Source organism: Zingiber officinale, chromosome 6B (genome assembly GCF_018446385.1).
Source record: "Zingiber officinale cultivar Zhangliang chromosome 6B, Zo_v1.1, whole genome shotgun sequence".
Classification (NCBI taxonomy): Eukaryota; Viridiplantae; Streptophyta; class Magnoliopsida; order Zingiberales; family Zingiberaceae; genus Zingiber; species Zingiber officinale.
The window spans coordinates 82071011-82143099 of record NC_055996.1 but is presented as its reverse complement, the minus strand read 5'-3'; the positions used below and the strand labels follow the sequence as shown (position 1 = coordinate 82143099).

The 72089-nt window shown below is 38.2% G+C and overlaps 4 protein-coding genes across 7 annotated transcripts; 2 read left to right on the top strand and 2 right to left on the bottom strand.

The window, feature by feature from the left end:
• Positions 1-33871: 33871 nt before the first annotated feature.
• On the top strand, positions 33872-34643 carry LOC121992860 (photosystem I reaction center subunit IV, chloroplastic-like). The gene is made up of 3 exons (XM_042547465.1): positions 33872-34183; positions 34264-34329; positions 34406-34643. Exons 1-3 carry the CDS (start codon positions 33926-33928, stop codon positions 34505-34507), a joined length of 426 nt encoding a protein of 141 aa, XP_042403399.1. The 5' UTR covers positions 33872-33925; the 3' UTR covers positions 34508-34643.
• A 259-nt stretch (positions 34644-34902) lies between these two features.
• Positions 34903-41956, top strand: LOC121992858 (probable serine incorporator). Of its 4 annotated transcripts, none has more exons than XM_042547462.1 (13): positions 34903-35168; positions 35714-35933; positions 36316-36392; positions 36596-36755; positions 37020-37044; positions 38873-38905; positions 39045-39216; positions 39413-39486; positions 40162-40228; positions 40440-40511; positions 40612-40745; positions 40851-40924; positions 41521-41956. In XM_042547462.1, exons 2-13 carry the CDS (start codon positions 35714-35716, stop codon positions 41604-41606), a joined length of 1194 nt encoding a protein of 397 aa, XP_042403396.1. In that variant the 5' UTR covers positions 34903-35168; the 3' UTR covers positions 41607-41956. The 4 variants fall into 4 exon arrangements, 3 of the variants coding, with proteins under 3 accessions (XP_042403396.1, XP_042403395.1, XP_042403397.1); XM_042547461.1 differs by having other exon boundaries at positions 34908-35168; positions 38816-38905; XR_006115007.1 differs by lacking the exon at positions 41521-41956 and having other exon boundaries at positions 34905-35168; positions 38816-38905; positions 40640-40745.
• A 929-nt stretch (positions 41957-42885) lies between these two features.
• LOC121992859 (cilia- and flagella-associated protein 20-like) lies at positions 42886-46876 on the bottom strand. The gene is made up of 6 exons (XM_042547464.1): positions 46585-46876; positions 45099-45174; positions 44975-45006; positions 43680-43921; positions 43240-43476; positions 42886-43146 (listed from the first exon to the last, which is right to left on the bottom strand). The coding sequence occupies exons 2-6, from the start codon at positions 45149-45151 to the stop codon at positions 43132-43134; spliced, it is 579 nt and encodes a 192-aa protein (XP_042403398.1). The 5' UTR covers positions 45152-45174; positions 46585-46876; the 3' UTR covers positions 42886-43131.
• A 3283-nt stretch (positions 46877-50159) lies between these two features.
• On the bottom strand, positions 50160-51841 carry LOC121990350 (probable indole-3-pyruvate monooxygenase YUCCA5). Its single transcript, XM_042544495.1, has 3 exons — positions 51088-51841; positions 50623-50994; positions 50160-50540 (listed from the first exon to the last, which is right to left on the bottom strand). The coding sequence occupies exons 1-3, from the start codon at positions 51757-51759 to the stop codon at positions 50331-50333; spliced, it is 1254 nt and encodes a 417-aa protein (XP_042400429.1). The 5' UTR covers positions 51760-51841; the 3' UTR covers positions 50160-50330.
• Positions 51842-72089: the final 20248 nt, after the last annotated feature.

The following is a 72089-nucleotide window of genomic DNA, read 5'->3' as shown; positions in this document are numbered from 1 at the left end:
GGAGATCGCTGGTGAAAATCGCAGGAGAAGAATGCAAAGTTTTGCGGAGAAAAATGTTCCGCCCAGGCTTTAAATAGTGCTCCTAATCGATCGAATTCATCCCCAATCGATTGCCACGTCAGCACCGCTCCATTGCAGTTGTCCATCACCTACATCCCGCGCAACGGTCGAATCCCAATTGATCGGCCAATCGATTGGGACAGTCTGAATCGATAGGTGGATCGATTCACACGCTTTCTGTGTTCTCACGATCGTGCGAGAACTTCCCTGCCCAATCGATCGACAGCTCCTAATCGATCGCCCGATCGATTGGGAAGGCCTCTGTGCTCACGAATTATGACCCCAATCGATTGGGTCATTCCTTCCTTCGCAACACACTTCAATCGATCGGCTGATCGATTGGACCCTGGTTCAATCGATCGCCCGATCGATTGACCAGCCTAGACTTGACTTAAACTCAAGTCCAAAATCTCCAACCTAACTCCTGGTCAACTGTGACCTGTTGGGTCTCCATGCCTAGCATTTAGTGACACCCGACCAACCTCGAACTAGCCTTCTACCTCCTCCCTCAGCCTTGTGTGTTGGTGCGAGAAGCATCTGACGATCGAACTCGTGTTTTGATAATGGCAAAGGATTCAAAGTTAAGGTGTTTTGTGATCTAACAAGTCTGCTTGAGTGTTTCAAGAAAGTCCTAGCTGTGGTTAGGCAAAGGGAAAACCCTAGGGGGTGGTAACCCTAGGTCATAGGGGGTGGTAACCCTATGCGGAAAGTCTTGGCAGGTCGATGGCTTCAGGCAAAAGTCCTAGGGAGTGGTAACCCTAGGTGGAAAGTCCTGGTGTCGCGAACCAGGTGAAAGACTGGACTGGCTGGGAAGCGGATGTCCAGTAGAAAGTCCGGAAGTGTCGAGTGCTGAGCAAAAGTCCAGTCGATCTGGGGGATCGCACTAGCACTAGGTAAATCTCCTGAGTAGAGTATGTGAGGACGCGTTCCCCGTAGAGGGAACAGTAGGCGTCGGGTCGACCTAGGGTTTCCGGTCGAAAATCTGAAATAAGACTCGGACAGTCCGGAGACTGTCATATCATTCCATTTATATTATTATTTTGTGCTAATTTTGTGCTGCAGGGTATTTTTGGATTAACATATCTTGCAGGGACCAAAGTGCACAAATGACCTCGGATGAATAATGCCGAGGTGCCTCCATGGAGCTTGGAGGCGCCTCGGGTGTGAGTCAGAAGAGACCAGCGCAGCACAGTCCCAAGCGCCTTGGAAGAGGCTTAAGGCACCTTGGACCAGTGGATGGAGGCGCCTTCGGTTGGATTAAGGCGCCTTCAAATGGGATAAGCGCAGAATGGTCAGCGCTCATCTGCACGGTGGACTCGGAGCAGTGGAGGCGCCTTGAATGGCTTTCAAGGCGCCTTGGAGGCCCTTTATAAGGGGACTTCGAGCAGCAGTGATGAACATCAATTCTAAAGCGATTCTTCTGCATTCAACTGCTAACGAACTCATTCCGAAGTGCTGCAACTCGACGCCGACGACCTGGAACTTCAATTTAGCATTTTAATTGTCGGTATAAAAGTTTATTTACGTTCTTTATTTGCTTCTTGTACTTAAACTTGTAAATCTATTCGAGCTTATAGTTGTTGCCCACAGTAAGCGATCAAGGATCGCGGGCCTTCGAGTAGGAGTCGCTACAGGCTCCGAACGAAGTAAATTCTCCGTGTCCCTCTGTGTGTGTTTGCTTTTCTTTTCTACTTCCGCTACTTATTACTCTGTTAGTTTTTGATACGATTTACGATTTCAAAAAGTGAAAGCCACGAGCGCTATTCACCCCCCCTCTAGCGCGTCTCGATCTAATAATTAGTATTAGAGAGGGGTCGCGTTGATCTGGTGCAACCACCAATCACGCATTTTTTCATGGTTATTTTTTTCTCAGAGTCAATTAGAATTAGATAATTAGCTACATTCTAATTATTTTACGAATCGGTTTTACTCGAAGTGGGTGCAACACCACTCGAGTTCATTATTTCTTATCCTTATCTTCTCGCACTGCTAATCCAAGACTTAGTCTTGGCACATTTCTTTTGTTTTTGTTTTACATATATTGTCGATATTACAAATGGCCCAACAAGAAGGGTTCAACACCGTTCGCCCCCCACTTTTCTCCGGAGAAGACTTCGGATATTGGAAGGGGCGAATGAAAACCTTCCTGAAGACACAATTCGATACGTGGATGATAATCAAAACCAGACTACAACTCCCATCCGACGAAGACGGCAAGACGACACCCTGCGAAAAATGGGAATCTACCACAATCAAGAAGGTGGAAGCTGATGCCAAAGCGACCTGCATCCTCCAGTGTGGACTGACCAAGGAGGAGCTCAACAGAGCTGGTCCATTCTCAACGGCAAAGGAGCTATGGGAGAAACTAATCGAACTCCACGAGGGCACCTCGAAAACCAAGGTAAGTAATCGTGACTTATTATTTAATAAACTGTACAATCTAAAAATGCAGGAAGGAGAGACGGCGAGTTCGCTCCATGCACGGATTCAAGACATCCTCAACTCTCTTCATGCGATCGGGCAGAAAGTCGAGAATCGGGACGTCATAAGGTACGCTCTAAACTCATTTCCGAGGAGTACATTGTGGGCATCAATGGTAGATGCCTACAAAGTCTCCAAGGACTTGTCTTGTTTAAAATTAGATGAGTTATTTTCTGAGTTTGAACTTCACGAGCAGACTAATGCACAGCCAACCGAGAAGGGGGTTGCTTTGGTTGCAGGTACTAGTCGAACACGGGAACTGAGATTACGGCGAAAAATTGAACCGGAATCAGAAGACGAACTCGACTCAGAAGATGAAGAAGACGAACTGACCAGCGAACTCGTGAACCTCGTGAAGAAGCTCTACAAGAAGAAGAAGGGCTTCAACAAAAAACACCTGAAGAAGGCGGTACAATCCAAGGAGGCCCAACCGAGTTCTAAGGTAAAATTTGAAGTAATCTGCTACGGATGCAACCAAAAGGGGCACGTCAAAGCCAACTGCCCCAACCAAAAAGGAAGCATAAAAGCAAAGAAGGAAGAAGGCCCTGAAGGCGACATGGGATGAATCTTCTTCGGAGGACGACGACGACGAACTCGATCAGACGAGTTTACTCGCGTTGATGGCCCGTGATCAGATCGACGAATCCGAGAGCGAGAGCGAGTCAGAGGCCGAGTCCGAGCGAAGCCATGGATCCACATCCGTTTTTGAAGGGCCAGACTCCGCTGTAAGTATTCCTAGACTTAATAATTTAGTCAATTATTTATTACGCAAGTTAGCTAAGTCAAACCTTAAGATTAAATCACTTCTAAAGGAAGTAGCTATCCTTAAAAAAGTGACTAACTCTAAATCCTTACCTGATCAAGTTCAAACTGAAAATTCAACTCAAGTTCAAAAACTTGAGGAAGAAAATTCTAGTTTGAAAAATCAGGTCAAGGATTTAAAAAATACCTTAGAACGGTTTTCTTTAGGCTCCAAGAATCTTGACCTAATTCTTGGGACACAAAGAGCCGTTTACAATAGAACTGGGCTAGGATATAAAACTAAAAAGAAATATAAATCTTATTTATTCTTAATAAATAAACCAAATAGAAAGGTAATCCAAGCATGGGTCCCCAAGTCCAAATTGGTCAATCAAGTTGGACTTGGCCAATACTAGGTCCCGAAGGATCAAATACACTACCTCGATAGACCATATCGAGGCTATGATCCAGGGGGAGTAAACATGAAAACAATTCAAATTATAAATTAAAATTTAAAATTTGAAATTAAATTAAAATTCAAAATTCAAAATTCAAATTACAAATTCAAAATTCGAAATTAAATTAAAATAAAAAAATTCAAATTACAAATTCAAAATTCGAAATTAAATTAAAATTCAAAAAATTCAAAATTCAATTTACAAATTTAAAATTCGAAATTAAATTAAAATTCAAAAAATTCAAAATTCAATTTACAAATTCAAAATTCAAAATTAAAACTCAAATCCAAAACTTAAATCAAATAGAAGATCCAGAATAACTGGCACCTCCAACTAAACTACCCGACTGGGTAACCGAACCTAATCTACCCGACAGGGTAATCGAACTTTACCTACCCGGCAGGGTAAATAGGGTTAAAACAAAGGGCTAGGTTTAACTTGAAACACGATACTGGTAAAGTTTTTGGATGATAGTACGTTAGGGAAGCTTGGGCATCACATGTCTAGGAAGATATGGCTTTGACCTGGTGTATTTAGCCAAGTGGAACTGACCGAAGCTACCCTTAAATGGATCCTAACCAGTTAGACCAAGGTTTAGTATTAAGTTCAATGGGTAGGACTATTTGGAAAACCTCGAAGGCATGGTTACTTTAATGAGTTCCTTGTGACTCACCATAACCCAGAAGTTTATCCAAAGAATGCCTACTTGTTGAACCCAAAGCTAAACCTGAATCTAACACAAAGTTAAACCAGACCCTAAAATTCAATCATAATTTATCTCACAAAAATTATAGGATTCCCTGATTGAAAACTTAGATCGAGTGAGATGACTAAGTAATTAAAATCAAATTGATAATTAATTCAAATTCAAATTAATCTCAAAATCCTTTTAAAATTTAATTTCAAAATTATTTTAAAACTTAATTTCAAAATCCTTTTAAAACTTAAAATTTCCATTAAAACTTAATTTCAAAATCCTTTTAAAATTTAATTTCAAAATTATTTTAAAACTTAATTTCAAAATCTTTTTAAAACTTAATTTCAAAATCCTTTTAAAATTAAATTTCAAAATTATTTTAAAACTTAATTTCAAAATTATTTTAAAACTTAATTTCAAAATTATTTTAAAACTTAATTTCAAAATCTTTTTAAAACTTAATTTCAAAATTATTTTCAAAATTAATTAACTTGAATTATTTTCAAAATTAATTAATTAAAATTATTTTCAAAATTAATTAACTTGAATTATTTTCAAAATTAATTAATTAAAATTATTTTCAAAATTAATTAATTAAAATTATTTTCAAAATTAATTAACTTGAATTATTTTCAAAATTAATTAATTAAAATTATTTTCAAAATTAATTACTTGAATTATTTTCAAAATTAATTAATTAAAATTATTTTCAAAATTAATTACTTGAATTATTTTCAAAATTAATTAATTAAAATTATTTTCAAAATTAATTAATTAAAATTATTTTCAAAATTAATTAAATTAAATTATTTTCAAAATTAATTAACTTAAAATTATTTTCAAAATTAATTAACTTAAATTATTTTCAAAATTAATTAACATTAAAATTATTTTCAAAATTAATTAACTTTAAAATTATTTTCAAATTTAATTAACTTTAATCTTATTTTCAAAATTAATTAACTTTAAAATTATTTTCAAAATTAATTAACTTTAAAATTATTTTTAAAATTAATAAACTTTAAAATTATTTTCAAAATTAATAAACTTAAAATTATTTTCAAAATTAATTAACTTAAATTATTTTCAAAATTAATTAACTTTAAAATTATTTTCAAAGTTTAATTAAATTTAAAATTATTTTCAAATTTAATTAACTTTAAAATTATTTTCAAAATTAATTAACTTAAAATTATTTTCAAAATTAATTAACTTTAAAATAATTTTCAAAATGAATTAACTTTAAAATCATTTTCAAATTTAATTAACTTTAAAATTATTTTCAAAATTAATTAACTTTAAAATTATTTTCAAATTTAATTAACTTTAAAATTATTTTCAAAATTAATTAACTTAAAATTGTTTTCAAAATTAATTAACTTAAAATTGTTTTCAAAATTAATTAACTTTAAAATAATTTTCAAAATTAATTAACTTAAAATTTTATTTAAAATTTAATTAACTTTAAAATTATTTTCAAAATTTAATTAACTTTAAAATTATTTTCAAATTTAATTAACTTTAAAATTATTTTCAAAATTAATTAACTTAAAATTATTTTCAAAATTAATTAACTTTAAAATCATTTTCAAAATTAATTTAACTTAAAATTCTTTTTCAAAATAATCTTAACTTAACATTCTCTTTTAAAATTATCTTAACTTTAAAATTATTTTCAAAATTAATTAACTTAAAATTATTTTCAAAATTAATTAACGTAAAATTATTTTCTAAATTAATCAACTTAAAATTAATCAACCTAAAATTATTTTTAAAATTTAATAAACTTAAAATTATCATGAAAATTTAATTCACTTAAAATTATTTTTTCAAACCGTTTATTTAATCAATCATCTCACAATCACCCATAGGGTTAATTGATTGCAAACTTAGATTGGGTGAGATGGAAAACTAGGGAGCCTAGTTCAATTAAGCTATCTTTAAATCCATTAAAAGAAACCAATTCTACTACTTCATGTGTAGGAATTGGATCAATAGATGTTGGATAGTGGATGCTTCAGACACATGACTGGAGATAAGTTGAAGTTTACTAAACTCAAATATAAGAATTTAGGATCAGTTGCATTCGGCAACGACGATAAACTGAAAGTAATCGGAAAAGGTAATATTGAACTTAGTTCTGACTTCATTATTCGAAATGTTTTATTGGTTGAAAATTTTAACTTTAATTTACTAAGTATAAGTCAATTGTGTGATAGTGGATACTTAGTCAATTTTGAAAAATCTGGGTGTTTAGTTAAAAACATCGAAAACCCTGAAATTAGACTTAAGGGACTTCGAAAAAATAACATCTACACAATTGACCTATCAATATCCTCAATAAAGTGTCTCATGACACAACAAGAGGAAACCCAACTATGGCACAGAAGACTGGGTCACACTCACACTAGACTCATTTCTAAAATGAGTCAAAATGGTCTAGTTAGAGGTTTGCCAAAATTAAAATTCATTGAAAACTCAATCTGTAATGCTTGTCAACAAGGAAAACAAACCAAATCAACACACAAGTCAACGAATCTAGAAAGAACTAACTCTGTGCTTGAGCTCCTTCACCTTGACCTATTTGATTCACATAGAGCCAAGTCACTAAGCAAGAACCAGTATTGCTTAGTTATAATTGATGACTACTCTAGATTCACATGGGTAAAATTTCTAAAAACAAAAGATGAAACCTTTGAAATATTTAGTAATTTCTGTAAATTAACAGAAATGAAAAAGATACTAAAATTAAACGTATTAGAAGTGATCACGGGGGGGGGGGGGGATTTGAAAATCATATGTTTACCCAATTATGTAAAATAAATGGATATCAACATGAATTTTCATGTCCTAGAACCCCCCCAACAAAATGGTCTAGTGGAACGTAAAAATAGAACACTACAAGAAGCAGCTAGAACCATGCTAAATGAGTATAACTTAAATCATTAATTTTGGGCCGAAGCCATAAATACAGCAAATTATATTCAAAACAGAATTCTAATTAACAAATCTCACAATAAAACACCTTATGAACTTTATTACCATAAAATTCCCAACCTAAATTATTTAAAAGTATTTGGTTGTAAAGTTCACATTTTAAATACTAAAGATTACTTAGGAAAATTTACACCCAAATCTAACCAAGGAATATTTTTAGGATACTCCTCAACCAGTAGGGCCTTTAGAGTATATAATCAAAATACCTTAAAAGTGGAAGAAACAACTAATGTAATCATTGATGAAGAAAACAACCTACCTAATATAAATGAACATATTGACATGAATCCAAGAACTATAGAAGATGATGAAATCCAACCTAACCTTAATAAACCAGAAGAACCAGTTTCTGACCCACACATAAGACCAACTAGAGTAAGTACTTCTCACCCACCTGACCAAATTTTGGGTGACCCAAACCTAGGAGTCAGAACTAGATCCTCCTATAGAAACCTGAGTCAGATTGCCCTTATTTCTAAAATTGAACCTAAGACTATATAAGAAGCCTTACCTGACCCAGATTGGGTTATTGCTATGCAAGAAGAATTAGCCCAATTTGAGAGAAACCAAGTCTGGGACCTTGTACCTAAACCCATAGATAAATCAATAATAGACACCAAATGGGTTTTTAGAAACAAGTTGGATGATCAGGGTGATATAATAAGAAACAAAGCTAGACTAGTAGACAAAGGGTTTAGTCAAGTTGAAGGCTTAGACTATGATGAAACCTATGCACCAGTAGCTAGACTCGAATCCATTAGAATGTTATTAGCCTATGCAGCACATAAAGGGTTTAGGTTATACCAAATGGATGTTAAGTCAGCCTTTTTAAATGAGTTTATCAAAGAAGAGGTTTATGTAAGCCAACCCCCAGGATTTGAAGACTTAGACTACCCAAACTATGTATTTAAACTAAAAAAGGCTTTATATGGACTAAAACAAGCCCCTAGGGCATGGTATGAAAGATTATCTAATTACTTAATATCCAAAGGCTTTAACCAAGAACAAATAGATCCAACCCTATTTGTAAAAATTATAGAAAAAGACATCTTCATAGCCCAAATCTATGTTGATGATATAATTTTTGGCTCAACTAACTCTAAGTTTTTAAAAGAATTCATTAAATTAATGGAAAATGAATTTGAAATGAGTATGGTTGGGGAACTCAACTTTTTCTTAGGCTTACAAATAAAACAAACCGAAGATGGAATCTACATTTATCAAACTAAATATGCTAAGGAGTTAATTAAAAAATTCTGCATGGAAAATTCAAAAATAATAAATACTCCAATGACAACCAACATCAACATTGACTCTGACCCAGAAGGAAAACCAGTGGATCCAAAGTACTATAGGAGTGCCATAGGTAGCTTACTTTACCTAACTGCAAGCTGACCCGATATATTGTTTGCAGTAGGTATGTGCACAAGATATCAATCCTGTGCAAAAGAGTCACACCTAACATATGTTAAAAGAATACTTAGGTACATTAAAGGTACTCTAAATGTAGGACTTTGGTACCCTAGAACTTGCACCTTTGACCTTTTTGGCTATTCTGATTCGGACTATGCCGGGTGCAAATTAGACAGAAAAAGTACAAGTGGTGGCTGCCAAATTCTAGGTCAATGCCTAGTAAGTTGGTCAAGCAGAAAGCAACACTGTGTTGCTTTATCTACTACAGAGGCTGAATACATAGCCCTAGGAGAGTGTGCATCTCAACTGTTGTGGATGATGCATACATTAAAAGACTATCAACTAGAATATAAAAATACAAAAATCTTTATTGATAATATCAGCTCAATTAATCTAACCAAAAATCCTATTCACCATTCTAGGACTAAACACATAGAGGTAAAACACCATTTTGTAAGAGATCACGTAGCTAAGGGTGAAATTGCACTCAACCATGTTGAGTCCAAATCAAACCTAGCTGACATTTTTACAAAACCCTTACCTGAACTTGAATTCAGTGCACTTAGAAGGCAAATAGGAATGTGTTGGGTAGAATAGGGGTTTCTTTTTACTTAATCATCTTGCTTTTACGTTTTTTTTCAAATTCTAGGAAAAATAATTTTTAAATTCTAATTTCTTAGAATTTTCAAAATTCAGACTTAGCCTAAGTTTTCCCCCTAGAAATCATGTTCCCCTAGATTTAAGCCAGAGCATCTCACAAAAACCTAGGTCTACCTTGTTTGTGCTTATAAAACATAGAATGACGTGAGATGCATAGGGTATAGCCTAGACTCAAGAATACTTATATTTGTGCATCAATATGAGTCTGGGCGTTAAACACATAAAATACATCAATCAAGTCAAGTTTTCCAGCTCTAGTCAAAACTAACTGGACCAGATTGACTTAACTTGACTAACCAAGTGGAAGTTATTGCCCTCTAGGCAATCAGCAAGGTTAGACAGTTGGTAAAGGATACTCAGTTTTCAAGTTAAGCATGTTTGATCTTTAGGGCTCTGATACCTTTTAAAGTAAAACTGCATAATTTGAAATCTATTGAACTTAACTCATGCTTGGACTTAAGGACCAACTGACTTTGAATAAATAACCTAAACCAAATGTTTAGCTACTCCACTCCATCCTTGTCCTAAAATTTAATAAGTATTGTTTAATATTAAGCTAAGTTTCTTTTTAACCTAAGCTATAGTTTTCAAAATCCAATACTTGCAAAGAGCTTAGCTAAGTTCAAATTTTTATTTACATAGCTATTTGCAAAATTTTAAAACTTAGCCCACTTTGAAATCTAACTTTGTAAATTCTTGCTTTCCTAAGTAAAGCATAGTTTTGCAAAATTTAACTCATTGCTTTCAAAAATTTCTACTAAGTAAAAAGAAACTTCAAAAATGTTTTCTCAAAAATCATTTGGCTCCAAATATCTCTTTAACAAATTTTCAAAATCTAGACAAGTACTTCTCTACGTATAGTTTTACTAGCTTTTCAACTTAGCTAAAGACTGTCAAAAGGTTCCACCTACTAGTGGTTTTATAATTTTAACTAAGTTTCCAAAGGGCTAACTTCATCCTTTAAAATCAACCCTTATTAACTTTTAGATCTTGATTTTACTTAGCTAAAAGGTAAGAAAAGAAAATTATAAAATGTTAAGTGTTATCAAAGTCTTGTTATCCCTCTTTAAACATCGAATGACTATTTTGATTATTTTTGATATATGGTCAAGGGGGAGAGTAGCAAATTCAAATACTCAAACAATTATCAAATTCAAATTCAAAAATGAGAGTAGCAAATTCAAATTTAAAATAATGAATAACTAAATATTAAAGGGGGAGTAACAGTTAAGGGGGAGCCTAAACTTGATGCTATGCTTGCTTTAAATGTTTTTATTTGCATCTATTCTTTATTTGATATCTGTTTACTTAACTTTGAATTTGAGTTGCCATAATAAAAAAGGGGGAGATTATTGGTGCGAGAAGCATCCGACGATCGAACTCGTGTTTTGATAATGGCAAAGGATTCAAAGTTAAGGTGCTTTGTGATCTAACAAGTCTGCTTGAGTGTTTCAAGAAAGTCCTAGCTGCAGTTAGGCAAAGGGAAAACACTAGGGGGTGGTAACCCTATGCGGAAAGTCTTGGCAGGTCGATGGCTTCAGGCAAAAGTCCTGGTGTCGCGAACCAGGTGAAAGACTGGACTAGCTGGGAAGCGGATGTCCAGCAGAAAGTCCGGAAGCGTCGAGTGCTGAGCAAAAGTCCAGTCGATCTGGGGGATCGCACTAGCACTAGGTAAATCTCCTGAGTAGAGTAGGTGAGGACGCGTTCCCCGTAGAGGGAACAGTAGGCGTCGGGTCGACCTAGGGTTTCCGGTCGAAAATCCGAAGTCAGACCCGGACAGTCCGGAGACTGTCATATCATTCCATTTATATTATTATTTTGTGCTAACTTTGTGCTGCAGGGTATTTTTGGATTAACATATCTTGCAGGGACCAAAGTGCACAAATGACCTCGGATGAACAGTGCCGAGGCGCCTCCATGGAGCTTGGAGGCGCCTCGGGTGCGAGTCAGAAGAGACTAGCGCAGCACAGTCCCAGGCGCCTTGGAAGAGGCTTAAGGCACCTTGGACCAGTGGATGGAGGCACCTTCGGTTGGATTAAGGCGCCTTCAGATGGGATAAGCGCAGAATGGTCAGGGCTCATCTACACGGTGGACTTGGAGCAGTGGAGGCACCTTGAATGACTTTCAAGGTGCCTTGGAGGCCCTTTATAAGGGGACTTCGAGCAGCAGTGATGAACATCAATTCTAAAGCGATTCTTCTGCATTCAACTGCTAACGAACTCATTTCGAAGTGCTGCAACTCGACGCCGACGACCTGGAACTTCAATTTAGCATTTTAGTTGTCGGTATAAAAGTTTATTTACGTTCTTTATTTGCTTCTTGTACTTAAACTTGTAAATCTATTCGAGCTTATAGTTGTTGCCCACAGTAAGCGATCAAGGATCGCGGACCTTCGAGTAGGAGTCGCTATAGGCTCCGAACGAAGTAAATTCTCTGTGTCCCTCTGTGTGTGTTTGCTTTTCTTTTCTACTTCCGCTGCTTATTACTCTGTTAGTTTTCGATATGATTTACGATTTCAAAAAGTGAAAGCCATGAGCGCTATTCACCCCCCCTCTAGCGCGTCTCGATCCAACATTGTGTCCCTCGGATATCTCCCCATCCTTCACGTCTTGCCTTCAAGAGCTTCCTTCGGCCTCATCCTAGTTATCAAGTTCTCCTTGCCAAGTCACACTAGAACTAACCTTGCCAAGACCACATGCTTGGACTTACAACTTTTGCCAAGATCACACTTGGACTTTCCAATTGCCTGTCTCCTCACCAGGACTTTCTCCTTTGCCAAGGTCACACTTGGACTTTCCAACTGCCTGGCTCCTCACCAAGACTTTCCAATTGCCTGGCTCCTCACCAGGACTTTCTCCTGCCTAGCTCCTCACTAGGACTTTCTCCTTTTCCTGGCTCCTCACCAGGACCTAGCTCCTCACTAGGACTTTCTCCTTTGCCTGGCTCCTCACCAAGACTTTCTCCTGCCTAGCTCCTCACTAGGACTTTCTCCTACTTAGCTCCTCACTAAGACTTTCTCCTTTGCCTGGCTCATCACCAGGACTTTCTCCTGCCTAGCTCCTCACTAGGATTTTCCAAATGCCTAACATCCAGTTAAGACTTTCCCAGTCAAGTCTCCTGTCAATTTTGACCTACTTGACTTGTATTCTCATCAACCTGGTCAATCCTTTGACCATCTCCATAACCGGACGATTGCTCCAGCAATCGCCTTATATTGTCAAACATTAAAACTCAAATCCTAACTCAATCTTGACTCAACTCAAGCTTAGTCAAACTGGTCAAACTTGACCTAAGGGAAATTACCCCAACAATCTCCCCTTTTTGATGCTTGACAATACCTCTAACTTAGGCTAAATCCTATAGCCTTAACCTCTCCTTTATACCAAGGCTAAATCCCATAGTCTTGACCTCTTCTTTATACTAAGGTTAAATCTCATAGCCTTAACCTATTCTTTATATACTAAGGCTAAATCCCATAGCCTTAACTCTCCGTTATACTAAGGCTAAATCTCATAGCCTTAACCTCTTCTTTATACTAAGGCTAAATCTCATAGCCTTAACTCTATGACAAAGCATGAATGAAGGTTTCCTTCATTCTTCCTTTCCTAGAGGGAAAATTCCCCCTTCTAGAAGGGATGAAGGCCTAACTTAACTTCAAATTCTCCCCCTTTGTCACACATCAAAACCAGAAAACAAAACCTTCTCCATAAGAGTTAACTCTACGTTGTTTACAACCTCATATGTTGTTAACAACCCCACAATGAAGATCTCATATTCTTCATTGCCACCAAAGCTCCCCCTTGAGCTCTACTTCACTTCACAATGCTCATCCTAGAGCATGCATCAACTTCCCAATGAAACTCCCATTCATTGTATTCAATGCTCCCCCTTGAGCAGTAATCTTCTTCTCAATGCTCATCCAAGAACATGTTTCACTCTACCAATGAAGGTCCGATCCCCTTCATTAATCCAATGCTCCCCCTTGAGCAGTAATCTTCTTCACAATGCTCATCCGAGAGCATTTGTCACTTTACCAATGAAGGTCTGATCCCCTTCATTAACCCAATGCTCCCCCTTAAGCAGTAATCTACTCCATAATGCTCATCTGAGAGCATATATCATCCTAACAATGAAGATAATTAATCTTCCATTGCTTCCCAATACTCAACCCTGAGTATTATCCAACACAAAGGTTTAACCCACCTTCCAAGATCTTTGAAAAGATTTTATGTTCTTAAAGAGTAACTCCCCCTAAAAACATGGTCAAACTTCTATCATTGCACCAACAATGACTTGGAGTTCCTAAACAGTTAGGAAAACCAAAACTTGAAGTTTTGAGATTTAAAATTCAATAATGAAACAAAACCTCAACCTAAACTTCACCTAAGTTTACCTTAACCAATCCATACTTACTTTCATCATGAAAGCTTCCCCTTAAAGTATACAAGTGCATTCCAAAGGGTTAGGAATGGTTAATGACCCTTGAAAACCAAAACTTGAAGTTTTGAGGTTCCAAAATTCGAAATTGAAACTAAACCCCATCCTAAACTTTACTTAGATTTATCTTAACCAATCCATACTTGTTTTCATCAAGAAAACTCCCCCTAAATATATACAAATATATTCCAAGGGATTTGGAGTGGTTATTGGAACTTGAAGTTGCTTAATGTGCTAAAATCAGGCTTTTCATGCCAAAATCAGACTTCCCAATCGATTGAAGTTGGGACTCAATCGATTTAAATCACTTCAATCGATCCATTGATCGATTCCGCAAGCTACTGCTCGCAAAAATTCCCTCTGAATCGATCGGCTGATCGATCCATCTTGGGTCAATCAATCGGCTGATCGATCCACTGACCCTCTGTTCACGGGGATTGACTTCCCAATCGATTGACTGATCGATTAAACCCATCCCAATCGATCGGTTGATCGATTGAGTTTCTGATTCCTGAAATTCAATTTCAGTGAAATTCAGAAACTCCCCAAAAATTATACACAACTCTAAAAATCATGAAACTTCATGTAGATATTATTTAGAATATATTTTATCAAGGAAAAATAGTTTTCTATGAAAATACTACCTATTTTCAAAGATTAACACAAACTTGAAAAGTCCTGAAAGCTTCAATATTTTCTCCTAGTTTGTGTCTAACTTTCCAATGATGATTACTATCAAAAGATAGACTTCACTAAGGTTTTCCAAAAGCATTTTAAAATCATTTTCAAAACCAATATCCAACCATGTTTTTTGGGCTCAATGCACATGACTTGTACATTAGCTTTCTCAATGATTGGAAATCACATGACTATGTGCTTTGATGAACCTAAAACTCAACAAGATGCACTAAATCAACATCTTGAGTTTTGTTCATTATCCTAACATCTTACTTGTATCTAATGTGTACTAAAATACATACAAGTCACCTTATGGTTCTTTGTGAGATGTATATTTGGTTTTTCCCTAAACTAAGGGATCATGCATGACTCTCTAGGCATTAGAAAACTTGTGATCATCCACCTAGGATGTCACTTGGTGTCATCCCACTTGTTGGGATATTTAACATTTAAAATAGATGCCCTTTTGTCCTTAATTATAAGGAAATTGACATAATGCATGATGATTAATGACATACATCAAAATAAGCAATTTTCAAAAGAAAAATATGTTATAGTTACATGATGTATGTATGACATGACATGATATTTTTATGTTTTTCATAATAAAAATGAGTGCGATGCATGATGTCATGACATATGATAGGTAATCAAACATGGCATTTTAGTATAAATAAAATATGCATAGATAGGCTATCTAAGCATCCTTAATCCTATGCTAAACCTTAAAATTTAATCCTAAATTGCCCATTTCTTGAAGAAATGTCAAAACCCAACTTGACATTTCTTTTACCCTTTTCTATTTATGCTAATTTGAGATTAAGAATTCAATCCTCAAATTTCTGTTTGATATAAATTACTCTTCTTAAGGATTACACGTTAAGACTTAAGATTTAGATTTGCTCTTAGTTCCTTAAGAACATACTAAAATCTCAACTAGCCATTTCTTATTCTTTTCCAAGTGTACCAACTTACATTAAATGTGATTCCTTAAAGTTTGGCACAACTTACTCCTCCAAGAAGTAATTAATTTTACTAAGGTTTAAATTGTCCCTTAGCCCATTTAGAGAACACCAAAATCTCAACTTAGTATCTCTTACGATTTTCCTTTAAGTGTGCCAATGTTAACCTAGTTTCAAATCCTCAAAACTTGGCACCTTTTTGCTCTTCAAGGCTTAATCACATTTGATTAAAGCATGAGTTTTCTCTTAATTCCTTAAGAAAGTATCAAAATTCTAACTTGATTTTTCTTATACTTTTCTTAAGTGTGCCAATTTAGATTAAGTTCAACTCTTCAAATTTTAGCACATATATTACTCTTTCAAAGAGTAACCCCATAATCCTTTTCATTTTCAAAGGTTAACAATAACCTTGAAAATGCTCTCAAGTGTCAACTTTAACAATGTTGGGTTAACTACCCTTCCAATTTGAGTTGACACTCTCTAAACTCATCTAGGGTGTAGAGAATATGCTCCTAGGAACCCAAAATCTATTGGTGCTCCTTGGATGCTCTAGGTACTCACTAGGGATGACTTCCCTAGATACCTTCCTAAGAACCTTTTTAGGCTTCTTAGAAGCCTTGGTCACTTCTACTAGGTCACTTTTAGAAATAACTTCCCTTATAACCTTCTTTGTGACTTTGTTAGACTTCTTAGAAGTCTTAGTTACATTGGTCTTACCAAAAGTACTTTTAGGGATTCCTTCCCTAGTATCTTTCACTTGACCTCTACACCTACGGTTGGTCCCATAGCTATATGGAACCCTATGAAAGGTAGTCACATTCTTCTTAGCCTTAGGCTTGTATCCCAAACCTCTATAGTCATTGGATGACTCTTGTCTAGCTTTTCCTAGGTGATGCTCATTTTGACCCCTAAGCATGTTTTCCATTCTTGCTAGAATCCTTTCTAAATTATTAAGTCTTGACCTCAAGACTTGGTTCTCCGTCATTAAATCCATAGATTTGGATTTTTCTTGACCCCTATGAGCATTTTTATTTTTAGGCATATATCTAAAGTCCTTAGAGTTATTGCCTAAGTTACTATCTACCTTCCTAAACTTAGGTGTGGTAGTTCTAGCATGAGGAGGAATGTATTTATCCTTAGTACCATCATGTTTTCTACTTTCATGATAATTTGCATTAAAATGATAAGGATTGTTTCTAACATGCATTTTATCATGACTAAGAGAAATTGCACTATTAAAAGTTACCTTGGGTTTGCTCTTAAAAGCTCCCTCTTGACTTGTGCTTCCTCCTTTAACCTTGACCAACTTCTTCCCCTTTGGACATTGACTTCGATAATGTCCTCTTTGGTTGCACAAGAAACACACAATGTGTTTCTTGCTCTTCTTTGTTGTGGGGATTGTCTCCTTGGGCTTCTCCTTGCCCTTGGGTACTACTTGGCTCTTCTTCTTGGCCAACTTGGGACACTTGCTCTTGTAGTGCTCATGCTCCCTACACTCAAAGCAAATGATATGGTTTTTATTTTTTACAATTGAAGTTTCTATACCTTTTCTTGTAGGGATGATGCTTGATTCTCCATTTGATGTAGCTTGAATTGTGGAGGTTACATCATTTTCTTCTTCTTCTCCTCTTGAGGGTGTGGGTACTTCCACTTATTCAACTCTTGAGGATGTGGATACTTCCATCTCTTCCTCTCTTGAAAATGTAGAAGATCTCTCATCTTCTTCCTTCTCCTCCTCTTCCTTCTTCTCCTCGAATGTTGACTTATATCAACATCGGATTGATCCTTCTCTTATTAGACCAATGAGCCCTTCTCCTTAGGCCCATCCATTCCTTGAAATTGAGTGGGGTTCTCATGATAGGCAATGACCTTTTTCCAAAGATCACTTGCACTCGTGCATTCACCTACACTCAAAATTATGTTAGAGGGTAATAGATTTAGCAAGGTTTTTGTTACCTCCTTATCCGCCTCCACTTGCTCCCTTTGTTCCTCGATCCAATGTCGAGGTCGGAGGTGCTTACCCTTCTTGCCCGTTGGAGCTTCAAATGGGTCCTCCAAAACAACCCATTGGTTCTAATCCATTTGGAACCATGTCTCCAACCAAGTTCTCCAAAAATTGAAATTCTCTTTGTCATACAGGGGTGGAATCCGGATGTCCCATCCGAGCGGTCCTTCAGACTCCATCTTCTTCCTCTAGTTTCTTGCTCTCTTGACGGTTAGTCAGTAGAAGAGGGACCTTGCTCTGATACCAATTGTTGAGACCGATGTGCCCGCTAGAGGAGGGGGTGAATAGCGTTTCGTCGCGCTTGCATCGGTTTGCTTTGTCTTGATATATAGTGGAAAATAAAATACAAACACTCATAATGCTAACACCTAGGGTTTACTTGGTATCCACCTCAAGATGAGGTGACTAATCCAAGGATCCACTCACCGCCTCACTCCTCCACTATGAAATACTCCTTCTCGGTCGTAGCCGGAGACGAAGAAGCCTCGTACAAACACACACAACATTACAACACTCACACAAGAAGAAAATACAAGAATACAACTGAAATACACCCTTATTCTTGCTTACTTGTTGCTTGTTATGGTTGCCTCTTGAATCTTGGAGATGCACTCCAAGAACCCTCAAGAACTGGCAAGAATCTCGGAGGAGATCACTGGTGAAAATCGCAAGGGAAAAATGTAAAGTTCTACGGAGAAAAATGCTCCGCCCAGGCTTTAAACAGTGCTCCCAATCGATTGCCACGTCAGCACCGCTCCATCGCAGTCGTCCATCACCTACATCCTGCGCAACGGTCGAATCTCAATCGATCGGCCAATCGATTGGGACAGTTTGAATCGATCGGTGGATCGATTCACACGCTTTCTATGTTTTCGCGATCGTGCGAGAACTTCCTTGCCCAATCGATCGGCTGATCGATCGACAGCTCCCAATCGATCGCCCGATCGATTGGGAAGGCCTCTGTGCTCGCGAATTATGGTCCCAAACGATCGACCAATCGATTTGGCCATTCTTTCCTTCGCAGCACACTCTAATCGATCGGCTGATCGATTGGACCCTGGTTCAATCGATCGCCCGATCAATTGACCAGCCTGGACTTGACTCAAACTCAAGTCCAAAATCTCCAACCCAACTCCTGGTCAACCGTGACTTGTTGAGTCTCTATGCCTGGCATTTGGCCACACCCCACCAACCTCGAACTAGCCTTCTAGCCTCCTCCATCAGCCTTGCGTCCCTCGGATATCTCCCCATCCTTCACGCCTTGCCTTCAAGAGTTTCCTTCGGCCTCATCCTAGTTATCGAGTTCTTCTTGCCGGGTAACACTAGAACTTACCTTGCCAAGACCACATGCTTGGACTTACAACCTTTTCCAAGATCACACTTGGACTTTCCAAATGCCTGGCTTCTCACCAGGACTTTCACCTTTGCCAAGGTCACACTTGGACTTTCCAACTGCCTGGCTCTTCACTAGGACTTTCCAATTGCCTGGCTCCTCACTAAGACTTTCTCCTGCCTAGCTCCTCACTAGGACTTTCTCTTTTGCCTGGCTCCTCACCAGGGCTTTCTCCTGCCTAGCTCCTCACTAGGACTTTCTCCTTTACCTGGCTCCTCACTAGGACTTTGTCCTGCCTAACTCCTCACTAGAACTTTCCAAATGCCTAACATCCAGTTAGGACTTTCCCAGTCAAGTCTCCTGTCAACCTTGACCTACTTGACTTGTATTCTCATCAACCTGGTCAACCCTTTGACCATCTCCATAACCGAACGATTGCTCCAGCAATCTCCTTATATTGTCAAACATCAAAACTCAAATTCTGACTCAAGTTTGACTCAACTCAAGCTTAGTCAAACTGGTCAAACTTGACCTAAGGGAAATTGCCCCAATAGTTCCTACGACTGAAAGAGAAAATATAATAGAAAAACCAATTTGCTGACTGGCTAAGGATCTAACTCGGTCCCTCGACTCCCGATTACCCATGAAGTGAGGGGGGATATAATATAATAAAAATCCAATGCCTGTACTGCCTGAGGATATGGAGAATAAGGGTATGGTCAGAACCCGTAAGCTTTGAACGCCTCGATTGACCGAGAATAATGCCTAAGCAATCCCATGTTTCCTTCTGCACTCTGGCGGCCATATGTTCGTTGATATCCTTTAGGATCATGGTGATGACAAAGAGTTTTCCGGTGGCATCCATCTTCATGTTCTAGATTAGGCAAAGATGTTCCCATAGACGGTGTCAAATTTTATCCCATCTAGAAGCTGAGAAGGGTGGACCGTCGATGATGTGGCTGGAATATTGACCAAGTCGCCATGACTCGGAGGGAGGAGTGATGATGAGCTATCTTCTATATTGACTAAGTCACTAGACCCCCAAAAAATAGAAGGACCGAAGGTGTCCGATGCTCAAGTCAGCCTCCGATGATAGAAAATAAACAGTACTGTAATGAAGAATATATAAAGATTGAATACAAAGTATACCAGACCCGTAAGAGCAGATCGGAAGCAACATAGAGCCGAAGGTGATGGCATGAAGCTAGAGAATGGCACAGAGCCGAAGGCGATGGCATGAAGCCGGAGGGTGGGCTAAAGCCAGAGGATGGTACGGAGCTGAAATATGACAATGACACGTAGGCCGTAATAGCGGCATGCAGGCTAGAATATGACAACAACATATATACTTGAACAGAATAGCGGCTCGTAAGCCGGAATACCACCATGGCTCACAGGTCGGAACACCATATCAACTCGAAGGCCGAATGGCTACAATGCTAGAACACAGCAATGACATGAAGGTCAAACAACTTGAAGGTCGGAATACAACAGGAGGGTACAAGGTAATGGTGACCTAGAGGCCGGATCAGCATTGGAATCGTATGACAGTGTCGATCGCTGATAGTGGATGTTGACTGGTTGGATCGAAAGGCAAGAGCACCAGAAGGTCGGATCCAGCGGTAAGGATGCTTAGGAGCGACACTGGTGACTAGGGGATGCTCTCCGAGGGCTATGGAGTCGCGTCGATGGTTGTGGCCAACGGGGGAGAAGGCAAGCGGCCGAGGCAACTAGGGAGGTGGCGCGTAGGGTCAGATAGGAATGAGGAGAGGGGAGGCGACACTCTAGACGGAGATCAATGGTGCGGAAGGAGGGGATGACATTAATTGGCAATGGTGCCAAAGGACTGGCCAGCGAAGGGTTGTGCCCTTGCCGCTGGAGAGGGCCGGCAGCGGCCGCTGGAGGGAGGCAGTGATATACCCTAATTGTGTCATGAAATGGGTATCAAAAGAATTAAGTGACCGAATCCATTCTACACTAATGTAGCATAGAGATAACTCGGGTCGTCTCCCAATGGATGTAGCCAATGCTTAATATTTTAGGATTGATTTATTAGATATGGGGTTTTGGGTTTTAAACTATAAATGCTAAAAGACAAGTAGTAAAAGATAGCCTATCTAAACTTCTGATGGAATGAATTGAAGAAGAGCAAAGAAATTAAGGAAACTTGAGCACTTGGTTGAAACCGATCTGACCTACTTGCATTCTAAACAAACAGCAAACAAGAACAACAATCAAACACAAACAAGATCAAAGCATGAATTAAGCAAAGTCACAAATGGCAAACATGAATCAAGATCATGTAACAGAATCAAGATCCTTTCACAGCTAAACTAATGAAACTAACTAATACTTCTCAAATTGAACAGTGCTAACAAAATGAAAACTAAGCCAGAACAAGGCAAGAACAAATTGAATCATGAAGATCAGATGCATAAAGGATCAAGCCAACCATTCGTCACATGGAAGGAGATCTACTCAGTTAAGTGAAAATGAACAGATAAGGAGTACAACAACTAGAAATAGAAACTAACTAAAGCTAATTCGGATCTATGAAATTGAACAGAAACAAGAACAAACATTCTCAACTAGAAAAGTGTTGAACCGAAGTGAGCTAGGGCATTCCCAAACACTCACTGGATTGGACGAAGATGTTGACAGCACACAAGTGATGAATAACCGATCAAATTAGATGAAACGCAGCTAGAATTAGTAATCGATGCAGAAAACAGAGAAGTTAGAAGCAAACACTAAATAGAGCTTCGAGGAAGAAGGTCGCCGGTTGGAAGACGGGAAAGAAATCGGCTGAAACCACCGGATTGCTCCACTTCTTCGTTCTTCTTCTTCCTCTCAGAATCGCGGTAGGAAATGGGAATCAGATGGTCGATGTGGCATCGCTGGCTTGAAGATGGAAGATCACTGGAGGAAGGGAAATGCCCTTGACCTCTCTTGCTCGCCGGCGGTGGATGGAATCGAGATCGCCGAAGCCGATTGCGCTCCTCTGTTTCTTGACGCGAAGCTACTGCCAAATTGACGATCCTCCACTGTAGCTTCTCATGTGATTTAAATCAAATCTCAGATCTGTGATGAACGGCTGTGGTTTCCTCAGATCGATCCAACGGTGGAAATTGCTCCAAATCTGTTCCAAATCTTCAGATCTCGATCAATGGTTGTGATCTACTACCCTTTGGCTTGGATGGACCAGATTCTTCACAGATGTCTTAGATCTACTCCGATCTTGAATGAACGGCTGAGATTGTTCTAGAGCTTGATCTCTTTATTTAAGCTCAGATTTGAACTCAATCTGCGTTGATCAAACTAGAGTCCTTGCCCTTTGATGCCTACAAAGAATATAACCAAATATTAGCATCAAATACCTCAAATATGATATAATTTGTAATTAAGTCCACAAATGAATGCAATTCATGAAATATGATATAAATATGGAATTAACACATGAGAAGATCAAATGATATGCTTATATGAATCAAAATATCAATACAAAATGATGGTTATCAAATTCCTCCACACTTATTCTTGCACGTCCCGAGCAAGCAAACAAAACAAAGAAACAACTAGAATTCATCTCCCTAACATTTTCCTAGCAATACCATACCTAGAAGACGGTAAAAGGAATTTAACTAAGACCATCTAAAGATCACAAACAATCATGAATTCAATCCCTACAATAATCAGTAGCATGGTGATTTCAATCCAAATGAAGAATTAAGCAAGATGCAATCTCACAAGGTATTCACCTATTCTAGCCCTCACACTCAAAACATGTATTAGTGGAGCTCACTCAATGCAACTCACAACATTTCACTACCATAAGCTTGTTTATTTTCTAATCTCTACCACTATAAAACATAGCATACATGAATCAAAAGGATTTTATCAACAAGAATTGAAGTGGAATCAAAAAGAATAATTAAAGTGAATGAAATGACAAAAGAAAAGGTATCAATGAAGAAAATGAGAAAATTAGAGTATTGGAGGAATATACTTGATGAGTTGACCATTTGGATGTTAAAAGAGATGAATACCATTTGTCGTTACCAATTCAAAGTATCAAGCTAACCTCCCCTTCAATTTGATGGCTAACAAAGATTCTTGATACTCTATCTCCACTATTTGATACTCTTTTGATGTGCCATTTTCCAATTTTTTTTTTCTTTCACTATTTTTTTCCACTTCATTCCATACTTGGAAGCTCAAATAATCTTCAATTCAACTAATGGAAAATAATTCCCTCCCCCACACTTAAACTTGGCCGTCTCGGACAATAGAATACAATATGGCACTCATTTAACCACTTGCTTGGTACACTTTTTAAGCCACTGTTCTTCCTTATCTGATTTCCCACAAACACATGCTGCAATTTTTTTAAATTCTGAGACAAAACAGCAACTGTATTCTTCCAAACATTTAAATATATGACATCAAATAACATTGTAAATTAGACATTTAAATTGAATTTGATTCCTGCAGACAGATTTTGTTACTAACATCAAATAACAATGAAACAATGACAATAATGCTTATCAGAAACAACATTAACAGTTGGCACAAGAAATACAATCCACTGCAGCAACAAAACTTTATCAACAACAGCCATTTTCTACATCAATTTCCTATCTAGAACTCCCCGGCCAACCTCCAATTCCTTCTCAATACTTTGTAGCTATCAGCCTTTCGGAAACCCAGCAGAATTAAGAATGTATTACTGACAAACTCTTACAGATTCTGCACTAACAGATTTACAACTGCAACTGTTTCCCTGAACAATCTCCAGCTAAAACAACTAGATTCCCTTCCAAATTCAAGCTATATCATTCTACTTCTCAAAAATTTATCTCATATATCTCCTAAACTCAAGTTTTGCAGAAAATGAAATTCATTCCGGAAGCTCAGTTAATCTAGCACCAACAAAATATACTCTATAAGTTCAATTTCCAATCCCTAGATTTGCATTCTGTTGATACTGATTCATTTAGGATACTGTGAATATTCTTGATGAATGGCACTCAACATGTACTAGTTGGTACATTGGCTTCATTCTGTCAAAATCAGAATTCAGCTTCTCAAAGCAATAACCAGATTCAAGATCCACACCAACTGAGAATGATGTGCTTCCAACAAATGCAGAAACAGTTTTGCTCTAGCATAATAATGGAGAACAGTCATTATTCCTTTATATACACAGCTCCTTAGAATTACCAAACTCCTTGGATTTAGATTCAGTTTCTGAAAATTTCAGAAACATGAACACTCAGTTTCAGCTTCAGAAATAGCAAGACACTTTCCAGGTTTAGTATCAGAATTTTGATATCTAGCAGCTTCAAAGTCTTGCACACAAGAAACTTAACCAATTTGCAATCTGTTAACAACAAACCACTAAGCTTCCTCTCTTATCAATGCTCATAATTGGAATATCTACATCTGCAGAATTAAGCACTGCAACATCTCCTTTCCATAACTAATTCAGATTAAATTCCATCAAGAGCTCATTTGATACATCTTCAATGACTAAAGTGTACCAATTTTCTCTCCTAATTGCTACATTGTATCAACTTCACCCTTTGTCTAACAATTCCTAACATTTGCTCTTCCAAAAATTCAGAACTGAACATTTCAGTAAGCTTTAAATCTATTCTACAATACTTTGATCAACAACAACAAAGTTGGCACCAATTCCTTGAAACTAAGATAAAGATATCACACACTTAAGTCCAGTTTTAAGTTCAAAACTGCAGAATTCAAATCTGTTTTGCTAAATTACAGAAACTGTAAACTCACAAAATTTCAGCTTATTTCTGATTCTGTCAGCAGGAAATTATTCAGATTAAGTATCAGCTTTTGATTTTCAGAACTGCACAATGTTTAAAGAGCATAGTTTCAATTCTGAAATATCTAAATTTGAAAACTACAGCTTAATCAAATTGCTGGAATTTTGTGCAAGCTGCAAGAATAAAATTGCTGCAGGATTAAACTTGATACAACATCGTTGTGAAACCTAGAAGCCTTTTGTTATGTGAATATCATAACTGAAACTAAGCTCTGATATCTAATCTATCACCACTTCAGTATCAGGAAATTGCCAACTTCAGCAGATTTTTTTTTCAACTCTGTAATACACTTCCCTGCACTGTCAATTCCAGATTTCAAAATTCAGCATTAGAATTGAGCACACTGATCAAAGAGATGCATTCCTTATACAATTCCTCCTTCCCTCTTTCTGTTTCTGATTCTACATATTCGAATTCATTATAAACAGAGGCCATTTGGTGGTGTGGTTATTGCATGACTCTAAGGATCATTGGCACCAGCTGTCAGCTTTTCTGAAATTCAGTTTCAGAAACTTGAATCTGTGCAGTTCAGTTTCAGTCCAGATTGTGTACCAGTGCATTACAATGAAATGTTTTAATTCAGCTGTCTTCGTTAGCTTTCCATTCCTTCTCAGGAGCAGCATATATTAGATCCCTGGATTTTAGTTTCAGAAATACTATTCCTGGTTTTGACAGGTTTTGAATCACATGCGCTAGTCCAACTTTTCAGTAAATAAATCTGAACTTTACAGATTTAGCTCCATATATTTCATTTTCTTATCAAGATTCTGAAATTTTTTTATTTCAGAATCTACCCCAAACATTCAACCATATCATTGTTCCAGATTTTAATTCTGATTTTTGATACATTTTGGCACAAAATCTTGCATATCTGAATTTCCAGCTTCTCTGAATTTTCCAGCACTGATCAGATTCCAGATTTTTATTAATTCTAGTTTTGATCTGTGGAACGTTTTGGCAAATTGAACACCATTTGTCGATGCCAAAACAAAAGATCAAGCTAAGCTCTTCTTCAATTTAATCACTACCATAGAATCTTGGCACAGTATCCTCTCTATTTGATACTCTTCTATGCTACTGTTTCTTTCTTTTATCCTTATTATTTTGCTATCCCGTTGAAGATTTCTCATCGCTCCCTTGAAATTCTATCAAATTTCTTTGAAGTGTCCTCCACAATCTTCTTAGTTTGATTTGAATATCCTAATTACAAAAGCTAAATGTCAATCAATTCAGAGATAAACTGAGGTAATAGATTCAGTTTAGCCTTTTTAGAAAACATCTTTAATTGGAATTGCAGTAACCAGTTCTAGTTTCATGCATTCATGATTCTCCTTCTCCTGGTAGTGGAAAATCAAATTCTCTTCTTGGATTCCTTCTGTTCAGGAGCTTGTAATAGAAATTTAACACCCTTTTAGTTTTTGATTTCAGACTCAAAGAGATATTTTTGTTTCAACTTCAGATTTTTTCCAACTTCCAGATCCACTTCTGCACTTAAGAATTCTAACTTGTGGAACACTTGAATAAGGAATAATAACATTTGTCAATGAGAAAACAAGAAGTTTACTTGAGTTTATCAATAACCAGGAAACCAAACAAAGAGTTTGGCACACAACTAATCCAACTTGACACACAACTACTGCCCTGCAACTAGTCACGTGATAGTAGAAGAATCCCAATAAATAGCAAAAGAATCAGAAAACCATGAAAGTGATTCAGTTGCTCAGCACTTTCTGAACTCAGATTCAGCATTTTTCTCAATCCCAGCAACAAGAACTAAGCAACAACTCAACAGCATAATGAATTCTATTTTCAGAATTCAGATTCTGATAAGTTTGCCATCCTAGTCTTTTTATTTTCTTCTTTCAGCTGACACTCCTTTTTACTTCGCTTGAGAAGTACATTCCCATTACATTAATAGAACATCAATCAAGTACCTGTAGCAATTTAGAGTCGAAGCTCTCAATTTTCTGACAATTTCAGAAACTGTAAACTCAGCTTTTAACTTCTTGGAAACTGGATTTTTCAGATGAACTCTCCTCAATTGCAGCTGTTCTTAGTCTTTACTGGTCGGAAAAGAAAAATAAACTCATCTTTGTATGGAAGTTTTGACACTTGACAGGATTAGAAAGATTGTAACACCAACAAACAATGGATAGATACAAGATCACTTGAGGTTGTCACTGATAAGGAACTACAGTTCAACTCGGATCCATATAATTTCTTCGGATTTTTTTCCCTTTTATTTTCTGTAATGCAATCCTCTACATAACTTTTAGGCACTCAAATTGGCATTCCAAAACTTTCTCAACAGCAACCGTAAGAAAAAGAAATAAATTTCAGAAAATTTTTATCAAATTCTGAATTACTGTCTTGTGCACTTAGCTTCAGCAATCCACACTTCTATCAGCTGTTGCTCTTGCATTCAGTCTATAAAAAGGACTCAGCTGCACTATCATCAATTTCAGAACATTACTAAATTAAACTCCCCAATTCCTAGTGTACAGTTGCAGATTAACAACTTGTGCATTTTAGAAATCAGAATTGGAAATAAATCATACCAAAATTCACTTCCATTATAGATACATGCTTTTAACTCATGGAAAGCTTGAGTAGTTTAGAACATTAGATGGTAATGAGAAAATCAAGTGCTCCACTTGGAATCTTACTGTTCAGAAATTTATAATCAAAACATGGCACACAACAAGTAGAGATTGATACATCAAGTGAAGAGATCTCTCTCCCACACTTAAAACTTCGTCCATCTTAGCAATCTAGCTCATCAAGAATTCAACCAAAACTCTCAATGGAATGGAAACAAAGCAAGGTGACAAAAGATTTATTCAACTAGAGTTCAAAAGGAAAAGAATTCAAAGAAGGGAAATAGAAATCAAAGAATAGGAAAGAAATATCCTTCATGTTCATGCATACAAATGTTATTGTGATTTCAAAAAGAGGCAAAGCAAGTTCTAGAGTTCAATTGTCATGAGTGCATATCACACAAAAAGATAATAGAATATAGGCCTTAGGTGGTCCTCTCTAGGTAATTTTCGCAATCAAACTCAATTAATCAAAATAGAATCTACCACCACACTAACCAATATCATGCAAGTAGAGCATTCAATTATGTCAAATGACCTAGAGCTTGATGGTTCAAATTTAAAGAACTTTTACCATTTAAAAAGTATTACTAGAACAATTTCATGGGGAATTTTATTCAAAATGAGATGCTATGTATACTAAACAAAGTGCAAAATATGGAAGCAAAATGCAAATGTAAAGTATGAAACTAATGAAAAATATAAAGCAAAAAGAAAAGTAAGAAACGAACTCCCCTTTATTCCCGGCGGTTGAAGAAGATTTAAGAGTAGAATCCATGCCGGTATTGGAATGGTTCTTCCCGGAGGTTGAAGGCGGTTCAGTTTAAGCATCCACTCCAGAAGCTTATATTCTCCTACAAAATCAACAAAAGATAACACCTCTTGCAAGTATAGGAAAATATTAGTTTCTATATTACATGATTCAAGAAATGCATCACATCCAACAAAATCAATAAATGGTACCTTTATAAAATCTTCTAATGAATCACAAGAAAGACTAACCTTGTCATGTTGAAAGGTACCTGGAGATTCTGGAATGGTAACTGTAACCTCATCATCATCATATAATAGTTCAAATTCTGGCTCATGTGGTATATCTAAGGAAAGTGATTCTTGGGGCTCTGCTTCCACAGCATAAGTCCCTACACTCTCATCATCAACATCTAGTTCATGTGATTCTTGGGGTATTGCTTCCAGTATACAATCCCCTACACTTTCCTCATCATCCACATCAGTACCTGCATCATCAACAACATCTACAACAACAGTATCAGTAGAGTTAGAAATCCTTACAACTACAGAATCATAACAAGAAATATTAGAGGAGTCCTGTGAAGTAATAAAATCAAGATCAGGTCTGTCAAAAACACTACAATTCCTCTGCTCAGGCACCTCTACATCCTTAGGAATAATCTCATCAACTCTTATGGTAACTGGTTGTCCATTTCTAAATTGTTGAGGGTTGGTAGCCATGGTTTCCAAAAGTTTCATAGCTTCATCAGGAATCTTATCAATCAAGGGCCCTCCACTAGCTTTATCCACCATATACAAATCAATAGGTGACAACCCATCATAAAAATGAAGGACAAGCATTTGATCACTAATTTGATGTTGAGGACAACTGGAGCAAAGTTCCTTGAATCTTTTCCAATATTCATGCAATGTCTCCTCCTCGAATTGTTGAATACCACGAATCTTTTTCCGCGTAGCTATATGATCATTCTGAACTTCTTGTAGGCTTTGATATGCTGGATATGACTCATCAACTTGTCCTTGTGCAACCTCATACCTGAAACTTTCATAATCCACAGGTGGATAGTACTGATGTTCAGATTGATAGAACCAAGTCTGAGGCTGATAGTACTGATAATATGGATCCATGGCCAAAGAAATTCCTGTTCTTACACTGAAATACTAGCAGATAAGATCAGAAGATACAGGAGCATATAAGATCAAACACATGGATATATGAACATGAAAGCAATTGCAACAATTTTTTTTCAAATTTTTATGTGAAAAGAAAAAGAAACAATCCTAAGGTATCAAACACCGCTACATTCCCCGGCAACGGCGCCAAATTTGATATACCCTAATTTTGTCGTGAAATGAGTATCAAAAGAATTAAGTGACCGAATCCAGTCTACACTAATGTAGCATAGAGATAACTCGGGTCGTCTCCCAATGAATGTAGCCAATGCTTAATATTTTAGGATTGATTTATTAGATATGGGGTTTTGGGTTTTAAACTATAAATGATAAAAGACAAGTAGTAAAAGATAGCCTATCTAAACTTCTGATGGAATGAATTGAAGAAGAGCAAAGAAATTAAGGAAACTTGAGCACTTGGTTGAAACCGATCTGACCTACTTGCATTCTAAACAAACAGCAAACAAGAACAACAATCAAACACAAACAAGATCAAAGCATGAATTAAGCAAAGTCACAAATGGCAAACATGAATCAAGATCATGTAACAGAATCAAGATCCTTTCACAGCTAAACTAATGAAACTAACTAATACTTCTCAAATTGAACAGTGCTAACAAAATGAAAACTAAGCCAGAACAAGGCAAGAACAAATTGAATCATGAAGATCAGATGCATAAAGGATCAAGCCAACCATTCGTCACATGGAAGGAGATCTACTCAGTTAAGTGAAAATGAACAGATAAGGAGTACAACAACTAGAAATAGAAACTAACTAAAGCTAATTCGGATCTATGAAATTGAACAGAAACAAGAACAAACATTCTCAACTAGAAAAGTGTTGAACCGAAGTGAGCTAGGGCATTCCCAAACACTCACTGGATTGGACGAAGATGTTGACAGCACACAAGTGATGAATAACCGATCAAATCAGATGAAACGCAGCTAGAATTAGTAATCGATGCAGAAAACAGAGAAGTCAGAAGCAAACACTAAACAGAGCTTCGAGGAAGAAGGTCGCCGGTTGGAAGACGAGAAAGAAATCGGCTGAAACCACCGGATTGCTCCACTTCTCCGTTCTTCTTCTTCCTCTCAGAATCGCGGTAGGAAATGGGAATCAGATGGTCGATGTGGCATCGCTGGCTTGAAGATGGAAGATCACCGGAGGAAGGGAAATGCCCTTGACCTCTCTTGCTCGCCGACGATGGATGGAATCGAGATCGCCGAAGCCGATTGCGCTCCTCTGTTTCTTGACGCGAAGCTACTGCCAAATTGACGATCCTCCACTGTAGCTTCTCATGTGATTTAAATCAAATCTCAGATTTGTGATGAACGGCTGTGGTTTCCTAAGATCTATCCAACGGTGGAAATTGCTCCAAATCTGTTCCAAATCTTCAGATCTCGATCAATGGTTGTGATCTACTACCCTTTGGCTTGGATGGACCAAATTCTTCACAGATGTCTTAGATCTACTCCGATCTTGAATGAACGGCTGAGATTGTTCTAGAGATTGATCTCCTTATTTAAGCTCAGATTTGAACTCAATCTGCGTTGATCAAACTAGAGTCCTTGCCCTTTGATGCCTACAAAGAATATAACCAAATATTAGCATCAAATACCTCAAATATGATATAATTTATAATTAAGTCCACAAATGAATGCAATTCATGAAATATGATATAAATGTGGAATTAACAAATGAGAAGATCAAATGATATGTTTATATGAATCAAAATATCAATACAAAATGATAGTTATCAGGCAGCGCTGGATGCCACTGGAGGGTGGTCATCGACTGGAGCAGGGAGGTTTGCGATGACGCTCACGGGTGAGTGAAGTCAACTGTCAGTAGTGGCAGCGAGAGCAGGTGGAGGCTGCAGCCTCATGAGGAAGAAGGGGTGGCTCATAAGCCCCCTGGCAACATGGTTGTGAGAGAGAAGAAGAAAGTGTAGGATCGTTACGTATGTGAGAGAGGGAGAGGGGTTGAATTACGTGGTTTTAAAAATTTATCTTTTTCTTTTGAAATCAAAGTAAGTACACAACGGAAAAGACGTACACAACGGAAAAGACGTAAAGAAATAAAGAAGAAAACACGAACACAAGTGATTTTACTTGGTTTGGAGCCATCGACGACTCGTACTCCAAGACTCAGGTCCTTTAGGTCTATCGATGAGTAATTGACTAAATCCTCTTCCGGAACCGCCGGTAGAGTGAACAAATACAAAGAACGAAATATGAAAGTATAATAGTCCTACACTTTATTTTTGCAAATATGTAAAGTAAATACAAATATAAAACTAGTTACCAACACTTGAAGTTGTAGAGTCTGAATGGGCTCGTGTATCAGTGTCAGTCTGCCAGCAGTGGTCGGATGTCTTCGGAGCAGTTGCGCAGCTAGAAAGCATAGTTGAAGCAGCAAAAGAGTCGTTGAAACTCGTAAATAAATTGTGTTTAAGCTGCAGGTCGAGCCCACCTTTTATAGCCCCATCTGGGTGCCTGGGTTCCTCCTAGGTGCCTGGAGTATTCTGACATGACATGTTCTCGTCAAAACTTCATCTGAGAAGTTTATCCATGTCCGGGTGCCCAAACCACCTCCGGGCGCTTGGACTGCTGACATGGGTTGGCCAGTCCGGGCGCCTGGAGCAACTCCGGGCGCCTGGACCACCCGGGTGCTTGCGGTGCCGCCCAATTGCTGCTTTAATGACTCAGACCCGGGTGCCTAGAGCAACCCTGGGCGCTTGGACATTCGAGCGCTTGAAAAAGCTCTGGGAGCCTAGAGCACTTTTTCTAATCTTTTTGCAGCTTTGGCTCCCTGTAAAACACGTTAGTCTAAACAATAAAAATTACCTTACAAAACAAAGTTAGCACATTAAAAAATGATCAATTTATAACTTAGATCCTGTTTGTCCAAGACCAATATCTAGTCAACGTCTAAATTTAGGGATCCAAAAAGGATCTAAACTAGACCTGCACCTAAAGTCTCTAATTGGAACTCGTCCTCACTAGAACACTCTCCTCCAGTGATTTACCTTACTTATCATGCAGAATATCTTAACTCCCTTACGATCCACTAAGTCTTCCTATCAGTTGTCAGCTCCCCAAACACAATTGAACTTCGGCCAGCTGTCAGGTCCCACGAACCCAGCTAAACTTCTCGTCAGATATCAAGTCACTCCTTAACCTATCTAGACTTCTACGCCAACTTCAGGTCCTCCAAGCCTAGTTAGATTTCAGCCTGGTATCTGACTCGTCAAGTTCTGCACACTTGGTAGAAAGGTTAGATAACACATCACCTAACTTTAATCCATTTGTCATTTATCAAAACTTAGATTTGACCATTGATGTCTATTGCACTACTAGAAAGAGGGAGCAACGCATAAGGTAGAGACCGCGAGAGAGGAGATCGGCAAGAGGCCCTCTTTTCTCTCGTCCAAGCCACAGCCTAAAGGGGGATTTATAGTGAATTGACCAAACTACTCTTCCCTCCTTCTCCCTAATCCTTCTAGGGCCCACCTATATATATGATTATTACCCTACACACCCATTTGATGAGCAACGCATGGGTGACTTAGAGTCATTCTGGGCACCCCGAGTGGCCAAAATCAACTCGGGTGTGTAGGGCATATATATATGTGTATGTGTGTGTGTGATCGGAAGTGATTCGGACACTCCAAAGTGAATGCACTCGGGGTGCTCAGATCACTTCCGAGTAGAGCTATCAGACGGGTTGACCCGTCGCGAGGCGAGCTGACCATTTGACGGGGCAAAGTGGGTCGACCCGTCATCTTAACAGGTTGGAAAATCTCCAACTCAACCCAACCCAACCCAACTTAAGACGGGTTGCAAGTTTGGCAGACGGCCAACTCGCGGGTCCACCAAAAAATAAAATAAAATTAAAAAAAGTCTACAGTGGCTTGGGTTGGCCCACAGGTTGCTCATTCAGTTAAGAAAAAATAATCATTAAGTAAAATAAATTTAACACCTGTTACTTAGGAAAAATGCAAGTTAAGAAAGTTTACCATTAAGATTATAAATCAATCTAATAATCCTAATTACATCAATGCATTGTAAAAGAGTAGCCATTATACTCATAGCTCTGATTAACATGAGAGAAGCGCTAAGTGATCCCAACGACTATTCAAGATACATAAGTGACTGTTTTAGTATTTTCTCAACCCGTGGATCAATCTAAGCTTACCACAAGTCGACCCGTGTGAGTCGTGAGTCCAGACGGATTGACCACCTCGATCTATTTTTAAATAGATTAATAAAAATTCAACCTAATTAATTTAAATTTTTTAACAGGATAAACCAACCCAATGAATCGAATTTAAACTGACAGTTCTACTTTTGAACATCCATATATGTATATATATTCATTAGAGATTTTTTCTAGCGAAATTTCTCCGTCCCATGGCGATCCAACCAATTTAGCATAACAGAATCCAGATGGAGTTTGACTTATCCCTTCGTAAGAGGCAAATCAGGACGTGTCAAGCCCCCATTGGACACCCTAGATCCTTCAACGCATCGCTGCAGATAACGCTGCCAGGACTTGAGAGGTCTTCAGCGGCTCCTCCTCGTGTTATCTCACCACACTGCACTGTCTCCTTGACCGACACTTCTTCCTAATGGCGAGCTCCACCGGCTTCAGCTTGGCGTCCGCCGCCTCAAGATTCGCGCCCGCCTCCGGTCTCCCCTCCGCCAGCAACTCACCCTTCCGCACCCTCACCTTCTCCAAGCCCAGCAGGAAGCTGGTGGTCCGAGCTGAGGATGAGTCGGCGCCGCCGCCGCCTCCTCCTCCTCCGGCCGAAGGCGGAGCTCCCAAAGCTGCCGCCAAGCAGCCGCCGCCGCCGCCTCCACCAATTGGCCCCAAAAGAGGCGCAGAGGTATAATACAACTTGCAATCGTTTAAAAGCACTCGATCGTTTCGGCTCTCTGTTCCTCGCTAATCACTTGGTAATGTCAGGTGAAGATACTCCGGAAAGAATCCTACTGGTACAAGGGAGTTGGATCAGTAGTGACCGTGGACCAGGTACGTAGATGACTAATAGTTGTTGTTTCTTTTTTTCACCGTGGCAGAAATTTAATTAATACCAGTTCATGTTCAGGATCCCAAGACTCGCTATCCTGTCGTGGTTCGATTCACCAAGGTTAACTACGCAGGCGTCTCCACCAACAACTATGCTTTGGATGAGATCCAAGAACTGTGATCACTGTTTGATTAATTCTTGATGTATTTTGTAACCAGGGAACAGAATCATCAGTTGGTATCAAGTTTGTATGATATATATTTATAACTTTATGCTAATTCCCAAGTTTGTGCCAGTAAAAGTATTCAATTTTCAATGTTTTTCTAAAGCTGGAGAACAAACGGCTCAGTCAATTGCAGAAGTAATTCCCACGACTAGAGAACTTAGCGAATTCTACAAGTTTTACGAATACTTTAAGTAGCTTCAAATATGAGAATGGAAGAGAGGTCAGAGTTTAGGTGCGATTCCGAACACTAATTTCACATAAAAGATTTAGAATGTCGATGACTAAATTGAGATATTTAGAATTCTCGAGACGTAAAAGTAAAATTTGTCCTTTCTCTGGGGAAAGGACAAAAAAGAAAAGGTTGAGGTTTCTTTGGGGCAACAGCGGAAGCGAATTTTTAAGAGCAGGAGCCGCACAGCGGTCGCCTGTATCCGCCGCAGAACGCAATGGCTCATTTTTCTCTGGAGGTAGCGGCGACCGCCTCATCGAGCAAGTTAATGCACAAATCCACGGAAGAGGAATTCCTTTATGTGCACTAGTAGGGCTATTTAAGGGCCTTCTTCGCGGAGATGGAGAGGAAAAGTGCACTTTTCAGCTCCGGATTGGCACCTTCAGGTTCTCTATTGCGCTTCACATTCTTTGTATAAGTGCAAAAGTTGGCCAAAAATTTTCTTTTCTTTTCTTCTACTTTTCATGGATTAAAGATCAGTAATGTGTTTCTTGCATCTTCATGGCTGACTAGATGCCCTGATCAGTTTTCCATCCGTTGCCATCAGTTGAATTTGATTGCCCCAAATTAAACTTAGTATGCTCTTGGATAAAAAGTTTTATGCATATGCAACATACTTCATTGTTTCTTTCTTCGCCAAGAAATTAATGTTTGACATCACTACATCCCCATTGCTTAAATTCAGTCTACTAAGTTGTGTCAGAAATGAATGGATCCACATTGCCTGTTCTTGAGTTCCAATTTTCTCAGGTTTAATTCTTGAGTTCATCGTCACTTTAGTTGTCCACTTTTGCAAACTGAAAGCTCACTGAGACTTTGAGGTCACTATGATAGCTTATTAGCAAGTTATGTGGCACTCAGGTTTTCTAAACCAATTCTCAAATCAATGCTTTTTTAACTTACAATAAATCTTCCTCCTTTGTGTTCTCAGATGGAATCTGTTGGAAATATTGTAGAGGAAATTGATAGAAGTTGTGGAGATGAGCAAAGGCTAGAGGGCCCAAGTATAAATCAAAAGAGTGATATATATTCGACTAAAAGGAAGCAATCTTTGGAAGCTCGATATGTTTATGGGTGTATATTCTTGATAACAAACATATTGGCTTGGTTATTTCGTGACTATGGCCATAAACTTCCCCATCGTTTACTTTGTAAGTTGCAAATGGTTCGTCATAAGTTTATCAACCAATTTGGGGCTCTTTTCCATAACATCAGTATTATCTTAGAACAATTCTTACTTTGTCCCTACTAAATAGCTAGTAGGGATTACAACTTCGATTGAATGCAGAACCTTAAATTCAGAAGGCGCATATTAAAAATAATAATCCAACTATGCAAGACTTATAGCAAAGAATACATAATTTAAACTTCTTAGCAATCTAGCTGATACTTGACCAAGTCGATGGAACATTCTATTTAACAAGGGTTCTCTCATCAAATTTGTGATGTAACTAAAGAGAACTTAAAGGTAATAATCACTCTTATGCTTGTAGTCATGCCTTTGCATATGATCTATACTTTTTATATGTGCAGCTAAAAGGGTATGTGGAGCTGAAGGAAAAAACTGTGTTGATGCTGGAGGAGTTCTTCGATTGAGCTTGGGATGTTTTGTATCCTTCCCTGTCAAAATACAATAATTCCATAATTCTTCAAGAAATACACCAAAAAATGAATTATTGATATTGATATTGATTTCTTTGTAGTTAACAAATATGAGATTTCTATACATGTGTGTGTATTAAAAAAAAACTATTCTATCGCAAACTTTGGTGACATATTACGGTGATTAATCTTATCATGTTTAAAAAATCAGATATTTTTCTCATTCATGGGTGTCGCTACTTGGGGTGTTCACAAGTTGCAAGAAGTTCGGAATCAATGGCATTCTAGTTGGTGGGCATCAAAATGTTTGATTTATCTTTTGTCAATAATGGGCCCGTTCATCATCTCAGAAAACATTATCCAATTATATGGTAATGCAAATTAGGTATTAAACATTTTATACTTGGTGTGAATTTTACTCCAATCCATGTAGCAAGAGCTTAGCTAACTTAGTTAAGTCATTAAGTTTTCTTTCTTCTTCCATTCTAATAAGCTATAGTAGATAGATGATCCATTGAAAGCATTTTGACAGTATGAATATATCTGGAATGTATGCTTTCATTTCTTTGCAAATTGTTGGAAGAGTAGATGAATGAGGGAAACAAAATGAAGTGATTATACTTGTTATTTTGCAGGTGAAATTGCTCGTATTGGTGCAGGGTAATATTCTAATTCTTTAAATACAGTCTTCATACAATTAAGATCTCTTAATGGCAAACCTTTTGTTTGTGCAATATTAAACATGTCTTCCTATTGCAATTCTCCTTTGTCTATTTTTTTTTGTTTTATTGATGTTGTAATTGTATTAATTCATTTGAAAGTTGATTATCCTCTCTAGTCCACAATTAAAGGTGATAAATATATTCCATTCCTATGGAATTATAGTAGCACATTTTCCCTTACAAATCGAACATATATTTTTGGTTTCTTATCTTACAAATAAGAAATAAATGCCAAATTGGTCCTGAGACAAAATAAGAAAGGTTGAGCTAGTAGTCGTGTTCTCCTTAGGCTACAGGGAAAATTTGATTGGGCTATTAGGAAGCAACACCTTGGTATAATTAAATGTATTATGTAGATATGAAGGCTCGATAAATGTGTGAAGTTATAAAAAGGAGGAAAAAGAAAAAGACACCTCAAATTATACAAATCATCAAAAGGATATTTTTTACAAAATAAAAAATAAAAAAGGTGCCCCATTAGAAATTTTATTCCCAAAATACTCCTTATCCAATAGTGTTATAACGGCTACTAGTAGCTACTACAACATGTAGAAGCTATTAGGTAGCTGCTACAACGTGGTTTAAGGTTTAAGATTTAACTACAACTATTTTAAAGTGATTTTGATGAAATTTAAAAAAAATTGACCAAGCTGATAAAGAGAATTTTGATATGATAGTGATTTGTGTGTAATAATTTTGATTAAAGTGAATAGTTGATTTTCACGTTATAACAGCTATGAATAGCTATTACACAACTGTAGTTAAACCCAAAATTCTAAAATCTTGAACTGTAAAAATTTTAAATTCTGAATACTATTATATCAAAATACTCTTTACAACTTGCTTAAAATCATTTAAATTGCATCAAAATTACTCTAAATTAATCAAAATTATTTTAAAGTAATTGTAATAGCTACTTAGTAGCTTCTACACATTATAACAATATTGGAAGTAAATAACAACATTATAATACTTACTTGGTAACTTTTACACATTATAACAGCTATCAGTAGCTATTATAACACCGTTGGATAAGGGGCATTTTAAGAATAAAATGTTGGATGGAGCGCGCTTTTTTTTTTGAACTCCAAAAATTGATAGGAGAGAAAATAATTTGAGATAGTATAAACATATTCAAGGATAACCAAAAGATTTTAGTTAAAAGTGTTGACTGAACTAGCGTGGAAGATTTCAAGGTAAATTACTTAATATATTTCAATATTGTTATTCGTATAGCCTTTAAAAGCTCAATGAAGGGATAAAATTCACTTGATCCCAAATAGTGGGGGCAAATACCGTTTGATGATGATCATATGAATAAATGATTACGAACGACCGATATCATCATTCTAATTTTTTGCTTTATTTTTAATCCTTACAAATATGTGAGGATTATCACACTCAAAAGTATTAAGAAGGGTGAGAACACATTTCCTGGATGTTATGGAGACATCTGAGAGAGCTGTGCAACAAAAATCTCATGTTGTTTTCTTGGACTTGCGTCGATATTCATTGAGAGTTATGCAATACAAATCTCATCTGAGAGTAGTTGATTAAAATGACTATTTGATGAACTTGGTGTTTCTGTGGAGTTCTCTTTAAACCGCAGTGCTTATAATGTTACTCTGGTGCTTATTCGTATTCACTTTTTCATGAGAAATATGTTGTCACCTCTTGAAAGCATTTCTCCTCAAAGCGTGAATGTACAGGATATTTCTTCTTTTACAACTCATTAGTATGATTCACTTCCTTTCATGGTGTGACAGTCAGTGGATATCAGATTTGCAGCCAAACAAATGGTATGTGGCTTTTTAAGAAAAGGATATTAATGCATTCATGTTATATGCATTCTATTACAATTAGTGTTTCATTCTTTCTGATGTTTGGATGTTCTGCATTAGATTGATCACATTTTCTTTTTCTTGTATTCTTTTTCAGTGGCTTGTTTGGACTGTTCTTGTCCACTGTCTTCTACACTGCTTCATTCTTTGGAATAATTATGATGTACTATGTGTATGCACTGGACTCAACTTGTATTATCAACATATTCATCATCACATGGACAACTGGATTGGTTACAGTTATAATGATCGTATCGCTTCATTCTAAGGTATGCACTACTAGACTACTGTAAATTCCTGTTTTACCTATGCCACTGGCTACTTAACACTAAAAAGAAAAAATTCTGCATTTTGATTCAAGATGTGCAACTACCGTATGTAATGTACTATCTATCTATTTTGTTTCCTCTTCGTATAATTCCTCTTCAACCAATGTGACTTGATTCTTTTTGGATTATTTAATAGGTTAATGCAGGGCTTTTATCTTCTGCAATCATGGGTTCATACATTGTTTTCCTTTGCTGGTCTGCAATTCATAGGTATAGTACGATAAAAATTCTATCAACTTGTTTCTAATTTTGTAGAATGTGTAAATTAGGTTCTTGTCGAGTTTTATAAAAGGTAACTTTGTGCTTGAGCATAATTAAACCAGATAATTACATCACTACAATTTGGAGGGGCGATTAGTAGATGTTTAATAAAAGCTATCTTCACCGTTTGAGCAATTCAATTGCCATAGTGTTAAAGTTGATTGATCAACTCCCTACAATCTCGTGGTGACCCAATTCCGTCGCTGTGCACCAAATCTATCTTCAATGGCAAACCATGAACTAGCACTCCTATAGTGTATACCTTATGAACATGAGTTATTGTTTTCCAATGGTTGACTCTTGTAGGTTCCAAACTATCTTTATTACTAGGAGATATTTTGTTAGTAAGGGGATCCTCAATGTGTTAATATGGTAGAACAATATTTCAAACATCTCTTATCTCATGGGTATGATGCCTGTTCATCGAGTTTCGATCAGCTTTGGGTCCTTTGTTTGTTTGTTTGTGTCAAGTTCAGAGCAATGTGGATGCTTGTAGATCAAGTTTGGTATGAATCAGGTTCATGGCTATTTACCTGATTTTCTTGAGTCTTCTGCTGCAACCCGACTCAATAGTACTGATTTCATTTGCAAGATAACCGCAATTGTATTGCATGTTTCTTGCAGTGAACCTGCTATGGAGAAATGTAACAAAAGAAAGAGAACGGACAGAGATGACATGATGACTATACTTGTAAGATTTACTATCACTACTTGTATCGTTTTATCTTAACATGCGACTGCAGTTACCAGATTTTGCTGGCTTAAAAAAAGCACCTCACTAGTATTGTCTTGTTTTGTAATTGCCAATATGTCAACCATTCATCATCTAGTTCTCTTAGCATGAAGTAATGAAGAAGAAGCATCTTGATTGAGAATGTTAACTTCTGGTGCTTTTGATCTAGAGTTTCTTTATTGCTATTGGTGCAATCGTAATGGCAACCTTTTCAACTGGGACAGATTCAAACTCTTTTCAGGTAAACAACAATTACATTTTAATTGTATGCACTTCTATATTCTTGGAAGTGAAAATTGTAATGTATGATTACAGCCACAGTTATTGTTTCTTACCTACAGTTAAAAAAAAATGAGGTTCAATCTGCAGATGATGCACCTTATAACTATGCAACATTCCACTTCATATTCTCAATAGGATCTATGTACTTTGCAATGTTGTTCATTAACTGGCAACTAAACCAACCAACCAAAAAGTAAGGTTCATTCACATCCTTTTCAGTTTGTTTACAACTTGGGCACTCAAAGTGTAATCTATATTGTCTCTATTACCACTTAAATTGGTTCCATGACTTCACCAGATGGAGCATAGACGTTGGCTGGGTTAGTACATGGATTAAAATTGCCAATGAATGCCTTGCTGCCAGCATATACTGTAAGTGGCATAGTCCTCATTTGTCATTTTCATGTACAAGAAAGTTTAGAATCAAGTCTCCAAATTTAACCAAAAATATAAGCTTCAAGACATGTAATGCTGAAAATTTAGGAACTATATGACAAGTGTTATGATTCTTCAAGTTGATGCATCTTCACAGCAAAAATCCACTTTTACTCTTGTTATTAGGCAAATCCTATGAGTGTTAGGAACATCATGAATATGCTACTGCTTATTTAGATTTTTCAGAAACTTGCTCAAAGCGAAACATATATGTATCCCCTAATCTAAATTCTTCATCAAGACCAAGCAGCCTTCCAAAACTTCCAAGCACATAGACTCGCATGAGAATATGGTACCGTTACAAATTAAATTGAAACTGGCATTCATGTATCTATAATCTATTGTTCAGCAAAAAGCTCATCTAACTATTCTTTATTCACCACAACCTCCAATTACAATAACACGTTCAGCAACTTCACAGCTTCTTGTTGCTCCCACTAGTTTTTTCTTTCTTGTTATTGGATAATCCACAATAGTCTGAAGTTCTATTTCTATCTTTCTGTAACCGAGTTTTATTTCGGTTGTGATCACAGTGTGGAAACTGATGTACCCTCTCATTATGAAGGGAACAGCCATAAGTCATGAAGAATTTGTGCAGAATGCAAACAATTCAGTATGATGTGCAACTTCCTGTGCAATAAGCCAATTTGATGACTTGTGTAAGCCATGGTGAAGGGATAGGGATTGGTCCAAGGGTTACACAAAGCAATCTAATTCATTAAAAAATATTTGATGAATTGTGTGACACGCCAGGTGATAAGAGTAACTCAATTTGAACTTTCTCGATATTTGAAAATTATAAATGCACCCTGAAAGAAGCCTTGCTGAGAAAAAGAAATGGCGTGATATTACTTGAGTCTCAAGACAAACTCATTAATTGGATGTAATCTATATGATTTTGATTTTGATTTTTTTGGAATACATACTTTAATAATGAATTTTAAATGATGTCCTTGTAGTTTATGATGAGTCATTGAATCGCATTTATAAATAATGATTGATTCTATATTGTCTCTGTTCAAGTGCTTAGGCGGTATTTTGGGGAAATGAAATATTTTATAAATTGAGATTCGGGAAGGTGGTGAAGGAATAATTCTTATATTTGATTTAAAAATCTATTACAAGTACTAATTTCCATAGAATTACTCGTCTTTATTGCTGTTTTTTATACCAGTTCAATAAACATCCAAACATTCTTACTTTATCTGACCAAATTAATAAAAAGGTTTAGTAAGTCAAGCAAGACAAAAACGTCGAAGAAGCAATAAGTTAAACTGGTCAAGCTAATAAACTGACTGAACTGATTGAACTAACGAACCAACAAAGCCAACTAGACCAACAGAATCAATCGAGTTGATGGATTAAGCTAGACGAATTCATTGGGTGAGTAGGCTAGGTAGACCAGATTGAGATGTCCAAGCAAATTAGCATGAGAATCGGAGGTGGGATATGCGAGTAAATTGAAATAAATAGGGCATGGAAGCAAAGCAGTTTACATGGGCTGAATGTTCCCAAAAAAAGCTGACCAACGTAGAGAACCGAGCAAACTTACGAGCAATCGAACCAGAAGGGTTCCGGCAAGGTGAGCGGACTAAGCAGGTTGAAGAAGTCAAGGTAAACTAGCCAAGCAAATTGAATATATCAATCAAGTTGATGAAATACTATATATAAAAATACTTCAATATGGTATACATATCTCTTTGCTGAATCCATCTTAGTTATCTGATTTCCTCCAAATTCTATTACAGGAACCAAACTCACCATAGAAGCTTAAGCTGTTTTTTTTTTTCGTGAGTTAACATCACAAACAAATAGTAAACAAGAGGACACAGGCTATTGTCACGAATTACACGGACAATTGATAGAGATGACAGTTGAAAACATTATAACAGCAGAACTAAACTGAAATTAACCCTTATGTGGAAAAATCAACGATCGAAAATCCATATCGTTGGTAAAACAGTAGTAAATTCAACATAATGTGCTACTTCAAGACAACAGACAGTAATAAATGACTATATCAAAATTTAGGAAAATTTGGCTTAATGACACAGTCAACTAAATAAAACTAGATTCACAGACGTAAAAAGTGGCACCTTGGTAGAGAATACATATGAGTTTTTTTCTTCTTATGATGCTCCTCGTTAGGTGTTGTGCTTCTGCAATTAGCAACAGATGCACAGTCGGAGACATGAACAATAAAAGCAATGAGCAAGCAGTGTGCTTGGAGGTGAAGGTTAGGATGTGCTTACTTGCATTGGGAGATACAACTTCAGCTCGGGTGGAAGCTCTTCCTCTGAGTAGAGTCGGTCAGAGAAATAAATTCTTCTGAGACGGCAGTTTGCATGGACCTGCACTCTCAGAGTCTCCACATAATTAGTGCCATATGCCCTTCTCGTTAAATCAGTAAGGTTTAGTTGAATGTTGTTCCATCCATCTTCCAGTGAAATAGGCATGGTGCAGATAAATGGCTTCACTCGGGTAACAGACTGCAAGCAGAGTAAATATACATGAATATCTTATTTCTTTCTAAGAAAAATTCTGTCACCACAGCTTCATTCCATCGGTGGTTATATAATTTTTTTTTGTCTCTTCCTCCTTTTATATTAACATTATCCAATTATTCCAATTATCATATTTTATAGGAAAATAAATGAGTAAAAGAACAGGGAAAAAAAAGAAAGCTACACACCTGAAAATTTGAAGCTCTGAAACGGCGACGAACATTCTTATCATCCAAAATCTGTATCTCGAAAGAGAAATACTTTTTTAAATTCTTTACGATCATGACCAGAAAAGATAACTTGATGCCAAGAGTCGCGTTAGGATCAGCTGGGCATGTAATATAAGTTGACTGCACATTTGAGCCAATTATTTCAAGAACATTTGATTGGATATCTTCATCCTGTAGTCGTCTCACCTGTCCATTGACAACTGCAAAAAAATTCTCAGATTTCAATTAGCTTAGTCACTACTAAAAACCCAAAATTGTCTAATAAATTATATTCATACAATACGCCGACTCCTTAAGACTCAAATCTTGATTATCCCATCTGTAGGATGTGAGGTTTTAATAAAAAGCATTCATTCCTGTGAACATATTGCACTAACTTTGAGGCACTCAATTTGCTAAAGAAGAGATATCTGTCATGTTTCAAATGGAGAAGGGAAAGCATTGTTGTATGAATTTAAGTTCTAGCTATAACAAAAAAAAATAATAAAAATCACACAAGTGAAGGGTAGCATAGAGTGCTTGTGAAAGAAGCCAAAAGCCAGGCATTAAGAGGGAATTGAAAAGAAATTAGTATGGACTTCCTATACTAAGTTACTAACAATTAAGGTATTCAGTTTTGATACTAACAGGTTAAAGTATTAGATATCTTTGCAAGTCGTTCAAATCTGAACAGTGAGGGAGAGCATTTGGTTGAAAGTATGCAAGTCTAGGTGACAGGATGGCTCATGAATTCACGGTGCCCAATCAGAAAGAAAACAGGACTTCTCGTGCTCTTGGTTTGAGGGGAGGACATGGGCAAGGTGTTGATTATAGCCTCCCCCTCCCTCATGGTACCAAAATCTCTCATTTCTTCCTTTGCTCGTGATGTTGATCACTTCCTCTTCAAATCAAATTCAATGATTTCTTCCTCTAGATTTATCGTAACCTCTTTTGCAAACTAGAAATCCACCTGCTTGTCTCCATCTACCCAGGATTTTAAAAAGATGTCTGGGCTGCACATGTGGCTGACAAGCCAGAGATGGAAGGAGACAAGCAGATGGACTTCTACATATAACATAGCAGCCACATATGACAATATTGATCTTGCATATGTGGCAGCTATGTAAACTTGAGATTCAATGCATTGAAAATAAACTTGAACCTGAAATATCTAGTAAAGATATAACTGGCATACAGTTTCTTTTGCATCACATAGATTTCACAAGCATCATTGTTAATTTATCCCTTCACAACAAAGAGAAAAACGTCTTTACCTTCTTTGTCCCATATCTGCAGAGGTTTGGTCCTGTTTAAAGATTCATAGATAGTAACTTCATGTCAGCCAACTTGCAACTAAATATTATAGAAAGGGATTTAAAAAAATAAAAGTAAAATTACCCAAGGCTGTAGAGAATGGATAAGAAACCAGACTGGAATGTGTTCTTGAACATATTGAGGATGGAGTGAATGTCAACTAGAAAACAATTACCAAAGAACAATATCATTAAAAATTTCAATATTAAGTTTAATAGTCACAAAAACATCATCATAATGGGAGCAGATTGTTGCTACAAAAAATTAAGTTTCGAGATATTGCCTATTTATTATTTCTGTTAAGACTTTTCATAGTCCGTGAAGAATATTGTTTGGTTCAGAGGAAACAGGAAATTAACATTACAGTAACATCACTGACAATTTTCTTTCACATGTTCACAACTTTTTCTAGAAACATATAAGACAACAAAACTTAAATCAAACAACATTACCAAAAAGCATGACCAGTTTAAAACAAAAACAAATTAGATTCTGAATAGTCAAATCTCAAACTTCCTAAAAAGAAACAAGAGAGATGAAGCAAGTTCGATCAGGCATTACTTGTTCAATCATAAGAGCATAAGATGCAGTAAAATCCAAAATCATAATATCTTCTTGATTTCTTTCCCTAAATCTAAAGCCATATACACTTTTATATTTCTCAGAAACTCACTCTCCTTATATGTTCATCTAAATTCATAAAAGTATAATTTTTTCAATCATAAGCATGTAAGCATGAGCTCATAATTTCATAAAGTTTTTTTCTGAAAATCTCTTCTTATTTTATGTTTAAATCCTCACTGAGGACTTACAAAATTTAGTATCTTATTTCCTAAATTTAACTTTATTACTACAATTTTATCTCAAACTCTCTCAACTTCAACAACTCTATCCTTGTATCTTTTTTTACATCTACGATAATTTTTATATTTCTTTTAAATATACCATATTCAAAGCTTGTCTTACTTATTTCCCTATTCCGTTCTCTAACCTATTTTTTCCTACAAGTATATTGTTTTTATTCTTCTCCAAACAATCACAACTATAAATTCTAGTATTTTTTTTAGTAGAGGCGTTCCTATTTCTCAAGATGCTAACTTAATCTTGTAATCACAAACTAACTTCTTTACCCGCAGTGGTTCACAACAATGTCAGAACCTCTAGCCCATGTAAGCAATGATGTGTCGATGGGTCGCAGCATCCTTCTAGCCCACTCTTTACATATTGCAGTACATGGATTATGGAGGCTAATACCATAATGAGTGACAACCTAAGATTTTAACACTATTTTTCATTAATTGTCGAGGTCTAACGCAACCCCCCTCACCTCCAGACATGGGATCGACACTGTTTATTTTATATGTCAATGAAAAATTCTGAACTAATAAAAACCTGCCAAAAACTTTTGTATCTCGCATAGAAGAGTGAAAACGAGCCATCAAACTCATATCTAAATACTAAATAGTCGATACATAAAAGCAACCCTAAAGAGGAGCTGCTCTGTTCAGCGTAAATAAGAATGAAATCATAAAACTACCGCCGAATTTTTAAAGAGCAGGAAACAGCTTACGTTTGCAAACAGCACGGATTACTAGGCAAAGAGGTCCAAATTCTCCGTTGCTTCCCCAATTCCTTCACCTGGGTGCTGCGCAACCGAGACCGGCGGAGGAGAAGAACAGGATGATGCGGCGTGGCTACGGAAGAGGCGCTCGTCAATATTCACTGAAACCTTGTGGCAAGGGAGGGCGCCGGCGCCCTCTTAGTTTTCGAGGTGGAGGCCGGAGCGGAGGGCACGAGCGGCGGCTGTCGATCGAAAGGGGCACGAACGAAAACGCAGGAAAGTAATCGGTTCGACCCAAAATCGGTTTGTTTAACAGTCGGCTTGTTTTGTTTTTTTTTAAACTTAAGACCGGTTCAAATCAGGTTTTTGTTTTTTTAGCCTGGTTCGTTCGATTCAAGTTTGGTTCCTTGGGCCAGATATTTTTTGAATTTGAGTTTGATTTAAATTTGACTCCATAAGGAGGCAATGCACATCTGTGGCGCACGGTCGAGTGTTCGTTCATTCTATATACAGGCAAATTCAATGTCATCGTGAATGTGATACTCAATTGGAAACAATATTATTCTACAGCCTTTGTGACAACTTAACCACCACCTCAATTCTTCGTTATCCTCTATGATCACGTTTGAATATTCCTCCCCCAAAGTTTTACAAGCACGTACGAGCTAAGAGAATCGTCACAAACAGTTCGAAAGGACAACAAAAACACAAACAATTCAAATGGATCCATCGCATTTGCTTCGGCTTGCACGCATGAGCCAGCCTCCTTTTCTCTTGCTAGCTCGTTCGTTCTCAGTCAAGCATATGATTGTATCATCAATGCACAGGCGCATGGATCGGAAATAAAGTGATTGAAGTTGAGAGAACAGTCGATGGCTACTTATCTGCAAACATCCCCTTCAGTTGTTAGGGATGCAACATCATGAATCGCCATCTAATTATGAGAATTAGTACACCACATGTGACCTTTTTAGCCTAGTTTTGGATCTTTGTATGCCCAGGGCTAGTGACCATTCATACCTTTTTACATGATCATTGGCAGCCTACTGGTCTATGTTATGATACGTCCCGATCATATATAACTTGCATCATGGCAATGAAAAGAGGACTTCATGGATTTTCTTTCATCAATTTATTGAATCACATACTCAATGTTTTTGGAAATAGTTTCTTGTAAAAAGTAAAATAAGATTGTGTATAATGGATCCTTCCCTAGAATCCCGTATAACAGGAACTTCGTGCACCGAACTATTTTTTTTATATACAATGTTTTTGGAATATCCCGCATACTCAATTTTTATATTTATGAGATCGTATAGTCATTTTCTATTATGCCCTTGCTTTATGAATAGTCGATTGAGTTCATGGATCGATTTCTACATTTACTATTCTCGATTATCCGTAATTCGTCAATTGGTTGTTTGGACCATTACACAGCATCCAAAGATCTCAAAGTTTTATTATCAATGAGTTTTAATGGCATTAGGAACATTGGAATCCTTTCAAATAAAAATCATTACACTTTTAGGAGTCTTTAAGTATAATTATGCAGTTGGATCTGAATTTTACCATCTAAATTGAGAAATATAAATTTTAAAAATTTTCACAAGGTAATTTGGCACAAAACTCATTAAAAGGCCTAGGCCTATCATATTTATTCATCAATACAACAAAGGGTTCCTGTGACTCCTTTGGTTTAGATCATATCAAGATTTTAAAACTTTAAACATTATAGAATTATCAACGATTTTTCCTGAAACCTCACTAAAGGCCTTAGGAACTACAAAATCGTTTAATACTAAACCTATTACACTTCTTAGAGCCTCCATAGTATAATCATGCCCTCATACTTGGATTCCATATTTAACTTATATTGAGATATGTGAGTTTTTAAAATTTTCATATTTTTAAGATAATTTGATACAAACTTATTAAAGGGCATAGATTAGTCATACTTACTCACCAAAGGGACCATAGGACTCTTGATTTTTAAATTCTAAACATATAGAGCTATTAATGAGTTTTGACTAAAACTCACTCATGACTTTAGGAACCTTAAAATCACTTCACAACAAGACTATTATATTTTTGGGAGTCTTCTGAGTATTACTATATCATCAAATCTAAATTCCACAACTTTAGATAGAGAGATATGAGTTTTTAAAATCTTCATGATTTTAAGATAATTTGATATAAACTTATTAAACGGTTTAGGCATGTCATACTTACTCATTAACATTACTAAAGAGTTCTTAAGACTCTTTTGGTTCAAACCATTTTAAGATTTTGAAATTCTGAACACATGATAGGGTCATTAACAATTTTGGCCAAAACTCGTTGATGGCCTTAAAACTTTAGAATCGTTTTATACTAAGATCATTACATTCTTAGGGGCCTCCTGAGTGTAGTCATGCTCTCAAACCTATATTTCACTGTCTAAATTGAGAGATATGGATTTTTAAATCTTCATGACCTTAAAATAATTTGGTATAAGCTCATTAAAGAGTCTAGGCATGTCATAATTACTCACAAATATCACCAAAGGATATTCCTAGACTTCCCCTGGTTGAGATTATGTCAAGATTTTGAAATTCTAAATATTATAAGGTGTCATCAACGAGTTTTGGTCAAAACTCATTGATGATTTTAGGAGTCTCAAAATCATTTCAAATTAAGACCATCACACTCTTGGCAGTCTCTTTAGTGTAACCATACACTCATACTTGAATTCCACAGCCTAAATTGAGAACTTAAATCAAACCAAATTGTCTTGAGGTTATGAAGATTTAAAAAATCTGTATCTATCAATGTGAGTTGTGGAATCCAGATTTGAGGGCATAGTTATATTCAATAGGCTCTTGGGAGTGTAATGATCTTGGTTTGAAATAATTTTAAAATTTCTAATATCATCAGTAAATTTTGATCAAAATACGATAGTTATGTCATGCTTAAAATTTTAAAATCTTGAAGGTGTCATTTGGTGATGTTGGTAAGTATTACAAACATAAGTTCTTTAACGGGCTTATGCTAAATTATCTTAAGATTATAAAGATTTTAAAAACTCATATTTTTCAATTTAGACCCTAGAATCCAAATTTGAGTGCATAATTACACTCAGGAGGTCTATAGGAATATAATAATTTTGATTTAAAATTATTCTAATATTTCTAAGACTATTAATAATTTTTTTCACTTCAAACCAATCTCATTATATTTTTAATATCATTGAGTGTAATACAAATCGCTTTGCCAAACATTTTGACAAACTGAACTTAACTGATTCGATTAATTTTTTTATAAGGCAGAATAAATCATAAGAATTTATTCAGCTTTAATCGAATCCCCTTTCTAGATAAAAGCACGAAATAGTCCGTATGAAATAATCCGACCGGAATAATATCTGTACAAACTCTCCCCGAGTATTAACTCGGCTACAACCGCACGGGCAACTGATTTCATTTTTTGAAAATTGAAGAAATGGCTCAGTAACTAGGATTTTGCATTAACTTTTCAAGCAATTAACTCCTATTCTACTGAAGACATCTTCGAATCCAGGATTTTAACGTATCTTTTAAGATCCTCTGCCATCTTTTAAGCTCGGTGCCCAGGATTTCAACGACAGTAATTTCTCTTTGAATAGACGACACAAAGGTGTTGTATTTATGCATCAAAACTTGGTCCTTGTGTCTGTACAAGCACACGGTACACCTACTCCCTGTAGTATGGAAGATGCATATATGCCATATCTGATGACTTCAGAACGGGGAGAAGCATGATCTCCTCTTTCCCAGCTTTGTCTCTTCTTGCCATGCCATGCCAATGTCGTCGGCGATCCTCACTGCGTCTGAAGCAACGCCGGAGAGCCCTCTCCTTGTGAACCCAACTGCGTACACCCCACGAGTACCCTTCCATCCGTTGGGGAAAGCACTCGTCGGCATCCCGTCCTTGCTGAAGAAATCACAGCCCTGCACCGGAATTTAGTGGATCAGCTTCTTTCGATTCAGTGTCTGCAACACGAGGCAAAGATTAGTTCGTCGGAATGAGCACCTGAAGCCATTGTGGAACGTTGCTGCGGTATCCCGTGGCCAAGATCACGGCATCGGCGTCGAGGATTTGGCCGTTCACGAGCTCCGCTTTCCCCGGAGAGAATCTCTTGATTCCCGGAACTACCTTGATCTCGCCGGACTTTATTTTGGCCAGTGCGCCGGTGTCCAGCACCGGCGTCCTCCCGTGCGTGTTCTTGAGCTCGAGCGGACCGGCGGAAGGCCGCTTCAAGCCGAATTTGGCGACGTTTCCCAGCACCGCCCGTGCCAGCACCAGCAGAACCTTATCCGCCACCCGCAGCGGCAGCCACTTCAGCAGCAGAACGGCGAGCTCGAACGTCGATTTCCCCATCACTTCCCGCGGCAGCACATGAACCTGCAGTGTTGGCAAGGTTCGATTTTGTTAGCGCAGATCGAATAAAAATTCGATTTTGCGGTGGAGGATGATCGATCGGATCGGAGCACGCACCGAGTCGCGCACTACCATGGATGGCGAGGCATTATGGTCGCAGAGGTCGAGGGAGATCTCCATGCCGGAGTTTCCGCAGCCGACGACGATCACGCGCTTACCCCGGTAGCGCTCGCCGGACTTGTAGTCGCAGACATGAGTCACGTCGCGGCCGAACTCATCGAGTAGCCCCTCCAGCTCGGGCACCACCTTCTCCGCGTTCTCGCCGGTAGCCACCACCAGCCACCGCCCAATATACTCCACCACCTCAGAGCCCGCAACGACGGCGGTGACCCGCCACAGTCCGGCGGCGTCGTCGTACTTGGCGGAGCGCACGGAGTGGTCGAAGCGGGGGCTGATGGCGAAGCGGGCAGCGTAGGACTCCAAGTACTCGACGAATTGGTCCTTGGAAGGGTACTCCGGGTAGCAATCAGGGAAGGGGAGGTCGGGGAGCTGGCAGAACTGCTTGGGAAGGTGGAGCTTGAGGCGGTCGTAGGTGCGGCGCTGCCAGAGGGAGGAAATGCAGTCGGCACGCTCGAGGATGACGAACGGCACCCCTCGCTGGCACAGGCCTGCGGCCACGGCCAGCCCGGACGGCCCCGCCCCGACGATGATCGGGCCGTTCACCAGCGTGCATGGCCGCGACAAGAAGTCGTCGTATTGGTTGCAGTGTTCCATTAAGTTTTGCGCCATATACTCTGTTTTTTTCGACGTCTTCCTTCCTCCGGCGGGAATGGAGACCAGAATTGACTTGGAGAAGAGGAAGGAGGAGGAGTTAATGAGGAAAGGGAATTAGGGGAGATGAAGAAGAGAATTGAGGCAAACGGAGAATGGTGAGGAATGAGAGGGTCAGGGAAATGGTATAAATAGGCCCTGACAAGTCTTTCTCAAATTATGAGTACGGTGAACATGGACCATTTATTTATTTGTTTATTATTATTTTACAATAGGTTTTTACCATCTCAAATTTATTCATTAATTAATCAAAAACTAATATAAATTTGATATCACAATTACATCATAACTTTTAACTCAGACTCAAAATCAAATTCTATCAAAAGTTACATGTCTAGAATTCAAAAATCTTCAATTGTTAAAGTATCCATAACGTCGCGTTAAAGCTGCATTATAATGACACTGTAACTTTAACGCGGCGCTGCAGATGACCGTGTTAATGTTCATCGCTTGAACACGTTCAGAACATTGAACGCGTTCAAGCCTGCATGGAGTGGGTCAAGGTTGGCCCACCTCATATAATATATATATAATGTTAAAAGGGATGTGGGTGAAATAAGGATGTTGTTATAATGAGTATGTGGCAGTGAGTCCCATGTTTTTTGATGAGGTGGTGTGTGTTATAACATTATAGCATTGTGAATGCCCTTATTGAGAAACTTGTAACTGTCAAGTTTCGGACATAAATCTACCGTTTAGGCCCTCAATAGAGTCTTTGAATATTTTTTTCCTATTTTTAATAATATTTGATCCTGTCTAAAAATCATGAAGAAGGCTAGCTAGGGATGTGACTTCTGAGTTGACCACGTGTAGACTTCACTCCGCTCTACAACACAAGAAACGTTAGTGTCGGGTCAGGGAAAGGGTCCTTGGTGTTGGCCATTCGACGCTCAAGTCAGTCACCGGAACAGTAAAAGAAAGCGGAGCAACAATAAGCACAAGCGTGAATGGTGAATAGCGTGTATCTCCGCTAGTGCATGGAACTCCCTTTATATAGGGCTACAGTGGACGATGTGCACGCTCCTCAAGGCATGGGTACGTTCTCCAAAATGTCATATGAAAGGACATGTCAGAAAAGTATCTCTAACACCATACCTTAACAGGGCATGCAAATCTCTGATAAGACAGTAGAAGCTTCCATCGTACGATCAGCCTGTTGACCATGCCCTGTTGTCAACGACATTACCTCCCAAAGGGATATTAGGAGATACAGTAATGGTTCCACTGTTCGGCACAGTGGAGTAGTTGCTCGGCCGGGACTCCTTTGATCGGTCAACCTCTACTGCTTTTCCCTGCAATGCCTTGGTTCAGTAGATTGTTTCCGCCCGACCAGACAAACCCTCCAGTCACCTTAAGGTTTCTTTGATCCGTAACGAGCATATGTTATTCTTGCCATAATGCTCTTGGCCAGACGAGTGTTCTGTTCAAACAAGCCACCTGGCCGGTCGAACACTTCATGCCCGATCGGTAGTTGGCGTCACTTTCCACTTAGCCCTTTTTGGTGGGACCGTTAACCACCTCTAACCACCTTGACTTTGACTTCCACATCGGCTGCTGTCTCAGCCTTTGACCCACGCTTGGTGGGCCCTCTTTATTGTCACATCACAAGCCTTCCCCTCAAATCTAGTCGAAGGAGACTATAAGTCAGACTAACTGGACAAGTATTGTCTTCGATGACCTTCCCCTGATTGAGCGTTCTCTGTTCTAGAGCTACTGCTCGGCTTACATTATCTCCATAGTCATCGTTCTTCCTCATCTTATTAACCAGAGCCTAGAATCACAGCTCGACTACAATGAGCATTGAAGTTTTTTTTGTTGACCTGGGTTTAGAGCCGCTGCTCGGCTATTATCTGACATAGGTTTAGAGTCGCCGCTCGATTATATTTCAGTCAAAGCCCTGTGCAGATCGGGATGGTTGGCGACAACACTTAGCAAATTTTCACATCTCGTCTCTTTCTCGGACAAGCGCCCTTTATTGGTTACTAACGTCCTCCCAATTTCTAAAAGACTGTGCAAATCTTTGGTCATTATGGCTGAGCACGCCGCTTATTCCTTTTAGTTAAGCCCCATTAATGCTTCCCCATCATCGGCTGCCACGTGTCTTGATCTCTGTCGCCACATGCTTGATATGATAGGTAGATATCCATTGATGATGTGACAAGCACCTTTTTGAATTCCACAGTCAGATTTTGACTTCATTATCTGCAACCCTTGATCGAACGACTCATAGCGATATCCCGCGAGATTTGTAAACCCTTATTTACTTGCCATCAACTTTACATTTCCTCGCGTTTTCCTTCTTGCGCATGTTCTTTGACGCTTCTTCTTCTCTTCGTCTTCGTCGGTGACCTTCTTCAGTAAGCCCCATCATTCCTTCTCTCATTGAGTTCGCGATTCGCTTTTTCCTCGATTTTCTATTGTTGTCTCTCTTCAACCTCCTGCGTTCGTCCCCGAGCTTTGGTACACTTCTATCAGGTCCAAGTTTAACGGGGATGAGATTGATCAAATGAAGCTCACCTACCATTTCTCCTCCGACTATCAAATCGCTATCCCTTTTGCCTACGACCGGCCCCATCTACCTCCCGCTAGCTTCTTGCCCTTCTTTAAGGACTAATTCTTTATCGGTCTTCATTTTCCCATCCATCATTTCTTCTCAACTGTATGTAAATACTTTCATATCTCCCTGCACCAATTAGTGCCTAACTTGTAGGACCCTTGGTGGCCGACTAGAGAGGGGTGAATAAATAAAACAAACCTTCTTCAAAATTTATAGCTTTATAACAATTAACACTTGCATAAAATAATTAGGAGGCTTAAATAAAGAAAGGAAGAGGCACGAAAGACTTTACTTGGTTACAACCGGGAAGATTATTAATCTAAGGAAGTTGAAAGCACACTAATATCTCCTTTACGTGGAGAAACCTCTTACAGCAGTTGAAGTACTCAGTTACAGAACAAGATTGAAAAAAATGAATTACAAATGTTCTATTTTAGCTTCTGGAACCAGGGATGTATTTATAACCCTAGTTGAGGCACCTAGAAGGGTTCCAGGCACCTGGGGGGATAAACTTTTATCCCCATCGTAATGAAACGCGCCACGTCGTGTTCTGGATAAAAGCTTGCTCCGGGTGCCCGGACCCAAGTTAACATCATGTTTACTATTTAGTCCGGGTTTTTTTGCTCCAGCTCCGCTTGCTTGGGTCCGGGTCTTTTGCTCTGGCTCCGGCTCCGTTTGGGTGATCTCGGCCATCCAAAATAGGGATCACCCGAATCCAACTTCTGGCATTCGAGCAAACTTCTGCTCTGGCTTCTCCTCCCTCGAAAATGTAACGCACCTCCTTTTCGTCCACCTGCATACTCTTCCGCAGCACCTTGTACCTCAGACACACCAAACTCATCGGCTCTCTCCCGTGTCGTCCTTCTCGCTAGCTGCGTCTTTCACTCGACTTCCTGTGCTCCTAAGTTCCTGCACACTTAGACACAGAGGTTAAATACCAACAGAATCTAATTTGACTTGGTTGATCACATCAAAATTATCTTGGGGTACTTACAAGTACAAAATTTGCACTACCCTTCCCCTATACTTAATCTTTACTACTTTCCCTTTTGATTACATTAAAAATGGGGTACTTTTAAAATGGCTTTGGAAAGGTTAAATTAAAAGTTTAAGGGAAAACCAAAATTTTAAAAAAAAACTCCTTAAAAAATTAACAAGGGTTTAAAAAAAATTCTTTAATTTTAAGCAAAATAAAAAAAATTACATTTTGATAATTAATTCATAGAAAGTTTTTTTAACAAAAAAAATTATTTAGATAAAGTTTCACATAAACATAACTTTGCTAAAATAACTTAAAATGATCAGAAATTGACAAACAATTTAAAGTATTTTTTATAACTACTAAATGCTTAACAGTTAGTTAATTAAATACCTATTTCAATAATTGACTTCCAGGCTGTGGTGAGACACTAGGTTTTTTTGGATATTGGAACAACAATCACTTTCTAAACAAAATAATTTAAAGAAATTGAATATTTAATTTTCTCTCTGAAAGCCCTAAGTCTAAAAACAATCAATCTAAATATATTTTTGGAATCTAAAATAGATTCCTTCCTACAGGATTAATTAATAATTTCTTAGAAATATATTTCTGTGATATTTTTTTTAATTTGACCCTTATGATATTTGAGATATAAGTTAAGTCCTGAATAATTTCTAAAATTAGAAAGAATAAAAGTTGAACATGCATTACTTTTCAAATTTTCTAATTCTTTTTTTTTTCAATTATTTATTTTCTATTTTTACTTTGTCAAAATCTTCTAATCGACAACAACAGCTAAGGTTTATTTTAAATCCTTATTTTCTTTCTCTAATTTACAATAATTTTTCAATAATAGTTTTATGAATTGAAATAACTTGTCAGGAGGAAGAGACCGTACCTGACTTATCTTGTCGATTCCGTAATCTGAAGCTCCCTATGAAGTACTGCTTTCTTCTGATGTCACTCCCCCTTCATCGATGCTCATTTCGGACGAGCTTGTTGTTGGTGCTGTGAGCACCAGATGATCGAACCTGAGTTTTGATTATGGCAAAGGGCTCAAAGTTAAGCTGTGGTGTTATCTAAAAAGGTTCATGGAGATTGCAGGAAAGTCCTAAGTGATACTTAGGCAAAAGTCCTAGCTGCGGCTAGGCAGGTGAAAATCCTAGGGGGTGGTAACCCTAGGTCCTAGGGGGAGGTAACCCTAGGTGGAGGAAAACCCTAAGGGGCGGCAACCTTAGGTCCTAGGGGGAGGTAACCCTAGGTGTAGGAAAACCCTAGGGGGCGGTAACCCTAGGTCCTAGGGGGTGGTAACCCTAGGCGGAAAGTCCAGTCGGTCTGGAGGACCGGACTGACATCAGGTAAATCTCCTGAGTGGAGTAGGTGAGGACGCGTTCCCCGTAGAGGGAACAGTAGGCGTCGAGTAGACCTAGGGTTTCCGGTCGGAAACCCGAAGTCAGACTCGGGCAGTCCGAAGGCTGTCAATTCATTTATTTACATATTATCCATTTTGCTCTAACTCTGTTTTGCAAGAGACTAACCTTTTTGTGCAGGGTTAGAAGTGATCGGGATCGGTCGACCGAACCTTGGGATCGGTCGACCGAACCCACAAGCTAGCAGATCAGATCTCCAGAGGTTGGACCGGGCTCGACCACGGGATCGGTCGACCGGACCTAGTGATCGATCGACCGAACATGAGTTTGGTGTCGACTGGATTAAGCTGACTAGGCTGAGTTAGAACAGCTGATCGGTCGACCGAACTTAGATAGAGTTTGACCAGCGGAGCGAGAGGATCGGGCGGATCGGATGGGAGAAGATCGCCTGATCGGTTGACCGAACATTGGGATCGGTCGACCGATCCGCGTCGGGTCAAACTTGATCTCGAAGCTTGGGGATCTGGATCAGACTTTGCAGAGCTATAAAAGGAGGCCTCGAGGTGCAGCTCAGATCATCGATTTCGAACAGAAAACTACGCTCTTCCGTGTGCTGCTGCTAACGCCTCAACAACGCTCTGCTACTCCAACGAATCACTCCAAAGTTCTCTGTTCTCTTTTTCGTTGGTATAGTTCCTTTATTGCACTTAATTGTACTCCAACTTGTAATCATCTTTCCGACATATAGTTGTTGCCCACCGAAAGCGGTCAAGGACCGCGGGCCTTCGAGTAGAAGTCGAGATAGGCTCCGAACGAAGTAAACCACTTGCGTCTCTGTGTGTTTGCATTTACTTTCCGCTGCGTTTCTACTCTTAGTTTTAAATCGCTAAAATAGCCACGAGCGCTATTCATCCCCCCTCTAGCGCTTTCGATCCTTCAATTGGTATCAGAGCGGGGTCGTTTTGAATCGGTGCAACCACCATTCAAACAATTTTTTTTTTGGTATTTTCAGATTTTTCGGAGTCAATTAGAATTTAGCTTTATAGCTATATTCTAATTCTTTTCTCGAATCGGTTTTTTGCTCGAGGTTGGTGCAACACCACCCAAGTTCGTGTTCTATTTTTTTTTCCCACACTACTAATCCAGGACCAAGTCCTGGAATTTTCTTGTTATTTATTTTTCTTCATAGTTGATCTAAAATGGCCCTTCAAGAAGGCTACAGTACAGCCCGCCCCCCGCCCCCCGCTATTCACCGGAGATGACTTCGGGTATTGGAAGAGTCGGATGGAGGCATATCTCCAGACTCATTTTGAAGTCTGGATGATCGTCAAAACCGGACTCCAACTACCAACTGATAGTGCCGGCAAGCCACTACCATACGAGGACTGGGGTGCATATCTGATTAAGAAGGTGTAAGCTAATGCCAAGGCGACCTGCACCCTCCAGTGTGGCCTATCAAAAGAAGAACTTAACCGCGTCGGCCCCTTCAACAGTGCCAAGGAGCTGTGGGAGAAGCTCATTGAACTTCACGAAGGAACGCCCGACACCAAAGTAAGTAAAAGAGACCTAATCTTCAATAAATTATTTAATATCAAACTGCAGGAAGGTGAGACAGCGGCCCAACTCCACGCCCGGATTCAAGATCTGCTCAACGGTCTTCATGCAATTGGACAGAAGGTAGATAACTGGGACATCATAAGGTACTCTTTAAACGCCTTTCCGAGGAACACCTTGTGGGCATCCATGGTAGATGCCTACAAGGTTTCTAAGGACCTATCTACCATTAAGTTAGATGAACTTTTTGCAGAATTCAAACTTCATGAACAGACTAATGCACGCCCGACCGAGAAAGGGTTGGCTTTGGTTGCAGGAACAGGGAGAATGCGCGAATCAAAGATTAAGCGCAGAACCAAACCAGAGTCAGAAGAAGAACCAGATTCAGAAGATGACGACGAGCTTACAACCGAAATAGTCAACCTGGTAAAGAAACTCTGCAAAAAGAAGGACTTTACAAAAAGGATGTTAAAAAGGCCATCCAATCCAAAGAAGCCCAACCAAGCTCAAAGGTCAAATTCGAAGTGACCTGCTACGGGTGCAACCAAAAGGAGCACATCAAGGCAAACTGCCCGAACCAAAAGGATCTAAAGAAACCAAAAAGGAAGAAGGCCTTGAAAGCAACATGGGACAAGTCTTCTTCCGAGGAATCCGACAACGAAGAACTCGAGTAGACGAATTTTCTCGCGTTGACAGCCCGGGACTACACCAACGAATCCGGAAGCGAGGACGAATCGGAAGCCGAGTCCGAGAGAAGCCGCGGATCCGCATCCGTTTCCGAAGGGCCAAACCCCTCTGTAAGTAAAAATCGTTTATATAGCTTAATTAATTATTTAATGCATAAAGTAGCTAAGTCCAAAATTCGAATCAAGTCGCTTCTGAAGGAGGTAACACTCCTTAAAGAAACGACTAATAACGAATTTTTGACTGATCCAGTTCAGGCTGGAACCTCAACTCAAGTTCAAAAACTTGAGGAAGAGAATTCCAACCTAAAAAGTCAAGTCAAGGATTTGAAGACAACCTTAAAACAATTTTCCTTGGGATCCAAGAATCTTGACTTGATTCTTGGAACACAAAGGACAATCTACAATCGAACTAGACTAGGATACAAATCGACAAAGAAGTATAAATCATATTTATCTCTCATACAAAGAACAAATAGAAAAATGGTCCAAGCATGGGTTGCCAAGTCCAACCTGATCAATCAAGTTGGACTCGGACAATATTGGGTTCCTAAGGATCAAATACATTACCTCGATAGACCATATCGAGGCTATGATCTAGGGGGAGCTAGAAGAAAAATGATTAAAATAAAACTAAATTTAAATTAAATTCAAAATTTAATTAAAAATTTGAAATTAAAATTTGAAATTAAATTCAAAATTCAATTAAAAAGTAAAATTAAATTCAAAATTCAACTAAAAATTCGAAATTAAAATTCAAAATTTAATTAAAAATTTGAAATTAAATTCAAAATTAAATTCAAAATTAAAAAATAAATTAAAAATTAAAATTCAATTCAAAATTTAATTAAAAATTCGAAATTAAAATTTAACATTCTAAATTCAATTAAAAATAGAAGGAGGATCCAGAATAGCTGGCACTTGCAACTAAACTACTCGACTGGGTAACCAAACTTAATCTACCCAAAATGGGTAAACAAGAGTAGACTACCCGGTAGGGTAATTAAGGTTAGATAAAATAGGTTAGGTTTAACTTGACCCATGGTACTGGTGAAGTTTTTGGATGATAGTACGTTAGGGAAGCTTGGACATCGCATGTCTAGGAAGATATGACTTCGACCTGGTGCATTTGGCCAAGTGGAACTGACCGAAGCTACCCTTAAATGGATCCTAACTAGTTAGACCAAGGTTTAGTATTAAGTTCAATGGGTAGGACTATTTGGAAAACCTCGAAGGCATGGTTACTTTAATGAGTTCCTTGTGACTCATCATAGCCCAGAAGTTTATCCAAAGAATGCTTACTTGTTGAACCTAAAGCTAAACCTGAATCTAACACAAAGTTAAACATAATCCTAAAATTGAACCTCAATTCATCTCATAAAAATTATAGGAGTCCCTGATTGAAAATTTAGATCGGGTGAGATGTCTAAGGAATTAAAATTCAAAATTAAATTCAATTCAAAATTAAATTCATAATTATAATTAATTGAAATTCAAAATTAAATTCATAATTAATTCAAATTCAAATTCATAATTAATATTATATTTTCAAATATAACTTAGTTTCAATTAACTCAAAATATTTTTTTTTATAATTAACTTAAAAGATTTTTCAAATTAAATTAACTTAAAATATTTTTTAAAAACTAATTAACTTAAAATATTTTTCAAAATTCAATTAACTTAATTTTTTTTTTCTTAATTAACTCAAAACCATTAAGATTAATGTTTTAATTATTCAAACCATCTAACAATCCCCCATAGGATTAACTGATAATTAACCCAGATTAGGTAAAATTGAAAATTAGGGAGTTTACCTCAATTAAGCTGTCTTTTGATCAAAGAGGAAAAATCCAATTCAACTACTTTATGTGTAGGAATTAGATCAATGGATACTGGACAGTGGATGCTCCAGACATATGACTGGAGATAAATTGAAATTTACTAAGCTCAAACTAAAGAACCTAGGATCAGTTGCGTTCGGCAACGACAGTAAACTTAAGGTAATCGGAAAAGGTAATATCGAACTTAACTCCGATTTTATTATTCAAAAAGTTTTATTAGTTGAAAATCTCAATTTTAATTTATTAAGTATAAGTCAATTATGCGATACTGGTTACTCAGTTAATTTTACCAAGTCTGAATGTATAGTTAAACATATTGAAAATCCAAAAATCATACTTAAGGTCACTAGGAAAGATAATGTCTACACCATTTATCTACCAACATCCTCAATAAAGTGTTTTCTAACACAACAAGAGGAAACTGAGTTGTGGCACAGAAGATTAGGTCACACTCACACTAGACTCATTTAAAAAATAAGTCAAAATGGACTAGTTAGAGGGTTGCCCAAATTAAAAGTTACTGAAAACTCAATCTGTAATACATGTCAACAAGGAAAATAAACCAAGTCAACCCACAAGTTAACCAATTTAGTTAAGACTACTTGTCTACTTGAGCTCCTTCACCTAGACCTATTTGATTCACATGGAGCCAAGTCACTGAGCCAAGTCACTAAGCAAGAACCAATATTGCTTAGTAATAATCGATGATTACTCCAGGTTCACCTGAGTAAAATTTCTAAAGACAAAAGATGAAACCTTTGAAGTCTTTTGTAATTTTTGTAAACTAATAGAAAATGAAAAAGACACTCAAATAAAAAGAATCAGAAGCGACCATGGAGGAGAATTTGAGAATCACAACTTTACTGAATTTTATGAAATAAATGGGTACAAACATGAATACTCCTGCCCTAGGACCTCTCAACAAAATGGTTTAGTAGAACGTAAAAATAGAACCCTACAAGAAGCTGCTAGGACCATGTTGAACGAATATAAACTATCTAATCAATTCTAGGCTGAAGCAGTTAATACAGCCTGTTACATTCAAAATAGGATTTTAATTAACAAATTTCAAAATAAAACTCCCTATGAAATTTATTATAATAAAATTCCCAACTTAAATTATTTAAAAGTGTTTGGGTGTAAAGTCTTCATTTTGAACACTAAAGACTACTTAGGGAAATTTACATCAAAAATAACCCCGGGAATATTTTTAGGGTATTCAACAACCAGTAGAGTATATAGAGTGTATAACAAAAATATCCTAAAAGTAGAAGAAACAATAAATATAATATTTGATGAAAAAAATAAATTACCCAACACAATAAATGAAAATACAGAAAATGCTAACCCAATAAACAGAGAAGATGACGAAATTCAACCTGAACCTATTGAATCTGAAGAACAAATCACCAACTCAAATGGTATACGACCAACAAGAACAAACACAAATCACTCATCTGACCAAATTTTCGGTGACCCAACTTTAGGAGTCAGAACTAGGTCATCCTATAGAAACCAGAGTCAAATAGCCCTGATTTCAAAAATCGAACCCAAAACCATAGAAGAAGCCCTACCAGACCCAGATTGGACTCTAGCAATGCAAGAAGAATTGACCCAATTTGAAAGAAATCAGGTCTGAGAATTAGTGCCTAAACCCATTAATAAATTCGTAATTGACACCAAATGGGTTTTTAAAAACAAATTAAATGATCAAGGTGAAATAGTTAGAAACAAAGCTAGGTTAGTAGCTAAAGGATTCAGTTAAGTAGAAGGTTTAGACTATGATGAGATCTATTCTCCTGTAGCAAGACTTGAATCCATTAGGATGTTGCTGGCCTTTGCAGCACACAAAAGATTCAAGCTATTTCAAATGGACGTAAAATCCATATTTTTAAACGGATTTATTAAAAAAGAAGTATATGTAGGTCAACCCCCAGGATTTGAGGACTTAGAACAACCAAATTATGTCTTTAGATTAAAAAATGCCCTATACGGACTAAAACAAGCACCTAGGGCTTGGTATGAACGTCTGTCCAATTATCTAATATCAAAAGGATTTAAACAAGGTCAAATAGATCCAACCCTTTTCGTAAAAACCTTAGAAAATGACATTTTTCATAGCCCAAATTTACGTCGATGATATTATTTTCGGTTCCACAAACTCTAAATTTCTAAAAGAATTCACCAAACTAATGGAAAATGAATTCGAAATGAGTCTGGTAGGAGAACTTAATTTCTTCTTAGGTTTACAGATCAAGCAAACTAAAGATGGAATTTATATTTATCAAACTAAATATGCTAAGGAATTAGTTAGAAAATTTGGCATGGAGAACTCAAAAATAATTAATACACCAATGACTACAAATGCTAAAATTGACTCAGACTTAGAAGGTAAATCAGTAGAGTTGAAATACTATCAAAGTGCGATAGGAAGTCTACTGTACCTAACTACGAGTCGACCAGACATTATTTTCACAGTAGGTATGTGTGCACGATACCAATCTTGTGCAAAAGAGTCTCACTTAACCCTTGTCAAAAGAATCCTTAGGTATGTTAAGGGAACCCTAAATGTAGGACTATGGTACCCCAAATCTGGCACCCTTGACCTAACCGGCTACTCTGACTCAGACTATGCCGGATGCAAGCTAGATAGAAAAAGCACAAGTGGTAGCTGTCAATTTCTAGGACAATGCCAGTAAGTTGGTCAAGTAGATATATATGCTTTATCTACCACTGAAGCTATATATATAGCCTTAGGTGAATGCACATCTCAGTTGCTATGGATGATGCATACCCTTAAAGACTATCAACTGAAGTATCATAAAACAAAAATCTCAATTGATAATATAAGCTCAATAAATTTAACAAAAAACCCAATTCATCACTCAAGGACTAAACATATAGAAGTAAAGTACCATTTTGTAAGGGATCACATAGCTAAGGATGATATTGAACTCAACTATGTTGAGTCAAAATCAAACCTAGCTGACATCTTCACAAAGCCCTTACCTGAACTTGAGTTCAGCTCACTTAGAAGACAAATAGGAATGTGTTGGGTAGAATAGGTGTTGATTTTCAAATTCGTGGTATTACTTCAAAACTCTTATTTAATCATCCTGTTCCTTTTAAAAATTCTAGGAAAATATTGGTTTTAAAATTCCAGCTTTTACTAGATTTTCAAAATGTGGATTTAGCCTAGGCTCAACCTTAGAAATCATGCTCCCCTAAGTTTAAGCCAGAGCATCTCACAAACACCTAGGCTTACCTTGCTTGTGTTTAAAAAAAAAACATAGAATGGCGTGAGATGCATAGGGTACAGCCTGGACTCAAGAATGCTTATATCTGTGCATTAATATGAGTCTGGGCGTTAAACACCAAGTCAATAGTAATCAAGTTAAGACTTCCAGCACTAGTCAAATCTAACTGGATTTAGTGACTTAACTTGACTAACCAAGTGAAAGTTGTTGCCCTCTAGGTAATCAGCTAGTAGCTAAATGGTTATACATGTGGCCGCAAAACAACGTGCTTGATATTTAAACCAGTTTGAGTTCACTCAGGCATGAACTTTAGGGCTCTGATACCTCTCAAAAGTAAATAATCTGAAACATATTGACTCATGCTTGGACCAACTGAATTTGAATGAATAACCTTACTTAAAGCTATTAAGGCATTAATTAAGGGGGAGTGATTTTGGGTTGGTCTTAAAGTTAGTTTTTTCAAGTTAGTTGTTCATTAAAGTAATTTTTTTCTTGGTTTTTAAAATAAAATTATCTTTGACTTGACTTAAAATTTAAAAATTAATTTTTTTCCTTATCTTCAAAAATTCAGGTTATTTTTTAACTTAGCTTTAAAATTAAAATTATTCATGACCTGACTTTTAAATTATAACTCCTCTAGAAGCTAAGCTAAGTACTTAATTAAGTTTTCTCTAACTAAACTGAGTTAAATTATTTTCTAAACTTAGCCACTTGGCAAGATACTTTCTCAACTCCATCATTTTTAAGCTGAAAACATAGTTAAGCATTTCAAATTTAGCTAAGTGGGTTTCAAAACATTTTTTTTTTAAAAAGAAAACTTAAGCTATGCTACCCTTTAGGGGGAGCTTAAAATTAAAGAGACGATTTCTCTCTTGTGTTAATTCCTTTTTGATTTATGTCAAAGGGGGAGTGAAAAGTCAAAGGGGAAGCATAAACTTTAAATCACATTCATGCTCATGGTTAACTTCCGTTATTTATTCCTTTATTTAATGTTATGTTTTACTTAACTTTGACCCGAGGTTGCCATAATCAAAAAGGGAGAGATTGTTGGTGCTGTGAGCACCAGATGATCGAACCTGAGTTTTGATTATGGCAAAGGGCTCAAAGTTAAGCTGTGGTGTTATCTAACAAGGTTCATTGAGATTGCAGGAAAGTCCTAAGTGATACTTAGGCAAAAGTCCAAGCTGCGGCTAGGCAGGTGAAAACCCTAGGGGGTGGTAACCCTAGGTCATAGGGGGAGGTAACCCTAGGTGGAGGGAAACCCTAAGGGGCGGCAACCTTAGGTCCTCGGGGGAGGTAACCCTAGGTGGAGGAAAACCCTAGGGGGCGGTAACCCTAGGTCCTAGGGGGTGGTAACCCTAGGCGGAAAGTCCAGTCGGTCTAGAGGACCGGACTGACATCAGGTAAATCTCTTGAGTGGAGTAGGTGAGGACGCGTTCCCCGTAGAGGGAACAGTAGGCGTCGGGTCAACCTAGGGTTTCCGGTCGGAAACCCGAAGTTAGACTCGGGCAGTCCGAAGGCTGTCAATTCATTTGTTTACATATTATTCATTTTGCTCTAACTCTGTTTTGCAGGAGACTAACCTTTTTGTGCAGGGTTAGAAGTGACCGGGATCGGTCGACCGAACCTTGGGATCGGTCGACCGAACCCACAAGCCAACAGATCAGATCTCCAGAGGTTGGACCGGGCTCGACCAGGGGATCGGTTGACCAGACCTCGTGATCGGTCGACCGAACATGAGTTTGGTGTCGACTGGATCAAGCTGACTGGGTTGAGTCAGAACAGCTGATCGGTCGACCGAAAACGGTGATCAGTCGACCAAACCTCAGATAGAGTTTGACCAGCGGAGCGAGAGGATCGGGCGGATCGGATGGGAGAAGATCGCCTGATCGGTCGACCGAACATTGGGATCGGTCGACCGATCCGCGTCGGGTCAAACTTGATCCTGAAGCTTGGGGATCTGGATCATACTTTGCAGAGCTATAAAAGGAGGCCTCGAGGTGCAGCTCAGATCATCGATTTCAAATAGAAAACTGCGCTCTTCCGTGTGCTGCTGCTAACGCCTCAACAACACTCTGCTACTCCAACGAATCACTCCAAAGTTCTCTGTTCTCTTTTTCATTAGTATAGTTTCTTTATTGCACTTAATTGTACTCCAACTTGTAATCATCTTTCCGACATATAGTTGTTGCCCACCGAAAGCGATCAAGGACCGCGGGCCTTCGAGTAGGAGTCGAGATAGGCTTCGAACGAAGTAAACCACTTGTGTCTCTGTGTGTTTGCATTTACTTTCCGATGCGTTTCTACTCTTAGTTTTAAATTTCTAAAATAGCCACGAGCGCTATTCACCCCCCCCTCTAGCGCTTTCGATCCTTCACTTGTTTCATCTTCATCTTCTTGGTGACTTGCTACTAGAGCAAGTCTGGCGAACGCTTCTATCTCTAATTCAAACAATGTTTCGTCCCACGTTGCTTCGAGATTTCTATGCTTGTCGGTTTGAGCTGGCTTCTTGTTCTTTTTCTTGTCCTTGCTTATGTCCTTATTCTTCAATTTTGGGCAGTTATCTTTCACGTGCCCTTCTTCATTGCAGTAGTAACACTTTACCTTTCTTTTCCTTCTTCTACCCTACACTTAGTTAAATTTATTAAATTTAAATAATTTTTAAAATTTTCTTACCATTAATGTCGTTTCATCATTGTCAAGTGATGTCTCGAAATCTGGTTCGTCCATTTTAGCTTTTAAGGCAATGTTTTGCCTTGATTCCTTTTTTAGACCTGCACATCTTGACTCATGAATTTCAAAAGTTGAAAAAAGTTCTTCCAAAGTACTTACCTCTAAATCCTTAGAGATGAAATACATATCTACTAAGGTCGACCATTTTGGAATCATAGGAAATGCGTTAAGTGTGTACCTTAATGAATCTCGATTGGTTACCTTTTCTCTGAGATTCGTGAGTCCGGTGATGAGCTCCTTGATTCTTGAGTGGAGGTGTGCGACGGTTTCACCTTCTTCTAACCAGAGGTTGCTGATATGGTTCCAGAGCAGGTCCCATCTCTCTAGTTTTGCCTCCAAGGTCCCTTCGTGTAGTTCCAAGAATTTCTCCAGAGCTCCTTGTCTGACTCGTAGGCTTCGATCAGGTTGATTCCTTATGACGGTAAGACGCTCAACAGATGGAACTCTCTGTTTTACCGTTTGCCACGAAGTCGACTTGCTCCTTCTTGGTCCATTGATGCTCGGTCCGACCATCTCATGTGCTTCATTCGATGGTTAGTTCTCCTGAAGCGAACTTGGCTCTAATACCACTTATAGGACCCTCAGCGGCAGACTAATGGGGGGTGAATAGCCCTTCAAAGAAAAATGAACTTTCCTCGAACTTTATAGCTTTATAACAATTAACACTTGCATAAAATAATTAAGAGGCTTAAATAAAGAAAGGAAGAGGCACGAAAGAGTTTACTTGGTTACAACCGGCAAGGCTGTTAATCCAAGGAAGTTGAAAGCGCACTAATGTCTCCTTTAGGCGGAGAAGCCTCTTACAACAGTTGAAGCACTCGGTTATAGAACAAGATTGAAAAGAAATGAATTACAAGTGTTCTATTTTAGCTTATGGGACCAGGGTTGTATTTATAGCCCTGGTCGGGGTGCCTGGGAGGGGATAAATTTTTATCCCCATTGCAACATAACGCGCCACGTCGTGTTCTAGATAAAAGCTTGCTTCGGGCGCTTGAACTCCGTCTAGGTGCTCGGACCCAAGTTAACATCATGTTAACTATTTGGTCCAGGTTCTTCCGCTCCGGCTCTGCTTGCTTAGGTCCGGGTCTTCCGCTCTGGATCCGGCTCTGCTTGGGTGATCTCGGCCATTTGGAATAGGGCTCACCCGAACCCAACTTCCGGCCTTAGAGCAAACTTCCTCTCCAGCATCTCGTCCCTCGGAAACGCCGTGCGCCTCCTTCTCATTCGCCCACGTACTCTTCCGCAGCACCTCGTACCTCGGACGCACCGAACCTGTCGGCTCTCTCCCGTGCCGTCCTTCTCGCTAACTGCGTCTTTCGCTCGACTTCCTGTGCTCCTAAGTTCCTACACGCTTAGACACAGGGGTTAAATACCAACAGAACCTAATCTGACTTGGTTGATCACATTAAAACTATCTTAGAGTACTTACATAACTCCTTTAGGTTGTTGTGCGAGGTAATTATGTTGTTTCATCTGCACGACATCCCCTTAGTGTCTCGGGTATTCCATTATTTTTATTATCCCAAGTTGTTCAACCCAGGGATCTTTATATTCCAAGCCTGAGTGGGCTCTGTCTTTTTTTCAAAAAATGTTGTCCTCCAATAAGCATTAAAGGGAGCACTATTTTTTCACTTGTTTTCTTGATTAACCCAACTTCTTGACCAGCTGGCAGATAGAAGTGATGAAGCCTCCATCGCTCAGTAGATATCGAAGCCGATCAGACTATCTCCAAGAAGCTTCTAGCTTGACTGGTCAGAAGTATCATATCCATCGGTCGCTATTGGAGAGTGTCTTATACGTGTTCATGTTGAGCCTAATTCGAACGCGACTGCTTCTTACCCTAGGTATGCTCTTTCTTTTCTCAATCTTTAAATCTAACTGATTTTTCCTCCTATTTTGCAATTCAAATCATGTTGAGGGCATGTCTGAGTGGTAAGAGCAAGTTCGCAGACATGGAGATTAATGCCATTGGCTTTGTTGAGCTGTAGAGTCGTGGTCTACAGTCGGTCGACCAATACGATGATCCGACCGACGAAGTGGGAGGGAGCTACGTGGCGACCAATGAGGTCAAAGCAAGTCAGACAGCGGCTAGCAATGCTACGACCACCACAGCTGACCTTCCTCCTGATCGGCCTTCAATGTTGCCGATCGAGGTGCTCTCAGAGTAGGCCACCTCAGGTGAGCCCCTAATAGAATGATGCAAGAGGCACCAAGGGGAAGGTTCACCCCGTTCGGCAACCTCTGGCTTGCAGACCCCCCACATGCTGGCTCGCGTCCTTCCTCCAAGCAGGGTGAGACTTCATCACCCACCTTTCTCGAGCCAGGGATCGTCACGATTCCTACTTCCATGTCATCTGATCAGACACCTTCGCTATCCAGGTTGCCATTGGGGACCATATGCGCAACCGTCACGTATATTCCTCCATACTCTTCTTTGTCGGTCGCCCAGGTATTCACTATCCAGTCCTCTCCCATGCCCAAATCCACCGGGCAAGCGACCTCCGAGCCTTTTGGTATGAGTGGCCAGAGGCACATAATGGTGATCATCCACTTGCCCACTAGTGAGTGGCGCCACCCAAATGATGCCTGAGCGAGTAGTCGAAGTCTTTTGGCGGCATTCAGGAAAGTGAATGGAAGAATTCCCCTTCGGTAAGCTCTTGGGAGAAGGCACTTACCAATATCTCCGAGAAGACCGATGGAATATTCATGGTCACCTGGTTGAATCGCTTGATGTACGTTCATAATGCCTCCTTAGGCCCCTGCTTCACAATGAACAGATTAACACTTGTCTTCTAATAGCGGCGACTGCTTGCGAAGTCGTGCAAGAATGTCGCTCGAAAGTCTTTGAAGCTATGAATTGATCCGATTAGCAATCGTCTAAATCAGCATTGTACTGATTCTGAAAGGGTGGTATGAAAGACCCAACACTTCACTCCATCGGTGTACTGATAGAGTGTGGCCACATTATCGAACTTGGCCAGGTGGTCATTCGGATGATCATTCTATTGTATTCCCCAATCGTCAGTAGGGTGTAATGTTGGGTTAGTGGGTCGTCCAAAATCCCCTGAGAGAACTATCGGTTGATCCGTTCAGACGAATCATCATTTCTTAGTGTTTTTCCTTTTCGTGCATCCCGAACGGGCACGTCATCCGAAGAGGATCCTGGTGTTGGACCCCATGGTAGTTTTGATGTGATCAACCAAGTTGGTTAGGTCCTGCTGTATTTGATCCCTGTGTCTGAGTGTGCAGGAGCTTAGGAACACAGGAAGTCGAGCGGAAGACGCAGCTAGCGAGAAGGATGGCACGGGAAGGGAGCCGACGAGCTCGGTGCGTCCGAAGGACGAGAGAGCTGCGGAAGAGTACTCCGGTGGGCGTGAAGAGCGTGCTGTTGGTTGCTACTCGGAAAACCTTTAGGTTCCACTGTACAAAAATTTTGTACAAAGATCTGAACCTTTTCCTATCTACCATGTGTTCTTTTAAATTAAATTTTGGATCGCCTGCGGAACTTAACACGTTTGATCCAAAACTTAATCTATTTGTTCTTTTAGGTTTTGACTTGGATCTCCTGCGGAACTTAACACGTTCGACCTAAGTCTCCTTAAGTTATTAATTCCATTAAATATTAATTTCCATAAAAGGTTCCTAGTACTGACGTGGCGAGGCACATGGCCTTCTTGGATATGGGAGCAACCACCACCGACTAGACAAAACCTTTAATAGAAAGCTAATATTTAATTTCCTAAAATAACTTTAGGTTAACCAAAGAGAACAATCAAATCACAAGGAAAAGAAAGAAACAAAAGAACACAACATCGAAAAACATATTCGAAATACTAGAACGTAAGCCTCTTGTATTTGGTATTATTTCCATAAATAACTAGCATGATGCGGAAAAGGAAAAACTACTAGTTATACCTTCTAGAAAGACCTCTTGATCTTCTACCGTATTCCTCTTCTAACCTCGGACGTTGTGTGGGCAACGATCTACCAAGATGAGAAAACACCAACCACCTTCTTCTCCTCCAAGCAAGGTTCGGCCACAAAGGAAAAACTTCACCAAAGAGGAAAACCAAAATACTAACCAAGCTCCAAGAGATGTTAGCTTTCTCTCCTTCTTCTTCTTCTTCTCCAAGTAGTATCCCACCACAAGAGCTCCAATGGAAGAGGGAGATTCGGCCACCACAAGAGGAAGAGAGGGAGAGGTTGGCCGGCCACACCAAGAAACAAAAGAGGGAGAGAAATAATAGATGTTGTGTCTCATGAAGGCACCCTCACCCCTTCTTTTATATTCCTTGGCCTAGGCAAATTAGGAAATTTAATTACAATAAAATTTTCTCAATTTCCTTGACATGATTTAATTTAGAAAAATAAAATAAATTTTCCAAATCAAACTTCAATGGCCGGCCACATTATTGGAGAACAAATTGGACAAGTTTTAATCAACAATTAAAACTTCCTAATTTGTTTCCGGAAATTTTAAAAAATAAAATTTCTCTTTAAAATCTCTTCATGGTTGATAAAAGGAAATTTCTATAATTTTAATTTTATCAACATGTGAATAATTTTTAAAGAGAAAATAAAACATCTCTCCAATCTACAAATAAGGAAAGAGATCTAATCTCTTTCTTTAATCTTTTGTAGATCTTTTACAAGAGAGATATTTTAATTTTAATTCTCTTTAAATTATATCTTCCACATAATAATAAAAATTAAAATTAAATTTCTTTTTTAATTTATTTTGGCCGGCCCCCACTAGCTTGGGTTCAAGCTAGGGCCGGCCACCCAATAATATACCTAGGCCGGCCCTAGCTTGGTTCCCAAGCTAGCTTGGTTCCCAAGCTAGCTTGGCCGGCCCCTTATTGGTGGGTATAGAAGGTGGGTATAGAACTCTACAAATAAGAGGCTACGATAGGGACCGAGAGGAGGAATTGGTTTTGGTCTCCCGATAAAATTAAGCATCCCGTGTTCGCCCCGAACACACAACTTAATTTTATCAATGATAATTCATTCCACTAGAGAACTATCATTGAACTACCGCACCAATCCCAAATTACATTTTTGGGCTCCTTCTTATTATGAGTGTGTTAGTCTCCCTGTGTTTAAGATATCGAATGTCCACTAATTAAGTGAGTTACTGACAACTCATTTAATTAATATCTAAGTCCAAGAGTAGTACCACTCAACCTTATTATCATGTCGGACTAAGTCCACCTGCAGGGTTTAACATGACAATCTTTATGAGCTCCTCTTGAGGACATTATCAACCTAGTATCTCTAGGACACAGTTTCCTTCTATAATCAACAACAC

Excerpts from the sequence above, each read along its gene's own strand:
- LOC121992859 (XM_042547464.1), bottom strand. The coding sequence starts at position 45,151 with ATGTTCAAGAACACATTCCAGTCTGGTTTCTTATCCATTCTCTACAGC. Across the intron at positions 43,922-44,974 it reads GCAGATATGGGACAAAGAAG|TTGTCAATGGACAGGTGAGA; the intron begins GTAAAGACGTTT and ends ATTTTTTTGCAG. Across the intron at positions 43,477-43,679 it reads TCAGAGCTTCAAATTTTCAG|TCTGTTACCCGAGTGAAGCC; the intron begins GTGTGTAGCTTT and ends CTCTGCTTGCAG.
- LOC121992858 (XM_042547461.1), top strand. The coding sequence starts at position 35,714 with ATGGAATCTGTTGGAAATATTGTAGAGGAAATTGATAGAAGTTGTGGA. Across the intron at positions 36,756-37,019 it reads AAACATTATCCAATTATATG|GTGAAATTGCTCGTATTGGT; the intron begins GTAATGCAAATT and ends GTTATTTTGCAG. Across the intron at positions 40,229-40,439 it reads ATGACATGATGACTATACTT|AGTTTCTTTATTGCTATTGG; the intron begins GTAAGATTTACT and ends CTTTTGATCTAG.
- LOC121992860 (XM_042547465.1), top strand. The coding sequence starts at position 33,926 with ATGGCGAGCTCCACCGGCTTCAGCTTGGCGTCCGCCGCCTCAAGATTC. Across the intron at positions 34,184-34,263 it reads GCCCCAAAAGAGGCGCAGAG|GTGAAGATACTCCGGAAAGA; the intron begins GTATAATACAAC and ends TGGTAATGTCAG. Across the intron at positions 34,330-34,405 it reads CAGTAGTGACCGTGGACCAG|GATCCCAAGACTCGCTATCC; the intron begins GTACGTAGATGA and ends GTTCATGTTCAG.
- LOC121990350 (XM_042544495.1), bottom strand. The coding sequence starts at position 51,759 with ATGGCGCAAAACTTAATGGAACACTGCAACCAATACGACGACTTCTTG. Across the intron at positions 50,995-51,087 it reads CCATGGTAGTGCGCGACTCG|GTTCATGTGCTGCCGCGGGA; the intron begins GTGCGTGCTCCG and ends CCAACACTGCAG. Across the intron at positions 50,541-50,622 it reads ACGTTCCACAATGGCTTCAG|GGCTGTGATTTCTTCAGCAA; the intron begins GTGCTCATTCCG and ends ATTCCGGTGCAG.